This window comes from Mytilus trossulus, chromosome 10 (genome assembly GCF_036588685.1).
Source record: "Mytilus trossulus isolate FHL-02 chromosome 10, PNRI_Mtr1.1.1.hap1, whole genome shotgun sequence".
Taxonomy (NCBI): Eukaryota; Metazoa; Mollusca; class Bivalvia; order Mytilida; family Mytilidae; genus Mytilus; species Mytilus trossulus.
This window is the reverse complement of record NC_086382.1, coordinates 50,721,191-50,793,279: the sequence shown is the minus strand read 5'-3', so window position 1 is coordinate 50,793,279 and position 72,089 is coordinate 50,721,191. Positions and strand designations below refer to the sequence as shown.

Here is a 72,089-nt window from a genome sequence, read left to right as displayed (position 1 = left end):
GTTTAAGCCAAACAAGTAAAATGTCGAAGAGCACGGAGGATCCAAAGTTCCAAAAGGTTGTACCAAATAGGACTATGGTAATCCGTAGTTTTTCGAAAAATTCAAAGTTTTGTTTACAAGAAATTTGTATCAAATGACCACATATTGATATTCATGTCAACATCGAGGTGTTGAATACTGGGCTGATGATACCCTCGGGGACGAAATGTCCACCAGCAATGCCATCGACCCAGTGGTGTAAATATTTATCAAAGGTACTAGGATTATAATTTAGTACGCCAGACGCGCAAATACATAAAAATTATTTGGGCATTTGTGAACATGTTGTTTGTAAAATAATTGGATGATTGCAGGATGAAGTTTTTTATTGTCATGTGAAGTACTCACTAATCATAAATTATAGAATACCCATATTTTGTATATTGGATCCTATACTAAATGTCCGTTAGACAGGATTCACCTGACCCTGAATTTGCCTCGTTTCATTGATGAAGATTCATTTTAGTGGTCAAGTCTGTATCATCGAGGATTCGTTAAGCTTCGGGATAACTGTCTGTTGCTATGATTGTAAGGTGTATATTTTTGGAGTTGTGCAAAGTTTCAACTTACATTGAACTCATTAGCATGCATCATTCGGCAATGTTTGTTTTGTGTTGTTTGGCCTTTCGAATATATACATTTTGTACCTGTATGCTATAGCGACAAGGTGTTTCGTGTATTGTGTACATGTATGTCTGCATGTTTCGTATATGACCATGATGACTTCAATTGTGTTTGATTTATTAAATGATAGTAAGGTGTCTATGTCTGGCTGTCGGTCAGGGTTCATATACTTTTTACCTTATGTTCCGAATTAATTGGCCAAGCATAACTTTTACAATTGTCAGTTTCTGAGGCACTATTAGGATCAGAACACATTTATTTGGTGTATGGTTTTTTTTGTAGAGATCTGTATGGCAGGGCTCATCTGACCATGACCTTTTTTTATGAAACATTGACAATCTTAAGCGCATTTGACCCTTGATATTATAGACGTTCAACAAATATACTATCATAAGTAAAGCAAACACGACATTACATCATTTGCGCTTTGGTCTTCTATAGTATGTCCTATAAAGTTAAATAAATCCTATCTGTGTTTTTTTATAAAGAACTTAAAACGTTCTGTTGCACAAGATGTTGGTTATCGTTCAATTCAAAATTACACATGACATGTGCTTTTTTTGCTATGATTTTTTGTTTGATGTATAACAAACCATTTGGTTTAAACGTTGCATATCCATATTATTGGCTAACAAGTGTCGGTCTGCCTGAAGTGCACTAGACCGATTCACATAGCTGAATCTTTCAAAACTTATTTAGACACGTTATTAGTTTTTTTTAAGCTCACCTGGCCCAAAGGGCCAAGTGAGTTTTCTCATCACTTGGCGTCCGTCGTCGTCGTCGTCCGTCGTCGTTAACTTTTTCAAAAATCTTCTCCTCTGAAACTACTGGGCCAAATTTAACCAAACTCGACCACAATCATCATTGGGGTATCTGTTTAAAAATGTTTAGCGTGACCCGGCCAACCAACCAAGATGGCCGCCATGGCTAAAAATAGAACATAGGGGTAAAATGCAGTTTTTGGCTTATAACTCAAACACCAAAGCATATATAGAGCAACTCTGAAATGGTGTACAATTGTTCATCAGGTGAAGATCTATATGCCTTGCAATTTGCAGATGGATCGGACAACCTGTTGTTGTGTTGCTGCTCCTAAATTGGTTATTTTAAGGACATTTTGCCGTTTTTTGTTATTATCTAAAATACTAAAATTACGAAGTCCAATTTTTCAGCCGTCGTCATGTAAAAACGACGAATTAAAGAATTCAACTTTATATATCACTAATATAGTACAAAGGTGTAGATTGAAAATTACACCACTCCAGGCCCTTTTGTTTTCCACGTAATTATTATTGCCGATAATTAAGAAGTTCCGGGTCGAGTCCGATACCGATACCAATAGTATATTCACCTGTTACCTATTACCTAATCTGTACGTTCCGCGTCTGACAGGCGCACCACCAAAGTATTCAGGGTTAACTTAATATGCTATATACACGGGTCATAATCATAGGGTTGACACTACTAAATTGTCAAATAGCTACCTATTGTAGTATTTTAATCAGTAAGACTTTCTAAGATAACAAGACTAAAAATGAGGAACAGTTTTCAATTTGTTAGTGGGCATACATGACGTAAAACAGCGAATCAAAGAATTTATCTTTATTTATAACTAATATAGGACAATGTTTTTGATTAAAAAATACTCCATTCCGGGACCTTTTGTTTTCCAAATAAATAATATTACCAATAATTGATAAGTTCCAGTTCGACGGGTTCAAACTGAAAGATTTGAAAGCAGAGAAAAACTGTGTATCTTATAATCGGCATGACTTTATCAGATGACAATACTAATATTAAAATAAGGCTTGCGCATAGTTATATACCTTAATTCAGTCAGAGGTGTAGATTAAAAATTACACCACTCCAGGCCCTTTTGTTTTCCACATAATTAATATTGCCAATAATTAAGAAGTTCCGGGTCGAGTCCGATACGATACCATTAGTAATATATTCACCTGTTACCTATTAACTTATCTGTACGTTCCGCATCTAACAGGCGCACCACCAAACGGTGTATTCAGGATTAATATGCTTTATCATATATTTAGTACAAAATACAGCTATTTTGTATATCTAATAAAGGTTCGTTTTTCCAGTCTGTATCACCTACCCTGTATCGCATACCCCGTATCGCATACCTTTTTTTTTTTTTTTTACATAAAGTCAGTTTTTTGGTTTTTTTTGCTTGAGAAAAAATTTCCTCAAAATAGGTCAATTTTTTTAAAGACGTCATTGTTTGGTATGTAACGTCACGAACGTCAAGTTTTTTTTTATATGTGACGGCACGAACATCAAGTTTTCACAACATATTTTTTGGCACACTAAATGCAACTATAAAAAATACAAAACACTCAAATATATACAATAATAAACAAATTATTTTTAAAACAACAGATTGTTAGGTAACCCAGGTGCTTCGTATAAATAATTGAGCAGTTGTTTTAAGGCTTTGAAACAAGACAAAAGCAGAACTGAAGGTAACCCAGTGCTATGGATCAGAAAACAGTTCATATAATATAATACTCTTCTGTTGAAATATATGATAAAGCGTATAATACATGGCAAAATCCGTATCACATGCCGTATCACCCTCGACCAATATCATCCCTCGGGCTGATATTGATGTCTCGGGATGATACGACATATGATACGGATTTTGCCATGTATTATTCTCTATATATACACGGGTCATAAGCACAGGCTTCTAAATTACCAAATTGTTACCTATTGTAGTATTTTAATCAGTATTTGTTTTCTTAGATAACAATACGAAGAAGACTAAAAATCTGGACGTAAATAGTTATCAAAAGTACCAGGATTATAATTTTATACGCCAGACGCGCGTTTCATCTACATAAGACTCATCAGTGACGCTCAGATCAAAATAGTTAAAAAGCCAAACAAATACAAAGTTGAAGAGCATTGAGGACCCAAAATTCCAAAAAGTTGTGCCAAATACGGCTAAGGTAATCTACTCCTTGGGTAAGAAAATCCTTAGTTTTTCGAATAATTCAAAGTTTTGTAAACAGAAAATTTATAAAAATGACCATATAATTGATATTCATGTCAACACCGAAGTGTTGACTACGGGGCTGGTGATACCCTCGGGGACGAAACGTCCACCAGCAGTGGCATTAACCCAGTGGTGTAAATAGTTATCAAAAGTACCAGGATTATAATTTTATACGCCAGACGCGCGTTTCGTCTACATAAGACTCATCAGTGACGCTCAGATCAAAATAGTTAAAAAGCCAAACAAATACAAAGTTGAAGAGCATTGAGGACCCAAAATTCCAAAAAGTTGTGCCAAATACGGCTAAGGTAATCTACTCCTGGGGTAAGAAAATCCTAACAGTGGCATGACGTAAAACAGCGAATCAAATAATTCAACTTTATTTATAACTAATATAGGACAATGCTGTTGATTAAAAAATACAACATTTCATGATCTTTTCTTTCCAAATAAAGGCTTGCGCATAGTTATATATACTTTTATTCAGTGATGGACCCGCGATATCACGGGTGTGTTCTAGTCTTAAATATTATTATAGATAGAGGTAAACTGTAAACAGCAATAATGTACAACAAAGTAAGACCTAAAAATATGTCAACATGACCAAAATCGTCAATTGATCCCCTAAGGAGTTATTGTCCTTTATAGTCAATTTAACAATTTTCATAAAATTTGTTAATTTTTACTAACAATTTCCACTGAAACTACAGGGCCAAGTTCATTTTAGATAGAAAAAATTGTAAGAAGCAAGAATTTCGGTAAAATAAGATGTACAAACACACCATCACCACCAAAACACAATTTTGTCATGAATCCATCTGCGTCCTTTGTTTAATATTCACATAGACCAAGGTGAGCGACACAGGTTCTTTATAGCCTCTAGTTTAACTTAAGAGGTAAAGTGTTGAATAGAAAAAAAGAAAATAGCTTTTTAATGTTCATCCTTATCGAAATAGTTACAGGCTTCAACCACTTGCAGATTTATCAAATGGTAAAAGAAATACTGATTTCTGATAACTAGTATTAAGTCTGGTCACGCATTTTCTTTCACGATCGAAATAATACGTTGCCTGATCTTTCACGATCAAGTTTGATGGAAATTCAACAAATTAAAGGTTTTCATAAACAAATTAACGCTTTTAATGGAAGAACATACTTTAATTTTACTGTACTATCAGATACACTAAAGATTAAATTTCAAATATATCATGATATTTAAAAATATGACCATTATAGGTACAAAAAGCGTGATATTTGTAATTAATTTCATAGACACGAATTGCGCCTTTTGTGTTTTTTCAAAAAGTTCTTCGTATTTTCTTTATCTTCTTTCACAGTGATCTTGAGGAAGTTAAACCATTTTGACAGACATATTTTTTTGTTCGGATTTGTTCCGCGTTTTGTTTGTATTTGTTTGGCTTTTGTTTGGCTTTTTAACTAGTTTGATCTGAGCCTCACTGATGAGTCTTATGTAGACGAAACGCGCGTCTGGCGTATAAAATTAAAATCCTGGTACTTTTGATAACTATTTACACCACTGGGTCGATGCCACTGCTGGTGGACGTTTCGTCCCCGAGGGTATCACCAGCCCAGTAGTCAGCACTTCGGTGTTGACATGAATATCAATTATATGGTCATTTTTATAAATTTTCTGTATACAAAACTTTGAATTTTTAAAAAAACTAAGGATTTTCTTACCCCAGGAGTAGATAACCTTAGCCGTATTTGGCACAACTTTTTGGAATTTTGGGTCCTCAATGCTCTTCAACTTTGTATTTGTTTGGCTTTTTAACTAGTTTGATCTGAGCGTCACTGATGAATCTTATGTGGACGAAACGCGCGTCTGGCGTATAAAATTAAAATCCTGGTACTTTTGATAACTATTTGAAAATTAAACGATTTTTTCAAAGATTTTGAACTAGAATGTACATTAAATGCCTTTCACGATCCGTTACCAGAACTTTCACGATCGTCTCTCAATTCTTGACCGCCGTTGGATATTCTTTCACGATCATTTCTCTCGATAAACCGAATGACACCCGTGTGAATAGAACAAATAAAATTCATTTATTTAAATCAGCTCAAACATGCTGAAAGATTAAAAAAAAATTTTTTTTTACATTTTATTAGATTTTTACTTCAATAAATAGCAAAGACCACCATGAAAATTTCAATTGACCAGTATCTGCTAGTATTGACCACTGGAGGAGTATTGTACAGGTATTAATACCGGTAAATACAAGGGGCGGTAAATACCGTCTAACCTTGTTCAAAGTGTAAAACGATTGCTGAATCCATTTTACTGCAGTCTAAAGTATTGTGTGAGTTTCTTTCATGTTGGAGCTATGCCGATTTGAAAGGGACACTAGCTACGAGATATATAAAGAATCTAAAGTATGATTTTTTTTCCGATCATTAATGAAAGGGAAATAGTGCATTAATAGTTCGCTTTTGCTGGCAGTTTTGGTTCAACTTTGTCAATTAAAGCTAAGAAACATTCATGGTTAATTATTCACATGCAAGTGAATAATTCGACCTCATTGAATCCGTATCCATGTGAACTTCAATTTAACCCCTTACCTAGAGATGGATCACGCATGCAATGTGTGTGATCGGTTATTTACGGGAAAAGAATCTCAACATTGAAAGTGAAACAAAGGTTAATCGTTTGATTGACTGATTTGGTTAAAAAAAATCATTCTTATACAGGTAAAAACGATAATTATCATTTATTTCTAATCGATAATATGAAACTAGACATACCTTAAATAAAATCCAATTACACGTGTTCGCTTTGTTTTTGTATTCATATTTATGTTGAATCGCTTATTTGACCATCGGAGGTATTCGGAGGTCAACTCGATAGTTGATGAGATGGCGTCACGACTAAAATATGCACGAAACGAAGCTACATATTATCGAGCCCATGACATGTAAATTGTTTACTTTAGCCTGTTTATAATTTGGATATATATTTATATGGTTATAAATCAAATATGAGAATAAATATGAATTTGAATACTAGTACCCCTTTAAGAAAACTCCCTTATGAGTTTAAAGGAAATGAAGTTGGTACATCTTGAAAATATTTTTGTTTCTTCAGATTTATCTTTCTATGATGTAATATGAAGATATCTAACAAAACACTTATTTTATCATTATGTTCCCTTTTAAGAAATGCAATGTTTGTTGATTGGAACTTAAATTTGTGATCTAGTATCAAAAGAATTATTCATCTCAAGAGTGCTCAAAATTGGTGAAGTCATTTTAGAGGAAAGCTTTGAAAAGGTTAAAGACAAAGGTTAATTAATGTCACTATTTCACACACAAAAAGATGGATCAAGCAGTACTAAAATATAAATTATTGTAATATTTAAAAATACATATAATAGATAGGTGTACTTTAATGACTAAACTCTCATCTAAAGTTCCTAGCATACTTTACCAAATAATCGGTTTTGCGACGTCAATTTATTGGAGGACCTACATTTGTTATGATAATTTATCGAAATAACTGCATGTCTTAAGAAAAAACAACGGTAACAATAACAAATGTAATGGTATAGGCTGATACTAGAGAACAAAGGTTTACATTACCGGTAGTCATGCCACAAGTGTATGAACTTTCACCTTTCCTTTTCTCTTTTACAGATTATGCTGTTGTCATTAGCGGACATTTTGCTCTACTTATTGACCCTTTTAAAGTAAATAATGAATGCCATAAGACAACTTTAGCAGAATTTGGAGAGAAAGTTGGTATATCTGGAATCCTGAATTCGTTTGGACTAAGTATGGAAATTATTAGGAAGGGTCATTATAATGGAACGATGTTTTGGTTCCCGCTAAGAACAGGCGGTAGTCAATTGTCGTCAAATGAATATAGCAGTTCAAAATTAGAAGGTGCTATTGAAATGTTAAAGACTAGTGCTCATCATGTGCTACTGTTTCTGAAGTATCTAAAAGAAATTGAAATAAGAAGTATTAGTGGACAGCTCTTACATAAAACTACACTGATTTTTGACGATACAAAAAAGTCTGATTTATTGTGTAGTATGTGGGACAAAATTGAAAACGGGACATGCGATTCACAATATATTGCATTCAATTGTACCACACACACAATAAGTAATAAAAAAAGTAGGCAATGCCAAAAGTCTCACATTTGGACTGTTGTACACTTTTATGCAGGACATTCAGAATTGAAAACACCACTGGCTACCCTTGTTGAAGATTCAGAAATAGCGTGCCTTCCGTATGTTGGAATTGCATTTCAGCGGGGAATAACGGACTCTAAAATAGGACGTGTATTTAACTTTTTACCACTGCCAGACACCGTCAAAACAAATCTGCCCGTGCATGTGAATGCTTATTTTGCATTAAGTCAAAATCGACAACATTTGAAATTGTCGACAGGAAAGTCTTCAGATAAATTCGTGCAGTGGAACGTAGCTATAGTGACCAATCTTGTACCAATAGCTTATATGAAACTGGTTGAACACCTTATTGAACAAAGTACAGAAAATAACAATCTGAATTATCGGGTAAAAATGGTATACGATTGTATGCCCCAACATGAACTTTTTTATGATTCTTTCTGGCGGAGTTGTGTAACTGAATTTTATAACCGCGTGGTTCAATTACCAGTATTCTTTACAGAACGCAACAATGGGAAATGGGTTAACAAAAATTCTATAATCTTATGTGACGTTTTTTCTTCTGACATGCCAAAATGTCAACACGTAAGCATAAGGGAAACAATAAAGACGGTTCTTCTTCATCTTGGAAAAAATGTCTTCGACCCTCATGATAATATGAAAATGCTGATAAGATATGGTAAAATTGAATATATCAGTCCTCTTGAAATAGTCGAATATCTGAGCACGCCTAAAAATGTTATTCAGCGACTTAGTCGTGGTCAAAAAATCAACCTCTTGAGTTATATCATGAACGAGTCAGAAGAAAACATGGATGGATTAAAACTACTACCGCTGCAAAGTGGTGGGTTCAACAGTTTTCATCAAAGTTCAATCGCAGAAGAAGTTATATATGTTGATTCTTCATCAATAGATTCTTCGGTTTTCCCTGGCCTTGAACATAGATTTGTGTCCAATGATTTGCCAGTTCCTTTGCAGAAAGCATTAACTTCCATGGCTAAGAAAGGTAATTATTTGAATATATTTGGTTATGAAAAAAGATACATTTTACAATTTAAAAGGTCTTTGAATTAAATGCAAATATATTGATATGACGTGATAGATACACAGATACGATACTACAGATTTTCGTAAATATTTCAGAAATTTATATTCTTGCCCTCTTGGTTCATCAGGCTATCAAAGACCAGGTAAATTAAAGGTTCCCGTAGGTTGTATGCGTCGGTACTGGGTCAATGTTGTCTTATCAATATTTGAGAGTTATTTCGAATTAAGGAATGTGTCTATCTCATAAATAGCTCTGGTTCTTGTCGGGGTATGGCTTTACTGTTGATCATTTAACTCAATTGTTATTTTAACTGTTATTAAGCAGAAAAACTAAGTCCATTTATAGGTAAAATATGAAAAAACAGTCTTTTTTTACAAAATTTGCTTCTGGATACTGTCTTATGATCACAAACAAGCTTGGGTCCAAGTTTGGTTTGAAATCCAGAATATTTAAAGTAAGTTGTTAAAAATTTGAAATCTTAAACCACAGAGTGAATTTAATGTTAACTAGCTGAAAATCTATGTCCATTTATATGTAAATTACAGATAAACAAGATTTTCTTTTACAAACTTTATTTCTGAATAATATCTTATGATCATAAACAAGCGTATCGCCTTTCAACTGATTTTTATAGTTCGTTCTTATGTTGTACTGTTATACCACTGTCCCAGGTTAGGGGAGGGTTGGAATCCCCGCTAACATGTTTAACCCACCACATTATTTATGTATGTGCCTGTCCCAAGTCAGGAGCCTGTAAATTCAGTGGTTGTCGTTTGTTTATGTTTTACATATTTGTTTTTCGTTTATTTTTTACATAAATAAGGCCGTTAGTTTTTTCGTTTGAATTGTTTTACATTGTCTTATCGGGGCCTTTTATAGCTGACTATACGGTATGGGCTTTGCTCATTGTTGAAGGTCGTACGGTGACATATAGTTGTTAATGTCTGTGTCGTTTTGGTCTTTTTTGGATAGTTGTCTCATTGGAAATCATACCACATCTTCTTCTATATATTATCTTCAAGTTAGGTAGAAATCCATGATAGCTTAAGCAAGTTCTTAAAATTTAAAAATAATTTAAACCACAGAGTGAATGTAATGTTAAGTGGCAGACAAACTAAGTCCATTTATAAGTAAAAACGGATAAACAGGATTTTTTTCTACAAAATTACTACTGCATACTATCTTACGGTCATCAACTATATTCTGTCCAAGTTTGGTAGAAATCAAGGATCGTTTAAGAAAGTTATTAAAATTTAACAAAATTAACCACAGATTTAGTATTTGTGAACGACGACGCTGACGACAGAATGAAGAATCGCCTTGTCTTGCTTTTGAAAAAAATGATTTTTCTTATACGTCAAAGCTGTCAGATAACTACTTTTAGAAGTCATTGCCCTTAAATGACTATTGGGTTCATGTTTGCCTATTAACTCGAATACATTTATAGATCCTGGTATCTCTATGTAATAAATGACTCCCTATTGAAGTTATTGCCTTGTAATGACGATTTGTTATTTGTTCCGCGTTTGCCTTATATTATCGAAATTATAATAGATAAATAAACACTTTAAATCACAAAAATAATTAGCAAGGCCACGTGTTCTAACAAGTTACCAATATACCTAGTATGCAGTAACTCTTTATAGGAGTGATTGTCCTTTAGCCATTTTTAGCCATGGCGTTGTCAGTTTGTTTTAGATTTACGAGTTTGACTGTTCCTTTGGTATCTTTGGTCCCTCTTCTTTTATTGAAGATTTTTTTAATTGCCCATAATCTTTTTTTTTTGTTCATGTTCTAATTTTTGTATTAAATGTAAAATGCAATACGAGAAATAAAATATATGTTTCTGATTAACATATATGTCCGCTTAGCATAAACTCTTATTATGAATAAACACAATGAATCTAATATCGCAAAAACCTTTTCAGATTGGTTCCAGCTTAAAATGTTGGAATACAAGAACATTCCACAACTTCTAGGTGAGGTCTTCCAAAATCATGGTGAATATTCAAAAAATTGTCAGTTTATTCTAAAACACAACCCAAGTCCTTTGAGTATCCAGTGGATTGAGAAGATCTGGTCAATTATCAATAGAACTGGTGAGGGAAATGACCTTCAGGATTTTGAAAAATTACCATTAATACCTCAATACAATCCGGAACGATCACAGATTGATTCGTTGTTTGTCCTCAAAGGTAACTATGTGTTGACAGGTTATGGAAGGAAAGATCTCAAGAATTTACCGAAAAAGGTTTTAGACATTTTGTTGTCACATGGAATTACAAATCTTGACTGGAATAAAGTTATTGAATCTTCCAATATAATCGGAAAGTATATCAAATACCCGACTTATGAAAACGTTATTGAGCTTTGTGAAAATGAACCTAATGCTAAACAGCAGATTCAGACACATGCTGGATTCAAACGAGATTTGTGGATGTCACAGAAAACATCAGCCATTTCGTTTGGTCAAAGAGAAGATCTTGTCACAAGACTCAAAGGAATATTAGATTGTTATCCAAGTGACCATTCAATTTTGAAAGAAATGATTCAAAATGCTGATGATGCTGGAGCAAAGGAAATCCATATTGTCTATGATAAGCGTACTCACAGTACCAATGAAGTGTTTGACAATTGGAAACCACTGCAAGGACCGGCTGTGTGTATATTTAACGATGCATGTTTTACAGATGAGAATTTAGAAGGTATAAAGCGACTAGGAGTGGGCAGTAAAGGCGACGACAAAACCAAAACGGGTCAATTTGGAATAGGATTTAACTCTGTATACCATCTAACAGACGCACCATGTATTCTTGCATTAGGCCCAGAAGCAGCAAAGGGTGGGTGCTTTTGCGTATTAGATCCTCACTGTCGGTATGCACCTTTAGCATACGATGGCGATCCTGGAATGTTCATGGAGGCAGCAGAGCTTATGTCCGATTATCCAGATGTATTTAATACATTTTTATCATCGAAAGAGTTGAAAAGGAACAAGGGAACATGGTTACGATTTCCAATTAGGACATGTTATCATGAAGAATCGCAGATATGTAATAGAACATTTTCTTCGAAAGACATTGCACACTTATTGCTGCAAATGGAGAAAGATGTTGAAGAATGTTTACTTTTTCTTCTGAATATCAAACAAATAACTATTTCAAGCATTGGCTTGGAATCAGTCCATACAATTCATTGTAGTGTTCAAGTGACAGGGGTTGGTGACGCAAATCGTACACAAAGTAAATTCAAAGAACAGTTGAATAAGATGAATAAACATATGAAAATATCACCTTCTAGTATTTTTTCGCAAAATATAGTAGAATTCAAGTACGTTATCGATATCAAATTTTATTCCAAAGCTGCATCATCATGGTGGATGATTGTTCAAACACTTGGATTTACAGATCCGCAGGATATTGATCATTCTTTAAAGGATTTAATTGAAAGAAAAGAAATTAAATTCTTACCAAAAGGGGGCGTTGCATTTCGGTTATTTTCATTGTCTAATTCGTCTATGAATTCGAAAGCATTTTGTCTCTTACCGTTGCCAGTAGAAACAGGTTTGTCGTTCCATGTAAACGGACATTTCGCAATAGACATATCCAGAAATAAACTATGGGGTTCTGAAGAAAGCAGTTCGAGTGATGTTCGTAGAATATGGAATTTAGAACTGATCCGCAGATGTATTGCGTACGCTTATGCAGGGGGCATTGGTTTCTTAAACGAAAACATGATGGAAAAGAAATTTGTCATTACAAATTTCTTTGATAGTTTTCCATCATTTACATCGTCGAACAATATTTTTTGGAAGGAACTTGTTTCATATGTCTTTTATTATATAAAAAAGAGGAAACTTTTAGTTTATCCAATTATAAAAGAGAAAAAAGAAAACTATAATGTTGAGAATGATTGGAGCTGGAATATTCAACAGTTTGAGACGAGACAATCTATTAAATGGGTCAGATTTCATAACCATAACGAAATACCAATTTTAGTGGATGACTTGATGTGTCAGAACTTTAGCAGTACAGTAGTAGATCTACTTCGGAAATGTTTTCTGACAGTAGGTATGAAATTAGTAACCCTCCCAATCATCTTACAATCGAGCATGCTAAATGCATGTCAGCACATGAACAAAAACCATGGAAATGACGAAGAATCTTGCATCTGTATTCAAAACATTTCCCCGAAAGCTGCAATTCACTTTTTTAAATCTAGTGGTTTTGATATGAATTGTTTTTCACGGAATGAGATTGAGAAAGTTCACCAAGTAAAGTTGTGCCTAGAATATTGCTTAAGGTATGATGATTTGAATGTAATAAATGGTTTACCTCTTCTTCTCAGAAACGATCTTTCTGTTGGAACTTTTCTTAAACAAAACAAGTTGATTTTGTCAAAGTTTGTTGATCTTTTGCCTGCATCGTCAGGCAAGTTTGTTCATAAATCTCTTGTTGGGATTGCTAGACTACGTGAACTTTCGTTTGAGAAATTAACATTGACTGAGTTTGCTCGTTTATTACCAAAGTCACTAGATTCAAAATTCAAGACAGACATCGTAACAGATAGCTTGCTGTCAAAAGAATGGCTTGAACGCTTTTGGGAATTCGTAGATACAAGAGGAGAATCTATTGATGTATTAGAAGACTGGGCGCTATTGCCGGTATCAATGCTGCAAAAAGAAAACTTGTTAGCTTTGAAATTCTGTGAATTTGTTGTAGATTATGATAGTTTCGAAAGATGTCAACAACCGGAATTATATCCTATCTTACGAAAACTTCCCTTACCAACTGCAATTTTGAAATCAACTTTCATTGACCATCTTTCAATCAAATATGAATGTTCAAGCAATATTTTACACTGTGTGTATTACTATAGTAACTCCCAGGCGGAAAAAAATCTTACAGAAACGGACAGAATCAATTTAGTGTCATATCTCGTTATTGGTTTGCATCCAAATGAACAAAGGAAAATAGATAAGTTGAAAGAACTATCTCTTTTTACATCAATGGAAGACAAAGTTATATATCTTCAAACGAAACGTTTCCTAAGTATACAAGAAAATATTTATTTGCCTGGCTTAGAAATTTTGTGCAAAGAAAAAGACTTGACCATACTTCGTTATTACCCTGAATGGTGGAAATTGTACTCGATAATCGATTGTAACATTATAAACATAAGTGACTGGTATTCTAGATATGTCTTACCATATTTTGAAACCGTTTATGAAGACTTTCACATTTTCCATTTGACCTTTATCAATGACAACCTTCTTGAAAATGTCAACGTATTATCTGCCCTCAGAGAAGTGCGTTTTATTCGGGACGGACAATTTATCAACAGAGCTGATGAATATTTTAATCCCGATCATCCCTTATTCCAGAAATTGTGTAATAACAAGGATTTTCCTCCACCACCGTTTGATGATGTAAGGTGGAGAAAACTTTTAGTTAACGCAGGGTTGGTAAATGAGATATCAGAAAGAGCATTATTCCACTTCGCAAGGACGCTCGAAGCTTCATTGCCAACGAAAGAATTTTTATTTAAACTTCAACATCTTTTACCGGAGCTGTATTATTTCATAGAAAGAGAAAAAAGGGTATCTCCGAATTTTATCAAACAATTATCAAAATTGCGTTTTTTGGTGATAGATAGAAATGAATGCAAGTATGAAGATATACATAGGTCTTTACACACAAATTTGAGAATAACATCATTCCAGGAAACAATATCAAATGACCAAATAGAGTTAGTCTGGACAACTGCCGATGTTTTACCAAGATATGCAATGCCTTCTGATAAAAATCTATTGAAAAAATTAAAAATTATCGAAGAACCAAATTTCGAAGCTGTCAGGCAACATGCTAAAAATATTTGTTCAGCATTATTTCTCTCCACTGAAGATCATGATGAAACACTTTTGACGACCATCATGGAACGAATTTATCGTTATTTGTCAAGAAAGGACATGAACGTTTCTGAATTTAATACCATTCCTCTTATCCATATAATCAAACATAAGAAATTTGCATACCCCAGCGAAGTTGTCAAAAATATAGATGAGTGTCACGAAATACCGCCTTATCTACTGCAAGCCCCAATAGAGTATGGCAAATTCTTCAAATTTTTCAACTGTTTAGGTATGAAAGATGAACCTACAGTAGCTACATACAGCAAGGTTTTGTGGAAGATTCATAAAAAATATGATCATTCGTCTCTTGGTCCTAATGAAATCATAATGGTAAAGAAAGCACTTCACTCTTTTATGAGAGCAATGCAACAGCTTGAAGAACCGGTGGATGAGTTAGAAGTGGATGAATTATATTTAATGTCAGAAAATAACGAACTTTTGCCTGCAAATGAATTGTATTATGAAAGCCTTGAAATTCGAAGGGAACGGTTAGAAACAGAAGAAACCCTTCGTTTTCTTGCAGATTTCGGATGTTTAGGCATTAATGTTGTTGAACTCCCTAGACTGTTTGATTTGATTCCAGAAAGATATCGACCATTGTCAATTCATTCTATTGTAACGGAAAAATTAGCATTTCACGAATTAAACGAGAATGAAACCGCATCAAAACTTTTGGAGATATTAACAAGTGACACATTTATCAACGCAGTCCTTCGGATTTGCAAACATGATACTAAAATGATGTCAAACGAGTTAACTATTCAGGATATGCAACGAATTTCAGCAGGACTAAGAACATTGCGCGTATTGGGTGTTTCCGAACTTAAGACTAAACTAAAGAGTGGACAAATAGATATAGAAGGTACAACATCTGAAAAATCCTGTTTCTATTGTCATGAAAATGAAATAATATATATTCATGATCAACGTCTTGAAGTCGATACATGGCTGTGTAGATACGGCATTGAACTTGAGAGAATACTTCGGGTTGTGTGTTTTGGCAAATTTCAGTCCCGTAGTTTATTAAGTATATTTAATATCATTTCTTCCGATTTTGATAGATTGTGTGAGCGACTAACTGATTTTGGTATAGCACCTTTAGAAAAAGATTTAACAAATCTTATTTGGCATCCGCTTCCGGGATCGCCAGTACCAAAAGAAGTACATTCAAGACTCAGAAAACCACTGAAACCAGTAGCAGTTAATCAGTATGTTGTGGTGCCCTGTGAAATAGACCAATCTAATAATGAGGAACCTCGACATTTTGAAGACACTTTTATTTATGTCATTGTAACCAATGCAGTTTTCAATTCGGGTCAAACATTACTATATTACTGGGTAAATGTTGGAAAGCAACAAGATATTAAAATAGACAAAGATCTTATTCTCGAAATTGGACCTTTAGACACTCATACTGAAACAAATGTTGAATCTGAATTATATTCAGACGAAACAGGAATAGATGAAATTGACTCAAGAACTTTAAATAGTGCTAGGGAATTGCATGTGTTAAAATTGCCAAATCCTCAAAAACAAATGGGATGGAAATGGTTCACTCAGGCAAAGTATGATCTCGATGCAGGATATGCCACCCTGGATGGAATAGATCGCCGGCCTTTTAAAGGTTATAACTGGATATGCTTACAGTGTCAGCAGGTAAAGATATTTTAACCACTTATTGTAAAATACTGAAAAAAGGAAAACAATTTTATTACCTGAATTGTTCTATGAATAACTTCTTCACTTAACATCGATTCCTTATGTCATATAAAAAAAATAAGGAGATGTGTTAATTTGACAGCTATCCGCCAGAGACCAAATGACGAGGATGTAAGACACTATAGATTACCATATGGCCTTCAACATTGAGCAAAACATATACCGTATATTAGGAAATAGAAAACATCTTCTATCTTCATAGTAAAACAATAATAAAAAACGTTTTGATAGACAGTTACCAACGACAACGACTTGATAACATGCTCTTGGCTTTTGACAGGCACATAAAAATTGTCGCTAAGAACTAGATGCACATCGTAAATGACTTAGTTGAATACTTTTGAAACATTATTTTGTTATTGCTTTAAAGCTTTTCGAAGTTTTCTGTATTTTTCTGGTTCAAAGTATTTTGGCCTGAAGCATGACTGAGGAAACATGCTTTTTTGTTATCTCAAATGCGCTCCTGGTGCGTCAAATTTTAAAAAAAAAACCACCAAAAAACATGTTATTGTCGTTATTTTATTGAAGCATTTCCGTTCAATCAATGTGTTCGCTTATCCACCATTTATCCACCACAAATAAAATTACAAAGAGTATAAAAACACTTGACTGTCTTAATGAACAATATTGAATGTTCAAATATTTTTTTCTTTACGACAGTTTATGTAGACTAAGACTTCAACATGTTTAACACACTATTTTTTACCTTTATAATTTACCTTTCTATTTGTATTCAATATAGTTTATATTACTTTTTCTTTATTTTTTTTCAGGCTACTGAAAAAGCTGTCAAAGCGGCACAGTATGCCACCGATGCCAATGAAGTGCAGCGTTCACATTTCTTTACAGATAATATTCCGAACGGAGATCAAAGTCTTTCAAGGTTTTGCCGAGAACTTAGTCCTTTGGTCGGCCACATAAACTCTTTGCGCTATCCAGATAACTACTCTCCCATACCAGCAGAACGATATAACAGAGATGGTGCAACTGAGGCTTTGTGTCTAACAAATAAAATACTGACATATGTTTCAGAGAAATATTTTATGTAGATTTTGAACTTGAAGTGTAGCGATTTCTTGTGTTAAGAGCGAATATAATGAATCGGGACAATAATCATGCAGCTTTTTACTTGAATGTCGGTCTTGGATTAGAAACTGTCTCCTTTTCTAATTACTACTCTCCTATAAGAGCTGAATGGTATAACATATAGGATTTGTTTAAAGCATCGCTTCTAACATATATAATACTAACATGTCCTTCCGAAGAATATTTTGTGTAAATTATGATCTGCAAGAACAGCGTTTTCATGTTGTATACGAGAATATTCTGAATGGGAACAATAGTCATTCAGTTTTATGCTTTGAACTGAGCTCTTTAATTTAAAACTTAAAGTTTTTTCATATATTTCTACTCTCCTGTACCAACTGAAGGATATAGATGTAATGTTTCATCAATATCGTTTCATCAGTATGATTGATTAGTTCGTGCGTTGTTTTGGTAAACTTAAAATACATTGACTCGGGATTCATTTAGAGGAAATTTTATTAAGTAAAATAAGAGAGGCCCATCAAGAGATGTAATATAGTTTGGATTGTGAAAGCAAGAAAGCGGGGGATTTACATTTGCACATACTAGTATTGGACAATGCAGGTTAAATCCACCATTTTCTACACAAGGAAATGTGTATACCAAGTCAGGATTTTGACAGTTAGTTTCCATTCGATTAATGTGTTTGAGTTTTTGATATGACATTTTATAAGGGACTTTCCGATTTTAATTTTCCTCATAATTTGGTATTTTTAATATTTGAATTTTTACTTCTTCTAACACATTGGTTTGTTTTTTTCAAATAATTATTTTTTTTCAATTCCATTGATACATGTTATGTATGGGGTGTTTTTTATCGACTTCTAATCAAAGAATTGTATTTCTACCATAACTGTTCATTGTGTATGTTTAGTTTGAATATATATATTGTTACATCACAATGGAAATTGTAATAGTTTGTTATGTTGTTGCGGCAAAATTGACAATGACTTTGCATGGTCTATTTATCTTTATATGAATGTATTTCCTTGGTTTTTTTAATGTGATTAATCTTATAGAAAGTCAATTGTATATATCCATATAAATATATTTTTCGCATTCAATATTCTTTTGCCATAAAAAAAAAAAAAAACATATAATTTGACGATTCTGAATGTAAAGTGTTTGGAGCGATTTTAAAGACTGCGCAACAGAAACCCCACAAAAACTGGTGGTTCTCAGATGCCCCGGAAGGGTTAGCAGATCATGATCCACATGTGACACCCGTCGTGTTGCTCATGTTATTTATTACAAACACGATATGGTATAATTTGGTAGGTCACATTCATGAAAAGAGAAGGGGTTGTAGTTACGACGAAAGAAACATATTATCTGATATCATCTGTGAAACGGTTATTCAATAACGGTCAACCAACTCGTGATGGCGTCCGTAAAATTTACGAAGGGATGATTTCAACTTCACCATTTGGAACTCTTGGTTTAATAACTTCTTTGTGAACAGCAACCCTCTATCAAGGAAATCATGATAGGAAATACAAGCCCGGGAATATCGTATCAATTGGGATTTATATGCACCGTATGCAGGCACTGCTGGAATGTTACTTCATAGAAATACAGTTGGGAAGCTAAAATCATCTCGATTATCGTAAAGTTTTGTTTTCAACCGACCCTCATTGTCAATTTCTGAATGTAGGTCAAGATATGAGGCAGACTTATTTGTATCTGTTGTAGCCTTTATCTCTAGTTCGATGGGATTGATGCTTGCAACATAGTCACACAATTTTGAATTATTTAGTGAGGGAACATCATCTATATAGCGGAAAGTAAAGTTAACGGATATTCATTACTAGTACTTCTTATTTTTCATCATTAGACATTTCTGTATAAAGTCAGTCTTATAATAATAAAGAAACACGTCGACAGGAAGAGGGGCACAATTGTTTCCTATTAGAATGCCTACAGTCTGTTGAAAAAAAAGTCCTCCAAACGTAACAAATATGTGGCCAATCAAGAATCGAGCGTATTGATAATGTCAGTTTCAGAGAATTGTTTGTTTGAATCAGTGTGATCCTTTAAAATAGGATTTATCCCTCAATACGACAAAATAGTTGTATCTACGTTGATCTTTTTTTTTATGAAACAAAGCAATACCAACTCTGTCTTTTAGTTTGAAATGGGAATGCTTGTGTAAAGTGTAGAAAAGTCAAATGTTTTATACTTTTGCAAGATGAAAGAGTATTATATTGTATGTACTCTAAAAGATCTTTGGAATTTTTAGTATCCACATATCCATAGTATTCAAGCCACTTCTAGAATAGGCAGTTTCACAATAACTTTAAAGCTCGGCATTGATTGCTGATAAAATAGATGTTAATAATTAGAAAGAGGTTTCGTGGAGGACTTGGAAGTACCAGCAATATACCGTTGTTTGTGAGAACACTTATATAGTTTAGGTATCTAATACAGTGATGGAAGATCCAGTTTTTCATCTTTGTTTGAAATTCCAAAAGAAGATAGAACAGACATATGATTATCCAGGATTTCCTCTTTGGTAAGTGTCGTGGGGGTATATGTTAAGTTTCCTATTTTCAACACCTAATTCATTTATCAAGCAGTTTATGTTATGCGTTTTACACACAAAGACGATGTTGTTTTTGGCTTTTATCTGCTTTATTATTTATAACATATTTGACATGGAGGTAGGACAAGTGTTTTGCAACGTTTGGGTCTTTAAAGATTGACGTGGCATGGGTATTGATAGACCCATTCAGTTTCTTAATTTTGATTTGTATCAACGACCTCACTGCCTTAATCCATTCGGAAAGAGTATCAACGTTTTCCTTCCCATAATTTGCCCAAACATCATATTTGCGGTAGTTCATCAAAATGTGTGAATGAATTTTAAAAACTTGAACACATGGTATCATATTTATTCAGATTGATATTTTTGCGTCACTTTTAGAGAATAAATGTCAAATATGGAGTTGCTCACGGGTGTCATTCGGTTTATCGAGAGAAATGAGCGTGAAAGAATATCTAACGGCGGTCAAGTATTGAGCGACGATCGTGAAAGTTCTGGTAACGGATCGTGGGAGACATTTAATCGAGAAGACATATGAAAGGTCAATACATATTCTAATTAAATTAATTACACAGACAAATTTACGACAAAATAAAACTGTCTGTCAAAATGGTTCAACATTTTGATCAGTATGTCAGAATATCCAGTTTTAAAAGTACATAGTTATTACAAAACAACAAAAGGCAGATTGCTTCTCGACATTTCAATGACATAAAAAATGTAAACAAACATGATTTTTTCACAAATTCGACTAGAAAACCTACTTTAATACGAATAAGGGCATTCTATTTGAATTATTCAAATGGTTCTTATAGTTATTTTGTATAAACATAATATGAAACTTGGTAAATAAAGAACTATTTACACAAAAATTGACTTTTTGGATCGTGAAAGATCATGTACCGTATTTTTGAAGATCGTGAAAAGGATCGTGAAAGATCTGATGCTACGAAGACTTTCAAATTTTTCTTCAATTATATCATAGTTAATATTTGTTATTGGTATTGAGAAAAGCTATATAGGTCAACATCCTCAATAGGTTTAAGCTTTTCAAAGTATAAATAGAAATGTAAAATAGTTGGATGATTGTAGGATGAAGATTTTTATTGTCATGTGAAGTACTCACTTATCACGAGTTATAGGATATCCACATTTGGTATATTGGATCCTATAAACTACATGTCCGTCAGACAGGATTCACCTGACCCCGAATTTGCCTTATTTCATGGATGAAGATTTATTTTTGTGGTCAAGTCCGTATCGCGGATTCGTTAAGCTTTAGGATAAGTGTCTGTTGTGATGATTCTGAGGTGTACATTTTCGACTTCTGGAAATGACCATAATGACGTCAATTGTATTTGATATATTGAATGGTAGAAAGATGTCTATGTCTGGCTGGCGGTCAGGGTTCATATACTTTTGACCTTATGTTTCGAATTAATTGGCCAGCATAACTTTTATATTTGTCAGTTTCTAAGGCACTGTAAGGATCGGAACACATTTATTTGATCTACGGGATATTTGTAGAGATCTGTATGTCATGGTTCATCTGACCTTGCACTCTATTTATTAACCATTGACAATCAAAATTAAAAAAAAAAGTGGTATGATTGCCAAAGAGACAATTATCCACAAGAGACCAAAGTGACACAGACATTTACAACTATAGGTCACCGTACGGCCTTCAACAATGAGCAAAGCCCATACCGCATAGTCAGCTATAACAGGCTCCATAGTGACAATGTAAAACAATTAAAACGAGAAAACTAACGGCCTTATTTGTATAAAAAAATGAACGAATACCAAATATGTAACACATAAACAAACAACAACCACTGAATTACAGGCTCCTGACTTTGGACAGACAAATACACTAATTATGTGGCGGGGTTACACACGTTATTGGGATCCCAACCCTCCCCCGAATCTGGGACAGTGGTATAACTGTACAATATAAGAACGAACTATAAAAATCAATTGAAAAGGCTTAATTCATCAGATGGACAAAAAATACATTAAACGCATTAAGCGCATTTGACACTTCTAGTAAAACCCTTGATATTATAGACGTTCCATAAAATTAACTATCATAAGTAAAGCAGACGAGACATTACAGCATTTGCGATTTGATATTCTATAGTCTGTAGTATATAATTAAATCAATCCACATCTGCGTTGTATTAACATAACTTAAGAAAGTACTGTTGCACAAAATGTTGGTTATCGTTCAATCTCAAATTACTCATGAAAGATGCTGTTTTGCTGTAATTTTTTGTTTGATGGATAACATTTTGGTTTAAACGTTGCATATCCGTATTATTGGCTATTAGTAAATTGTGTCAGTCTGCATGAATTGCGCTTAACCGATTCCCAGAGCTGAATCTTTCAACCTTATCTAGAGATGTTTTAGTTGTTGTTTTTTAACTTTCGAGGTAAAGCGTTGAATAAAAAAAAAGCTTTAATGTTCATCCTTATCAAAATAGTTGCAGGCTTCAACCAGTTTCAGGTTTATCAAATGGTAAAAGAAATACTGATTTCTGATTACTAGTAATAAGTCTGGTCACGCATTATCTTTCACGATCAAAATAATGCGTTGCCTGATCTTTCACGATCAAGTTTGATGGATATTCAACAAATTCAAGATTTTCATATACAAATTAATGCTTTTAAGAGGAGAACGTAACTTAATTTTACTGTACTATCAGATACACCAAAGATTACATTTCAAATATATCACAATGAACTGAAACATGACCATTAAAGTAACAAAAAGCGTGTTATTTGTAATTAATTGCATATACATGCATTGCGCCTTTTGTGTTTTTTCATAAAGTACTGCATATTTTCTCTTTCTTATTTCACAGTTATGTTGGGGAAGTTAAACCATTTTGACAGACATATTTTTTTATTCGGATTTGTTCCGCGTTTTGAAAATTTAGCAATAATTTTAAAGATTCTGACCTAGAACTCCCATTAAATGTCTTTCACGATCCGTTACCAGATATTTCACGATCGTCGCTCAATACTTGGCCGCCGTTAGATATTCTTTCACGCTCATTTCTCTCGATAAACCGAATGACACCCGTGTTGCTCGTCTACTCAAAAACTCTACTTATGATATCAGCTCGCCTGGACATTACAGTAAATGCTTGCACGATTTACATTTCTGGATTGATTAATTGATTGATTAATTGCTGGTTGCTTACCATGCAGTATAAACAATTTCATGCATGTTCGGGATGATAAAATATTAACAATAAATACAATAATAAGGTCCTGTTATAGATGCCGTAAAAATTGAAGGTCAAAGAAATTTAGATGTTTAAGATAATATCACAATCTTGACGCTATATCCCTATTTTTGACATGTTAACGTATTGTGTCTGTTTGTTTGTTTCACGCAACGTTGTCAATATAATTGAATTTGATGCGACTGTCACACAAGTGAACGGTTTATCTAGCTATGAAACCAGGTTCAATCCCCATTTTCTACGTAAGAAAATGTCTGTACCAAGTCAGGAATATGACAGTTGTTATCCATTCGTTTGATTTGTTTGAGATTTGATTTTGTCATTTGATTATAAACTTTCCATTTTGATTTTTTCCTCGGAGTTCAGTTTTTTTGTGATTTTACTTTTCAGATTGGAACGTCACTGGAAAATGACGGTATCTTCGTTAAAGACAAAAATTGAGCCTTGCAACAGTCCCCCTACGAACTCCTAAAAGAGTTGTTCCAAGGGGTTTTAACGTGCAACGAATGTGGTACTCTCTATACACGAGGCATGGGATTAAAGATCCCCATTTTGACCCATTGTGGCTGATTACATGTACATCCGGACCAATGGTGACTATTTATCTATTCCCCAGTCACCTTTAGGGGTGCATCGCCATCTAAATTGTTATGGTCAATTTCCTATGGTAATAGGAGGGACAAAAAAAGCACAGAAAAAGATTGTGATATTTTTTACCCCTCACATCAAATATAATCAGGGTGTTATAACTAGATTTGATGCTATGATGATTGGATTAATGTGAGTCTTTCAAGAAGCCTGATAATAAAGACCTGCTTGTAGCACCCAGTCAAAATTTTCGTTTTTAAATCAATCTTTACAGAAGAAGGAACATTCCGACAAATATTATTCAAGATAAAACATTTTTAATCTGAAACGCAAAGAACCAATAATTCAGCTATGATCATCTTTGTCATAGATAATCGGTAAGGTATGTGTCGTCCACTTGTTTTCCATTCGTTTGATATGTTTGAACTTTTGATTTTGCCATTTGATTACGGACTTTTCGTTTTGATTTTTACTCAGATTCGGTATTTTTTTTGAAATCTTTTTTTTTTTGCATTGTTGTAATCAGAGGACTGTTTTGAAATGCTTTATAAAATTTAGTTTTGGAGTTTAGTCTTTGCAACAAGTATTACGTCCTCTGAAATAAAGAAAACATAATCATTTACAGAAAGTGTTAGTTAGTTCGTTTCTGTTTGTGTTACATTTTAATGTTGTGTCGTCATTTTCTTGTATTTAAGGTCAAGTTACAGTAAATGGGCTATGTAACAGATTTCTTTAAAATTTGGCATGCAACTCTGGCTCGATGAACTTCAACTGAAAATCGAAAAAATAATGAATTTATCTCAATTATCATTTGAAATATTACTGATTGAATTCTTACAAAATAAGTTAACATTTGTATAGAAAGCACATAAAATCGGCGAAAACCCTTCTTAAATTTGTCTTAAAATCGCGAAATCTCTTATTCTACACCATAGATTTTTCTGAAAAAACTATATGTTGTTGGTACATAAATTTCCGTTATAATGATGCAAAATAAAGATAGGGTCACCGACTTCGTTTTTACGGTAAACATCATTCAAAGTTGCGTTCTTTGTGAAAACATCCAACAAAACGTCAAAATAATCGTAACGTTATCGCGTTGCAGGCCGTATTTACGTTGATTTTTGACGTTTTTCACTACCAACAAGGTAATAAATTGATTATTAGACAAAAAACGAAGTCAGTGACCCTATGATTATTTTATATCATTAGAACAGAAATGTATGTGTCAACAATATATATATATTTTTTTTAAATCTATGGAGTAGAATTAGAGATTTGGTGATTTTAAGACAAATTTTAGAAGGTTTTTCGCCGATTTTATGTGCTTTCTATACAAATATTCACCCATATTAAAAGAAATCAATCTGCAATTTTTCAGATAATAAAAGAGATAAATGTATTATTTTTTCGGTTTTCAGTTGTAGTTCAACGAGCCAAGTTTGTATGCAAATTTTTAGCAAAATCTGCGACATAGCCCATTTACTGTTCCTTGACCTTAATGCGTTTACCTCGATTTTGGTTTATGACCCGGATTTGTTTTTGTCTATCGATTTATAAGTTTTTTTACTATACTACTATTGCCTTTATTTACAATTTCAAAAACATAAGCATATCAAATATGGGTTACTAGTATATCTTGAAGATTCACTACCTCATTTAAAAGTCTTCACTCTTGATACATATATTTATAATGGGTTGAATCATCTATCACAAGTTAATCTTATAGTATGATATTTTTCTGTTATTGGTGTAACAGTGTAACAATTTTGATTAAAATATTGTCTATAATCATATCTTATCTATAAAATTAAAGAAGTTAAACTCGCTGTGTTGAAGAGGGTCCATTGGTGGCCTTCTGTTGTTTTTTACTCTTTGGTGAGTTTTTTGTCTCTTTGACACACTCCCTATTTCCATTCTCAATTTTATTGTATTTGGTGTTTTTTTTAGAAATTCTATATAATGTTGATAGTTAAGATCACCTTCCACTGGCATACGAGATTTTGTATAACTTACTTATAGGATGATGAATTTTACAGAAATTTTAATTAAATATAAAAATATATAAAAATAAAAGTGGACGATGTAGCTCAACTTGAGATTACCTTCAAACGAAGTATACGGAATTCCTACACCCTCCGCCACACATTTTTTTCCTTTCTCCACTACTTGACATGTTACATTCATTGTTAGATACTTGATGAAAGTTAACTGTGTCGATTTTGTTTCCGCACCAACACTCTACACTGTACTATACCAGTAGAAAAAAGAGCAAAATCGACACAGTTAACTTTCATCAAGTATCTAACAATGAATGTAACATGTTTTTAATCGATAAATTAAATGCTAGTGCAGATCAGATGCTTGCTTTAACTGCAAATAATATATACGTGTACATTATTTTGATTACCATTGGTGAAGTTGGAAATTCTTATAACTGTTACGTTTTGTAATAATTAAAAAGTGGACAACCCTATAAGATAAGATAAGAAAACTTTATTTTGATTCGGCATAAGTCAAAATATACAAGACAAGCTCTAAGGAGCTTTTGACCAAAGATAAAAACATATACATAACATAAAAACAGTCTAATTTGACATATAAAACAATATATAATACAAAGTTGAATCTCAGATACATAGCTTGCAATAAATATAAGCAAAAAATTTGGAATGAAGTAAAACATGTTCAAAACTGAACAAACAATTATAGCAGACATAAATGATAAACAGTTCAAGAAATTATTTGCAAGCAGAACAGCGACTGCTAGCCTCCGTATTTAACATGAAGTTCGTACAATTATATATACTGACCTGTAGACCTAGATTTTTATATTCTGTGCATATTCATTTGCATTTTGCCAAAGAAAGATCTCTTATATTCTTTATATTCTTTGCATTCAGCATTCGACTTCCGCAGTCAATATAGCATCCAATGTATCCTAAATTAAACTCAAGCATTTAAAGCCGTATCCTTATTTGAACATCCACCTTATAAGGGACTTTCTCTTGGAGTTCGGTAAAAAAAAATCATTTTATTCAGTTTTATATCGGAGATACTGATGCGTTTTAAAAAATATGTTTCAGATTCAAATTGTTATATTTTTTATAAACATTTTACAGATTATATACCGCCTTAATTATGAAGTTGAATATGCGTTTCCGTAGAGTTTGATTTGTCACGCCAAAAAAAACCAATACAGATTCGCGGAATTTTTAGTTCGCTGACCCGCTTCAAATTCAAAAATTATACTTTTAACCAAAATGATTCGTTTAGAACTGTTGCGAGAATTGTGGCATAAAGAGAATTTTGATACAAATTAAGTCTCTAAATAATAATTGTATTTGTAATCGGATTGAAGCAACATGATATAAAGCTCAGTTACATGGACCCAGTGACATAGCCTCCAATTCTACCTGTCTAAGCCTTGTACAAATATCATTTTTGATTTTGAAACTTTACAGTGTTATCCACGGGGCTTATTGTACCGAGATGCTGTCTGATAAGTTTGTAAAAGGAATACATTATGTATAAAGACATACTGGGCAGTGCATTGACTTTGGTCACATTAATGAGAAAGCAATATACATTGTAAATGCATAGCACATACACCAGTAGATTGAATGCAATGAGTGATTCTTTGACCTTGAAATGTTGCAAAAGGAATTTATTTATTGCTCAACTGGACTGCTGGTATATAGATTAAGAAAACTCTCAACATACATTGTACAAACATACTGATGATACAGAGTCAGGTGAGGAGTCCGAGATGGAAAAGTGTCTGAGATGACTCAACAGGGTAACAGTTATAATGGTGCTCCAATCAAATGTCGAAAAGAACCAAGCAACTGATGCTCTCAGCTTTGCTGTTGACTGTCGTGCTATCGTTGTAGGAAGACAGGACTCTGGTTTTGGAAAGGACACTCCACCTGCGGTTAAGATAAATGCTAGAGAATCCATTCCAGTACAATAGTTGTGGTGTAGCGACGGGCCATGAGAGATGATAAAACACGTTAGCTACGGCGGAGGGCAGTGACCAGAAAAAGGAGTAGCAAGATTTCTGAAATTGTTTTGAATATTAGAAAGAAGGGGTAAGGGAAAAAATTTCACAAATTTTGAACTGTGTAGTTATATGATAGAGAATAGAAACGGGGAATCTGTCAAAGAAACCATTTTACAACCCGACCGTGAAAGAGCAGAATACGTCTATATTTGTCGATGGTGGGGGAGTGGAATCCACGACAGAAAACAGTTGTGGAAACATTTACAATAAAGAATTTCATATTACTTAAAGTTATATTTAATTTTGATTAAATAATGTAATAGCAATGAGTTGTCCTTTATATATGGCCGTTCAGCCGTCATACTCATGTTTAATTATTGGCAACAGTAGTGTACCAGTGTTCAATTTTCAATCAATTCCAAGATGGTACATCAGGGTAACAAAATAAGTGAGGATATCTCATGAACCCCAAAAGGAGCGAGACTATAGGCATGTGTCTACATGGTACATGAGTTTCTATATACCTATCCCGTCATGATCATTGAATGCAATCGTAAATGAAAATAGGCAAAAAAAAACATATCCTTCAAAAAAGGAATAAAAGGGTTGTTTACTCACATTTTAGAAAGAATAAAATTTAAAATTATATATATATGGCCTATACAGTGATACCATAAAATCATCTAATAGGGCTTGAAGAACTCGTCAATAATATTAGAAATATGAGAAAACGTTCCTGAAGTTCTAATGCACTGGGGGGAAAAACTTGATAAGTTAAACATATTGAAAGTATCAATAAAAGGAAATAAACAACACCGAAAGACTTGTAAATCCTGTAGAAGCCTCATATATTTTTGCGGGAAACTCAATTTCAGCGTTATGAAAAAAATGTAACTCTTTTATTATTTTACTTCTCTTCAGGATCGATTGAACAAACTTACCCAGAACAGGTACACACATCTGGTTTGTACTACTAGATACGATTGTTATGTCAGCAATAGTTTATTTGAAAAATAAGTTTATTGACTGGGTATTAATTACATGTATTTAATTCCACAAATAAAAAGACCTATCCGCACTATTAGATTTCTTTTGAGTTACTAGGAAGTGAAACTTATAAAAAAATCAATTGGTAAACAGTAGCTATATTTTTACTTAAAACAAAACAATTTGATATTAAAACATGTAAAACAAAATTCTGATACAGTAACTCGTCAACAGAAATTCACCAATATCAGCTAAGAGATAACTGTTTTGTATTTTACGTTTGTCCTACGTTAAACTTCTTGAATATTTTGAAATTCACATTCATACCTTTTCTGTACACTGTCTATTCACCGTGGTCTTTTCTATGTGTCTGTTAAAAGTTCTCGTTTCGTAATCAAAACCATTCGGTGTCTCTCCCCGTTTTCGACGTTGTACTCCCAAGCTGCTTGTCGGCAGTCTGTGTCTGGTTGAAATTTTGGTTAGATATTGTTAACCATGAAGATAATTCAATACAATTTGAAACTTTGTTAATCTAATTACATCAGAATCAAAGGGTTCTTCGGGTCAATTATAAAATATTAAAAAAAAACACATGTTGATGTCAATAGATAATAGTCAAGGCACATAAAAACAGTCTTTATAACAAAAAGAACCAAAACATTTTGACTAGCAAAGGCAGAAATTTCAAAATCGGCCTTTAATAATAAAAAAATTAGATGTTTCTATTGATTACAGTCGTTTTCATTGAGTGTGTTGCTAAATGTTGATATCTTTGGTAAGCTTGCTTGTTAGTTGAACCATGAAGTTACCAATAGGTAAGGTATACTACCCTCCTTTCGAAGTATCCTAGTCCAACAGCCAGATATATTGATTATTTGATTATCTGTCGGAATGGTCTACTCTTAAAGTACGATAGTTTACCTACCATAACAATGACTTCACGGTTCAGCTAACAAGCTAGCTAACCAAAGATATTAACATTTAGCTACACACTCAATAAAAACGACTGTAATAATATATAGAAACATCTCACATTTGATTAAAGGCCGATTTTGAAATTTGATTTTCTGCCTTTGTTAGTCAAAATGGGTTTTTTTGTGGTTTTTTTTTTATTATAAAGACTGTTTGTATGTGCCTTGACACTCAATGAAATCGACTGTAATATGGCGTGGACAATCAAATTGCGATCAAAAGACATCAGTGTTCTATATAGATGGACAGTGTTCCAGTCATAGAATGAATGTGCATGTGGTGACCTGCACAACCCAATGATGTCAAGGCAAAGCACAGCTTTATATTTTTATTGTACAGATTACCAATTTAAACAATTTAAACAAAATATGCATACTTGTCACTACTTTGTTTCCTGTTCCTGTTCTTTCTTGTCGGTTTTTAGTGATACTTGGTTTAATCAAAGCGTTTTATGAGATGGGACGAGATTGTAGGTACGAAAATAAACGATTCCATCAATCTTGAAATCAGTAACGCGTTTTCATAAACTTGTATTCTATAGGAAAGGTAAAGCTATATTTTGATGCAGATGAACTATTTTCGTTTCAGCATCGACAATAAATAATTTCATTTTAACGTTATGGAAACACTTCTTGAGCAACAACGACGATACCATGAAGAGAGAGAACGGCTTCAAGATGCAATGACCAAGGAAATGCTTCAACCTAGCAAAAATGTATGTTGGAATTATTACGTAAATTGTAATCATTTCATGTCAATGTTCAATGATGTTCCAACTTTTAGCAGGTCAGGAATAACCACCAATTAATTTTAGAAGAATATTAATTGAGTTTTCTTTTATTATTTTTATTTCTGATTTTTTAGTAACTTAAATTTAATACATTTTAAATTAAATAAGAAATAAATGAAATATAATAAATCCTTTCTGAAAAACAATTATTAGACAATTATCTGTATATATGTAGTAGGTGGTTTTCTATGTGTTAACGATAACACCAACAAGAGCTAAGGTTCTGATGCTTTATTGTACCAGTATATTAAACAAGTCTGAAATAGCAATACAACATATGTAAATAACAAGCTATTTCTTATAAGTTATAACATAATATATATATCCTACCGTAGTCTAAGATCGTTCATCTTGTCAGTTCGTTAGGTATTTGTGTTTGAACTTAACACACGGGGAAACTCCGCATTGATGTCACTACGGTACTTCTGGCGTAGAAAAACAGTGCAAAATACGTTTTTTCTGCACTTTTGAATAAAAAAACATTTCTAAAGGTAAGTTTTCATTGTTGTTCTCAATTATTGCCAAAAAATGCCAATTTTCTAATGCCCGATTCAATCCCAACTTCCGAATATTTAAAAACATGCTAGAACTATAAAAAATCCCATTTCCGGCCTCCATTGCTTTGAGTACATTCCATTCAGCGTCATCAATCTTGTGGCAGGCAATATAGGTCAAGCAAAACGTATTTTTAGGAATTTAGAAATGACATGCTCCTTACCTCTTTCTCGATTTTCCCGCGAATAAAGCTCAACCAAAATGAAAGGAAAACTATATGAAAAAACGATGCCCATGCCATAATTTTGAACAGGCATATAGAGTTGGTTAATAAGAAACCATTAATTTACATTTATTTTTCATAGAATTTTCTTTTTATTCATTATAAAAAGATCGATATTCTGACCATCATGACTGTATGTAAATATTCATACAAAATTCCCTTGATGTCAAAAGGAATGGCAAAAAAAGAGTTTTCCTGTTGAATAAAACCCAGAACTATTGCAAACTATTTTGAAGCAATATCCCAGAAAGACAAATGAAAGAAATAACGTAATTGCTGTAGACTGAAAAATCCCCTAATTGGCAGTAGAGCAATTTGATTGGATATAACGAACTGACATCACGTGATTTTGACGCCATTGAAATTTTAATGTAAACAAACAAGGTCAGAAGGTTCCGTATGGGACATCATTGTACATTTAGTTACTGACAAACAATTACGAGTTATCAAGCTTGCCAATGCATGGTTATAAAAAATTAAAGCTAAGTCTACAGAAAAAAAAAGAAAAAAATAGCCTTAGTATAACGACTTATCATTACACCTGGATACTTTTACGAATATCACAGGTTATATAGTACAGGAATATAATTAATAATACATTTAACTGTTATTAACTAAGTAGCAAGTAAAATGTATTGCAAGTAGAAAATGTTCATTGTTTACTTTTGATGAAATTGACATCGGGTGTCACGTGTGCTTTTACAAATGCTTGACCTTTGACTATACACTAAATCGGAATGTCATGGCTATCGTTCGTGGAAATGTACAGGTACAAAACAAAGGAAATTAAACTTGACCGCGAAATATAAACAACCAATCAGATACAATGATTCAAGTAAATCCCTAATGAATATTCATAAAATAACATGAATATTACTATACATAAAAGTAACGTTTGCAAGTAACAATTTAAACTGAATATACAATATTCAAAATATGTAATTAAGCTTTATAATAAATACAGTAATTAAATAGATGATTTTTACAATATATATAAAATTATCATAAAAATCACTCTGCTACATATACAGTAAATTATGTAATACTATATTTTCATAGTGTTTTCCTTTGAAGGCATATGCAATCTTTCTTTTATTCATTCAATACGATTTCCTTGGTCGCCATCTTGGAAGTACACACCGATATAATCCATAATTTTATAATGATCAATATGAACTTACCTGCAACTTGTAAATTATTTTTAGGTTATAAAATACACTTCTATTATAATTTTATTCAATAATATATGTTTAAAAGTCACTCAAATGTGTTAATATTGATATTTGAAGAGTTATTCGGTCATTACATGTGTTATTCGGATAATAACACTGTTATTTGGTAATTCGTGTTACCCCTCAATTGACGTATAATCCACCAATTAAGGTATATTGGTGTAGACCAATTGATGTATAATGCAAGTTTTTTGTAATTAAATGCTAGTTTGAGATAGGAGCATGATTTTGCAACCTATGTCTAGACCCTAATTGAGTCCTCCCAAAGTTTCAGTTTTGTGAAAGCCTGCTGCATCTCTTGAGAATGCATGTGTACAACAATTCTTTTGTTGAAACCTTTTTGCTATTGACCATGATTGACTTTTGATAATGAAAGTTAAGTATTAACAAAGAGCTCCATTCACCTGTGGAGTTGTACTCATGATCACATGACTGCAGACAGTAATGATGTCCATTGACAGGTGATTACAGGTAAATTTGCCAATCAAGAATTGACAAGATACATGTAACAATAGAAGAAACTTCAAATACAATTATTGATTAAATGCAATATGTTATTTTACAATACTAAACTAGGAATATTTGACAAGTTTTCATACCATAATATGGTTTTAAAAAAACAATGCTCCATTTTGGTGGAATAATTTTAAAAAACAAGAAATTATACACCAATTGGTCTATACCATTATATGTCAATTGGTGGATTATACGTCAATTGAGGTATAATCCACCAATTGGTGGTTATTCCTGACCTGTTTAGTCACTCAAGTTCAATTTGCCCTAAGAAATACAATGTATTATTTTCAGGGAACACGAATCAGAAGTATGCCATAAGTTGAATCAAATGTATTATCAAAAGTTAATGTTATTTTGGATGATGAATTCTTTTTAGCCATCTTGCTGCTGGACTTGAGGTACACATGTGTCCACACCAAATGTGCAGTGCCGAACACATATGTCCATGTTTACATTTATGTGCAATCTTCTCCTCGTTGGTGTGTCTTTTTTAAATAAAAAGCCAAAGATTAAACAGTGTTATATTTTCTTCAATGGTATCTGTGGAGGTTAAAAGTAGGATATTTTCGCTAATATAAACAAATACGTCTGTTCAGCCATAACTTTTAATAACAACTCAAAGAGCCCACGGCGACGTCACTGAAGTCGCCAACGTGGCCAATGGTAATGTACAAAAGATCTACAAACTTAGGAACGTCGTAATCCCGCGGTAATCTCGACATACTGGGGGCCGCAAAAAGTGCAAATTATCTTAAATTTCACATTAACTGTCCATATTTGTAAATAAATCAAATTAAAAAGTCTCTATCTCCATGAATGAACTAAATTGAATTAACTGAGTTCTTGTTCACATAAATGAAAAATTTGAATTAACTTTGAAAGTCCTTTTGAAAATTGTTAATCTTCTTCATCATTTTCGTCTACATTGGTTGTCCACTTTCGTATCTCTCCCAGGCCTTGATGCTCGCATTTCGTTCGGTCTTGTACTTCTTTGCGTTGTGTCTTTATGTTGCTCGTCAGTGTGATCGCTTGTAGCATCCGAATGTGTCCCCGATACCTCCAACGGAAATAGTTTAACGATTGGTCGGGATGTCTCACCATTGCTTGTCTGTATTCGTGCTGCCCGTACATGTCCATCATTGCCTCTGATAAGTTCATTAACTATACCTAGTTTCCAATTGACTCTAGGCGATTCATTATGTATTTGAACTATGTCTCCAATTTGAATAGATTGTTCGTTTTTTCCTAAAGTTTTGTGAAATTCACGCAATGAAGTTAAGTATTCGGACTTCCATCTGGTCCAGAAGTGTTGTATTAATAAAGTTTGTCTTTGTGCACATTTGTTGAGTTCTTTGTGGTTCATATAGGTTGGATCGTTGAATTCCTCTATGTCTATTTGCGGATATGGCAGTGTTGATATTCTTCTACCATACAAAAGATGAGCTGGGGTTAACGTCTCGCAATCTCTGATATCTGATGAAAAATATGTAAGTGGCCTGTCATTTAAAATTCTTTCTATTTCTGTCACGACAGTCTGTAGAGTTTCCATACTAACTTGAGTTCGTCCAAGTGTCTTTTTCAAGCTTGTCTTTGTTAGCGCAATAAGTCTCTCCCAGAATCCACCATACCACGGTGCGCGTTTTGGTATGAATTTCCATTCTATTCCTCATGTAAACAACGTTTCTTTTAGTGTTGCCGATTCACATAATCTTTTTAGTTCCTCTGCTCCTGCGATGAAAGTAGTTGCATTATCTGATATAAGTGTCTTAGGTATTGATTTGCGGCTTACGAAACGCCTAAAAGCTTGAACAAATGAATGTTTGGTTAGGTTCGGTACCACCTCTAGATGAACGGCTCTGGTAGAAGCGCAGGTAAACAGGCATATATATGCTTTTGTTAAAATTCTATTTTCGTCTCTTACATGTAATGCTCCTGTAAAGTCCACTCCTGTGACTGTAAAGGGGGGTGCTTCCTGTAATCTGATTTTCGGTAAAGGTGGTGGGTCTGGTGCAACGTACAATTTTCCATTCACTTTGCGGCAAATAACGCATTTGCGGAGTAATTTCTTTGCATACTGTCGAATAGTTGGTATCCAAAACGTTTGTCTAATATAGGTGACTGTAGCATTCATTCCACTATGAAGTAATTTTTCGTGTGCATCCAATACAATTAGTCTAGTTAACGGATGATTTGCCGGTATAAGGTACGGAAATTTCGCTGATTCTGGTATTGGTGCGTTGTGTATTCTCCCTTTACATCTAATAAGACCGGTTTCGTCTAAGAAAAGTCCCAATTGTCGGACTCTGGGTACTTTATTTGTGTTTCTGTGTTGTGCTCCTCTCAGATATGACATTTCATCTGTATACGTAGACTCTTGACAATCTAGAATCCAAGTATTTACTGCTGTTTGAATTTCATTTACCTCCAGTGGTCCGCTTTTTCTGGAAATCCTATCTCGTCTACAGTTGCGTATAAAACGGATGACATACGCGGTAATACGTAATAACTTCATGTAAGATCCATAGTTCGAAATATCCAATATGTTTTTTATACTCGTTAGACTATTTTGGTGCGTCATATTCAAGTTGTCCAATTCCTCTTCATTTTCTCTGTCATCTACCAGTGACGTCAAAACGGTGTTTGTTGCGCTGTTTAATTAGTTCTGGCCATTTTGTACTATCTGTTAACCAATGTGGTCCCTTCCGCCAAAGTATACTCTGGTCAAATTGTTCAATTGTAAGTCCTCTTGTTAGAAGATCTGCTGGGTTGTTATCAGTAGGACAATACCGCCATTTGTATGGATGCGTCAATTCTGTTATTTCCTTCACTCGATTAGCTATAAAACGTTTCAAAGTCTTCGTAGATGTTAGCCAATGAAGAACGATGCTGCTATCTGACCAAAATACAATTTTTGGATAATTAAGTGTTGAATGAAGATGTGCAGCTAGTCGTGCGCCGATGATTGCTGCCATAAGTTCAAGTTGTGGGAGGGTTAAGCATTTGACTGGTGCTACTCTGGTTTTCGCCATTACTAAAGTTGTTTCGTTTTCGTTACTCAAATAAGCTGCTGCGCCGTACGCCTTTGGACTTGCGTCTGTAAATACATGAAGTACTTATTCTGTTGATGTTGATGGCTTGCTAAAATAATATCGAGGAATAGTGAATTGTATTGCCTTTTCCAAATCTTTGGTCAAATCTATCCACGTAGTCTTTAAATTATCTGGTATTAGTTCGTCCCAATCTAATCCACATTTCCATAACTCTTGTATCAGGATTTTCGCTCTAATTGTAACCGGACTAAGTAAGCCGAGTGGATCATAAATCTTTGAAGAATATTTCAAAACTTCTCGTTTAGTAACATGCTGAAGTAGTTCCGGTGTAGGAATATCACGCTTAGGGTAAAATATCTCGTCGCTACGACTGTTCCACAACATTCCAAGTATTTTGGTATACTTATCCGTATCTAGGACGTTTTCTTCTTTAGCTAATTCTAGTAATTTAGCACTGTTTGAACTCCATGATCTCAAGTTGAATCCAGCTCCAGCCATCAAGCTTCTTGCTTCTTTGAAATACGTAAGTAAATCTTCCTCTTTGTTCATACTAGACAATATGTTATCAACGTAAATATCTCTTTCTAGAATTTTAGCTGTTTCAATGTTTCCGAATTGTTTCAAATGTTTCTGTATTGTGGCGTTGAGTATAAAGGGCGAAGACGTCGCTCCAAATAACACTGCTTTGAACCTATAAGTTTTCAGCTGACTTCCTGGATTTGTAGGGTCACTAAGCCATAAAAATCGGGTAACATCTCTATCTTCTTCGCTCAATCCAACATGTAAGAAAGCTTTCTCAATATCAGTACATGTAGCAAACTGGTTGGCTCTAAACTGTACTAGGAGTTTTGTCAAATCATTTAATTTTGGTGGTGTGTCCATAAGACAATCATTTAGACTTGGATGACTTGGTGATTGACGACAACTGCAGTCGTATACTATTCGTATAGGAGTTGTGCTAGATTCCTTGTGTATAGGGTGGTGTGGAATGTAATGAATTTTCCCGCCTTTTTGTTCATTTTCATCTACTGTCTCAACAAATCCTCTGCGTTCCTGTTCGGCGATTATATCTCCATACTTCTTTAGTAGTTTAGGATCTTGACTAAGTTTCTTAATAACGTTCTCTGTTCTTCTTCTTGTGACTGTATAGTTTGATGGTAGTTCGTCATGTTCCTGTTTCCATGGCAACTTTGCAAAGTATTTATTACCTCTGAGTTCAATCGAAGTGTCTTGATATGTTTCCAAAAAATCTGTATCGTCTTCGTCTGTTTCCTTTGAGTTAATACCAATCGATTCCAATCTCCAAAATGTTTCTATATCATGCTCTTCCGTTTTATGAGAAATAAGAATATTAAAAATGCTAGTACCCATCAATGAGTTATCCCTCTTGTCGCTTACTGGACCAGAAAGTAAAAAACCTAACTTTGACCTCACGGCGGTTGGACCATTTCCCCGTATGACTTCATCCTCTACTAAGTCCCAGTAGTAGTCAGCTCCGATCAATAACGATATTTCGAAAGACTCTTCCTGTGTTACCGGATGTGCTAACTTAAGTCCCCGTAAATAATTCAGTCCTCTGTTGATGTGGCGAATATTGTTCTGCAAAGGTACGGCAATCATTGATACAATTAGAACGTTTATCGGTATTTTCTGTCCTGCATCTGTTTCTACGAACACTGTCGATTTATCTAATTGTCTTACGTTTTTCTTTCTATCTCCAAATGATGATAACTGTAGAATTTCAGTTCCCTCTGACTGTAAATTAAGTTTTCTTGCTAAATCTTCGGTCACAAATGATCTCTGTGCTCCCTCGTCAAAAAGTATATGGGTGTCTCTACATGAGTGGTTTGACCATACGGGTGCTACTGCAGTTTTTAAAAGAACATTTGTACGTACCTCGACTGACGATGAGTATAAAATTGACGTGTCATCTTCCTTCTGATTCGTGTCATTTACCAAATGTACAGATGTCTGATTAGCCTGTCCATTGTTTCCATGAAAATTCATATGCTGTTGGCTGTAATTTGTATTTTGCACGCTTTGTCTACTTCTGTCATTATCGTAGTTCTTTTTGTTAAATTGGTGTACAGTACACAGACTTGTGTGATGTCTTTTGTTGCAATTTCGGCATAAGTGTTTTGACTTACATTCATGTATACGATGTGTTCCAAGGCAGTTGAAACACAATTTCTCCCGTTTTACAATGTCCATGCGTGCTGCTGGATCCGTTATGTTCGCGCAATGCGCTGGTGCGTGTACATCGTGGCAGAATACACAAGGTTTAGTGTCTAAATTCTGGCGTATATTTCTTGTATTTGGAGCTTGATTTTGACGGGGTTTTGTTGATTTAGTTCCGGTAAAGAAAGATGATGTACTTGGTAAATTGTCAGAAGTTTCAGTGTCTTGTCCCGCATCAATTATGTTAATTTCATTGCAAATACTTTTCCGGAGGTCTCGTAATGACCAGTTTTCTGTTCCATGTTCACGGGCAAGGTTTTTTTTTATTTCTCCTGGTAATTTTTTCAAAATAATTGGTACAAGTAATGTTCCATACGAGTCTTGTGACTGGCCCAACGATTCTAGCCCTCTGACGTAAGTTTCCATTTGATCATAGAATTGTCTCAAACTGACAAGATGGTTTCGTGGTGATGGAATTTCTAATAATGCTTGAATGTATGCTTGCGTGATTTTGTGTGTTTGTCCGAATCTCTCTTTCAATAAAATAATGGCGTCCGCATAGTTTGCATTGGTGAGCGCAAAACCAGCTATGGTGCGTAAAGCTTCATTTTGTAACTGCGCTTTGAGGTAATTAAATTTCTGGACATCGGTCAATGAAGGTTTTAAATGTATGGCCCATTCATACGAATCCCAGAAAGTTTGCCACTCTAATATATTCCCTGTGAATATTGGAAGTGAGAGTTTGAGTAAGTAGTGATTCTGACTGCTTGCGGATGTATACGGATTTAAATTAGTACTCACTGTGTTGCTAGCTTGAGAGAACGGATTTTGTGACGACTGCGTGCATGAGTTTTCTGTGAGGTTTGCTGAGACAAACGGTTGAGAGTCAACATTTAATATCTGGGATGAAGTTTCACTCTGACGTGTCTTTGGTGTGGTATGAGTATCTCTAACAAAATTTCTTATGTGTCTGATTTTGGTTTTTAACGTAATACAATACTCATCTGAATCTAGAATTTCACTTTCAATATCTTCTGCTTCCGCTAGCTGGAGTATCTGCTCGTTCAAATTGTTCAATATCTTTTGCTTCTGAAGAAGGTTTTCAAATGTTGCGGTCAACTCTTCTGGATCAAAATCTGTTTCTTGCTTCGCTGCATCTATTTTCCGAAAAAGTTTTGTAACAGCACTTCTGTTCCCGGATCTTATCGCTTTGAGCTTGCTTAAATCCATTGGTCACGGTACCATAAATGTGGAGGTTAAAAGTAGGATATTTTCGCTAATATAAACAAATACGTCTGTTCAGCCATAACTTTTAATAACAACTCAAAGAGCCCACGGCGACGTCACTGAAGTCGCCAACGTCGCCAATGGTAATGTACGAAAGATCTACAAACTTAGGAACGTCGTAATCCCGCGGTAATCTCGAACACATATGTCCATGTTTACATTTATGTGCAATCTTCTCCTCGTTGGTGTGTCTTTTTTAAATAAAAAGCCAAAGATTAAACAGTGTTATATTTTCTTCAATGGTATCAAATTAAATAAAACAGTCATGTTGGTGGTACGTCATATATCGATTGACGTCTTTACTGGACATCTCACGTCACAGATGTCGAGCTGTCATATTCTGGCACTCAAAATGCAACCTTGAAAACCAACTGGCAGCAAGAGGGTTGAGTTTGCCAATATTTGTCAATAAGTTAATTGTTAAACAATAGCTTCCAGTCAATTTTTTTTAATTTAAAATAATGTTGTTTCAGGGTAGAGAACAGATCAATTCAGACCAGCGACTTCGGCATCTACTAGATGTAAGTAATTGTGTAATAAATGATACTGAATGTTAAAAAAAATGCATATACAGAAATTTTACAAGAAGACAAAGTTTTTATTCTGTAAAAATGATAATTAAGACATTTATTGAAACTTTTGATATAGTGGAAGCTTATGTGCTTCTCTGCATAAGTTATCATTTGTAGTGAGAATTTGTATGATATTCACATGTATATTAGACACATGTCTAGAAAATAGTAGGCAAAATGGGCTTGTGTGGCAATAGTTTTACAGCTAATACATTAATGCTAGCAAGACAAATCTTTGTTTGGCTTGCTTGCTTTGCTTGAATCAATGTTTGCTCAAGCATGGCAATTAAGATAGGCGGGGCTTCAGCTTGTATACGTCATACTTAAATTTTATTGGACAGTTATTGAAGTTAAGGACACTAAATTTTAAACATCACAGGATGACAAATATAAAGCGCAATCGTAGAAATGGAAGCCAAAAAAATGTATTTGTTTTTTCTCGAAGATATGCATTTTCATCATCAAACTGAAAAGACTGTCGTCAAGTACTTTTAGAAAAGCAAAATAACTATTCGAACACACCTACTCTGATTTAGTGATTCATTACATAGGTATTTCATTTGACCCATATATTTCATCTTTTAGTACTGTGATTTTTTTATGTTATAAAGTCAACCTGTAGCTTTGTTATATAAAAATGATAGAATCTGAAGCGAGATGATGTATCAAATGTTCTTCCTTTGTGCGATTTTTAGACAAATTATTCATCTCAAACACACCCTTACATAAGAAGGTTCGCTCGATTTTCTCTTTTTGATACAATTGTTTTCAATTTTTCAATTTTTTTTCTTGAGTCACGTAATTGAAGGACAGACACGGAAATAAGTAAACTTATAGATTGATATGTTCTCCGTCTGTATTAATTAAAAAAAGGGAAGAATTTTGTTCACCCAACTTGATAGATAACCATGTCGTCGACATGATATCTAACTGTTCTACTTAACTTTGTAATAGATAAATTAAAAACTTATGCAAATGGTTGTTTTTTACAATAAAACACTCGTATTTGAGAAGAAAATTGTTATTTTATTTGTTTCTATTCACTTTTGAAAAAATTCTTATTAAAGTAGACATAACAGAAAGTACTTATCGCCTTCTCTATAAACAAAGAATGATCAGTTTGAAGGTTTACAAACAAAAATTAATCCAAAGTGCGCAATATTTAATAACAATAGACATAAAAAATAAAATAATTAAGTCATCCCCCCCTAATTAATTTATCCCTTTTATTAGAAAATCAAGTGCACCTTCTTTATTAGGGTGTGTTTGAGATGAATATTTTGTGTTGAAAACGTACAAAGAAAGAATATTTGATACATCATCTCGCTTCAAATTCTATCATTTTTATATAGCAAAGCTACAGGTTGACGTTATAAGATAAAAAAATCACAGTACTAAAAGATGAAATATATGGGTCAAATGAAATACTTATGTAATGAATTACTCGAAATCAGAGTAGGTGTGTTGGAATAGCTTTTTTTTTGTTATACTAAAAGTACTTGACGACAGTCTTTTCAGTTGGATGATAAAAAAATGCATATCTTCGAGAAAAAAACAAATACAATTTTTTGGCTTCCATTTCTACGATTGCGCTTTATATTTGTCATCTTGTGATGTTTTAAAATTTAGTGTGACTGTCCTTAACTTCAAACATAACTTCCAATAAAATTTAAGTATGATGTAGGGTGGAATCAGAAAAAATGAAGATTTTAACATATTGGGGCATATTGTTTGCCCCATTATATTTAGGAAAGTAAATTAAATGTCAAACCAACAAGTTCAATACCAGCTAACTTGCAGCCAAATTTCATTTAGATATCTTGTACCAGCCAAAAGTTTTATTAAAAAAACATGTCAAATTTGTCAGGAGTGTGACGCTTTTTGTGTGACAGGATTTTTTTAAAATAATTTACATGTTGAGTAAAAATTATTATGATGAATGCATGTATATGAAGATGGTTTATAATCATTCTTCAATACTAGGTTTTGTAGATTATAGATTGGTGTTATCATTGCACAAATATTATGTAAATAAATATACATTATAAAAAGGTATGTACCAAAAATTAATATTGGCAAAATTTGATAATTTCTAAATAAAAGTGTTATGGTTGTATTTTAAAGGAGTATTTGTGTGTAAAACTGGTAAGTATTTATTGTATACATGTATAAGCTATCCATAAAAGGCTATACAGACATCCTGAGGTGCATAATTCACATATTGGATTAACTTCTATACAAGCACCCAAAAATGTCAGGAGTGTGACAACTGTCTTTAAACATGTACCAAATTTATATAATGCTTTTCATCTTACATTGTTATTTATTTTTCAGAAGCACCTGTTTCATAGAGAAGAAAAACATGTATTGCAGCTGTGATAATCTATATGTTGAATCTACACACTTGATTTTTAGATGTCAGGAGTGTGACACCTTTTTTATACATTCAATGACATTGTTTAAATTTTAATTACATATTAAAAAAAATGATCCATTGTTACTTGGTGTCAAAATTTTGATAGAAGAAGGTTAGTAAATACAAAATTTAAACAATATATGTCATTGAATGTATAAAAAAAGTGTCACACTCCTGACATCTAAAAATCAAGTGTGTAGATTCAACATATAGATTATCACAGCTGCACTAAATGTTTTTCTTCTCTATGGAACAGGTGCTTCTGAAAAATAAATAACAATGTAAGATGAAAAGCATTATATAAATTTGACGGTTGTCACACTCCTGACATTTTTGGGTGCTTGTATAGAAGTTAATCCAATATGTGAATTATGCACCTCAGGATGTCTGTATAGCCTTTTATGGATAGCTTATACATGTATACAATAAATACTTACCAGTTTTACACACAAATACTCCTTTAAAATACAACCATAACACTTTAATTTAGAAATTATCAAATTTTGCCAATATTAATTTTTGGTACATACCTTTTTATAATGTATATTTATTTACATAATATTTGTGCAATGATAACACCAATCTATAATCTACAAAACCTAGTATTGAAGAATGATTATAAACCATCTTCATATACATGCATTCATCATAATAATTTTTACTCAACATGTAAATTATTTTAAAAAAATCCTGTCACACAAAAAGCGTCACACTCCTGACAAATTTGACATGTTTTTTTAATAAAACTTTTGGCTGGTACAAGATATCTAAATGAAATTTGGCTGCAAGTTAGCTGGTATTGAACTTGTTGGTTTGACATTTAATTTACTTTCCTAAATATAATGGGGCAAACAATATGCCCCAATATGTTAAAATCTTCATTTTTTCTGATTCCACCCTTATGTTGATTAAAAAAAAAAGAGAACATATTCTATGTATTCAATAATTTCATGAAATTTCGATAGAATTGCCTTCTGGTTTTTGATACTTTTCTTCCAACATGTGATAAATGCATTCATATTATATATTTTTTGATATAGATGATATGTGTCAAATATGTCAGGAGTGTGACAAAATCCCAGAAATGGATGCTTTTCTAAAAAGATGATTACTTTAAAAGTGTAGCCTATATTGGTATATTTTTTTTTGCTGATTGTTACCAAAAGTTTTGTCTTTAAAGGAAAGGTGTTTTTGTTAATATTCTTAAGTAATTTTTTTCTGTATTTAAACTTTTATAACCAGGTCATTCATAATCTGCCATACATAAAGTGCTAAAACAGGATTTTTTTCAAATTGATGGCGATAATGTATAGAGAATTTGGTATCCAAATGTTCCTTAATCAACCTGGCATTAATAGGAAATATGTTTATGCTTTTAATGTATTCTTAATTGATGTAAATCATGTGTATATGTTTAGTTGTATTTGTTCAAATTACTGATTTTGTTAGTTATTAAAAGTTAAAATTATTCTTAATGTCTTAATGCTTTGTCTGGACACTTAAGTTTCATAAAATAAATGATATGGTGAAGGTGGTGAGACAAATCCTGAACCCCAAAAAATATGTTTATTTTTGACCATGCTCGTCACACTTTTGCCTCATTTTTTCTGATTCCATTTATACAAGCTGAAGCCCCGCCTTTCTTAATTGCCATGCTTGAGCAAACATTGATACAAGCAAAGCAAGCAAGCCAAACAAAGATTTGTCTTGCTAGCATTAATGTATTAGCTGTAAATGGTTATCCCTGTGTTATGGTTAAAAAAAAATGAAGAATTTGGGATTATATGGAGTCATAACTACAACAAACTTACAATACTAGTCATGTTTCTCTTTTGGTGGTAAATTTAAGAAAATAGTATATAAGAAGATATATATATTGCAGCTACTTTCATGACTTTTATTTGATGAATATCTTTGCATTACAGAGATATGTAGAATGTACAACAGAATTAGGGGATTTGTATGAAGATAAAGATGGGTAAATATTCATAATTATAATATACATGGAGAGAGAGAGAGAGATGGATTTCTCTCATAATAAGATACATGGAGTACACTGTTTTAAGTTTAATTTGAGACTTGCTAGTCATGTTAACTGCTGATAACGAAAGATGATTATTTAGTAGATTCTAATTTATATTCAGCTGTTATGTTTAGTGTCCTTCAAAAATTTTGCATGTTAGGTAAACAGACTGTGACATTGCATTTTTTTTTTACAATTTGAAGAAAAAAAAACAATATCCTGATTGAATTAAAATAAAACCAACTTTTCTTCTTCTAAAAGTATAGGAAATGTAATGTGGTATGATTGCCAATGAGATAGCTATCCACCATAGTTAAAACAATAAAAGTGCTTTTAAACAGTCTTGTTTCATTATTTTGAGATAATAATTACATTAGATGTATGTTTCATTACAATACGTTATTCTGATTGGCTAACTGCGCATCACATGTTATTTCGTAAGCAATTGCATTAGACAATAACATTTTTTGTTCATGATGACACGAGGTCCCACAAAAAAGTGCACAGGTGAATTAATAAAACTTGATAAAAATCGTTTTTTCATGATCCTAGCTAAAAAAAATGTAATTATAAGTATTGAATGCTTCTTTTTGTAATTTTATAGAGTTGTAAAGGCGTTGACCATGCGTTCATTTTTAGTATGAAGCGCTTCCCCGCTTCATACAAAATGTACTTCAGTCAACGCTTTCACATCCCAATAAATTTACAAAAAGAAGCATTCAATTCTTAAAAAATAAAAAAAACTTTGCCTAATAGTGATTCTTCACATAAACAAAATTTGGTCACATCAAAAAAGTTTGCCTCAGTTTTGGAATGAGTTGGTTGAGTTGTAGACCAAGATAGTGTTGTTGTTGTTAACATAGCTTCCTAAGGTACAGTAAATTGTTTATTTGTTCTCTTTTTAGAATGAGAAAAGAAGAAGTACAGTCTTTATCAGGACCAAATGAGTTTTCTGAATTCTACACTAGACTTAAGCAGTTAAGAGAATTCCATAAAAGACATCCAAATGAAGTATGAAAATGCTACATACATGTATATGTGTTAACAAAAAAATATCTGCTATACTTGTGAATTCTATCTCATTTAGACACACTCAATTAATCCTAAAACCAAGGAATTCATATAAATACTGTTGATTGATACCATTTCTTTGGGTTGAGGAAATGATTTTATTTTTGGTGGATAATGTAAATTCAAAAATTATTTTGTGCATTTATTATTGTGATTTTGTCATTTTTAAAGGCAGTGCTTTAAGGCCTGACTTTTAAGTCATGAGGTTCATCTTTTCATACGCAATCTATGCTGGGGGTCTTTTGGCCAGAAATAGATCCGGAAATGTTCGAATTTCTCCTCTTCTTTTTATGGTATGATATGGTTTTTGTTTCTTTCATTTACATTGGGGACTAAAGAAACAATCAGTGTGTATTGTTCGTTTTATAGAACTTGTAATTAGTGTGTAGTTTGCATTATAAGCAGTCAACCTGACTACAAACTATCATTATTTGTATATTCCGTGTGGAAAGAGGTCGGGTCAATTTCAAGTGTTATCTGACATCTAAAGATTCTTTAATTAGTTCAGACGTTGATATAACAATGAAAAGTCGACTGAACATGATTAATATTGCATCTTCTATAATTCAAAGCGGAATTCGGTTATGAACGAGAAACCGTAAAGCGTTTTCAATTTCGGGATTAGTTATGTATGTTGTCTACGTATTATCCTGGTTCCCGGTACTACGTTCTGGTTATTAGCTATTTGATATTTTTGATGTGTAACATTACAATCGGGTACCAGCCAATCTACGTGTGTATGTGTACATGATTTCCCGCCAAAATGACCGACTTAAAAAATAGTCCATAAACGTTTCGTATAATGATATGCAAATTCATAATTAATTGTAACTTTTTTTTATCTTTGTATAATTAATATAACAAAATGGATTCCACAAAATTGAAAATAGCATTATTTTACGAGGATTTCTCATATTTTTTTCACTTCCGGGCGCTGTAATACGTATGTTTTGAAGAAGCTCGAAGAATTTGACAAAGTGAATTGAGAAGGAAACGGATAGATATACATCCTTGCTATCAGGTAAAACAATTTTAATGTTCAGAACAAACACATTTACTTCACACAAATAGTACAGGCTTAAGCTTTTTATTGTCTAGCTTATACACGACTGTAGTCAAGTGTTTAAACGACAGCGGTGACCTACAAGGTACGGGTCATACTAGGTCAAGTCTAAATATGTAAACATATCCACGTGCTACTAGGTAGAACGCATCGTAATGCAATATCTACATTTTTTTCCTCCTTTATACATCGTTTAACCAGATATATTTCTCCTTTTTACATCGTTTAACCAGATTTATTTCTCTTTCAAATACACTTAAACACGGCTTGTGTGTACGTATCTTTTCTAGAGTTTTCTTGTCCTTATTAAAGATCATTTGTTGATGTTTAAATATTTTTGAACGACTGAACACAGGAGTGAATGAATGCAACAATTACATATACTGAAGACTTGGGCTGTACAATGCCGGATAGTGTACGTATATCATACTGATAATTATTCTAACAGTAATTATGTTAATTTAGGATGTAATGTCTAATGATAGGAATTCATGAGCTATGCCTCAGGCTTTCTGAAAAAATATCAATGACAATGTAAACAGGAACAAAACATTGACACGAATGATGCTCTCTTCTATGTTATATAGTTATTTAGGTATATGTGTTGCACAAGTTTCAATTAAACTTAAGTTATAAAACTTTTTTTCAGGGCACAAACCCACTTTAAAGAGACTTTTCTACTGCCACACCCATCCTATTTTCATGCACCATTTGCAAGCAAGAGACTAAATGGTTTGCAAAATTAAAAATCAGGACGGTTTCCAATTAAAACAAAAGAACTAAACTGAATATTGTAGGAGAAATCTAGAGGAAAGTTTTGATTTGTGAAATTGGTTTTCCTGAAAAGTCATTCATCCTAGCCTGCAGAAAGGAACTATAACTGTCCACCACCAACTGACGAGCTAATGTTGAGCTTTACATATGGAATTACTCAAATACCATCAATGTCTATGTTTTCAGCACAGATTTCACAATTTATGACACAGCTGTGCTTTTTTTAAAGAGTTGTATACTAAATTTTATTTTTTTATCAATAAATATATATTATATTAATTGTGTCATCTAAGAACTTATATTTTGCCAAAAGATGCATACTAGTGAATGAAAGTGGTGCAGTTCATTTTGCTTTGGTATATAGAATTGAATTACAATTGTTCATGTTATTGGAATGCATATAAAAATAAGGAGATGTGGTACAATGTATATGATATTTAGTGAGTTTATCAAGCAAAAGTGAATAAGAAATAGGTATAAGCAGTTACAGGTACTACTGTACAATCTCAAACAATGAGAAAAACTCATACCGTAAAGAGAATTTCATATTTACAAGTAAGTTTTGTTTTTGCGTTGAATAATTTTCTTCTATTGTTTTAATTGCAAATATGGAAAGTGGTTAAAATGCTAATGAGACAGCTGTTATGGCCACAGAGCCTTTATTGAAAACTTCTTTTTCATTCATACCGGTAGATTTTGCCTGGAGTTAGAAAAATATCTGCCAACTTTTAAAAATGCACATGGGGGTTTTACGTGAAAGATGGTTCATATAGTCATACAAAACCTTCAAGGGGGCCTTCAAATGGAAGCAGGACAAGTCGCCCCACTGGCTAATTGCCCCACTTTTTAAAAAAACACCTCAAACTGATTTATCAAATCGCCCCACATGTGAAATTGGTTAAATCATGTTTAATATTACTCCTGCCAACTCGCCCCACATGTGAAATTGGTTAAATCATGTTAAATCAGGGTTCTCGCTAAGGATTTTTGAAGGCGAGTCCAGGGACTCGTCATTTTTGGCCACGGTGAGTCATGGTAACTGTGTTCAGTTTATACAAAATATTTCAATATTGATGTATTTGTGGACTCGTCATTTTTGAAAATGGTGAGTCCAGACTGATTTTGATGAGTCCAGGACTCATGGACTCGCCTTAGCGAGAACCCTGTTTAATATTACTCCTGCCAACTCGCCCTACTTATAAAAAAACACAGTTCACAAGTGGGGCGATTTGGTAATCCAGGTTGGGGCAGGTTTTTTTAAAGTGGGGCGAGTTAGTGAAAAAGTGGGTCTATTTGCTAATGGGGCGATTGTCATGGATTCCCTTCAAATATATTCTAATGTGGTTTTTGGCTTCTTCTTGCATTAACAAGCTTATAGCCATTGTTGAATTAATTGTTTTCTTTAAATAGTCGACAAAATTGCTCTTACAAAATTTCCATTTGGGAGCCTCGAGCTCGATGGGGGAAATACTCTGCAAATACTAACAGTTGGCAGGTATGGTCATCAAAAAAGTTGACATGTTACTATGTACATTTACCATTTTGTTACTTGATGTTCTTGCTATACACACAGTACAGAGACTAGTCAATCTTTGTGAACTATTTTTTATGGGAGTCATAGAATATGCGTATACAATCAATAATTAAAAATAGTCTATTTATATTGAAAAGGAAAAGTTCTTATATGTCTAAAGAAGAGGGACGAAAGACACCAAAGGGACAGTCAAACTCATAAATTTAAAGCAAACTGACAAGGCCATGGCTAAAAATGCATTTCATGGCGAGGCACAGAAAATATACTGTAAACAGTAGACTATAGATATAGGTGAACTAGGTACAAAAGAACTCTAAATCTTAAATTCTACAAACCACCTCTGTTCTATGGAAGATAATGATATAAATGGACTAGAAATACACACAACCTGTAATTAACTGCCTTTACAGCGCTTTCGCGCTTTGATTTATAAAATGCGATTTGAATTTTTACGATTTTGAGAAAAATCCTGTTGAATTCATATAAAATATTTCAAATTGTAAGTTTAAATTATTGCGGTCACAACTCTGTCACATTTATCGCAATAATAAAACGCAATAATAAACATGATAAACGCCTATAAAAATTATGAACTTTATTAAACATTTACATTAGTTGTTCATCTATACCCTTAAAATCAACAAAAAAACCGTATCTAATGAATAATGAACTCACAGTAGTATGAAATTAACGCATTTGAGTGAACCTTAAAAAACAACTATGTAGGGATTGACATTAGTTTAATCAATTTTTTCCCAATCCCTTAAGTGATTTTAGAGTGTGTTATTTGTAAATGGTAGAATGTCATTTAATGATCATGTAAAATATTTCCTTTGTAAGCTTTTTTCCTTAGTTTATTTATCTTAGAAATAGTGATAAATACCCCAGAAAGAAAACATAGAGTAGCTATTCATCCTGCTTATAAATTCCTATTTTCGTTAAATAAAAATAACAACCACAGAATCTATCGGTGTTCTTTCCATTCAGAAGTACATAATGTTATTACTCTTTACATGAAATTACAAAATGAATTACATCGTGTATTTTTTAGATAACTGTTCCAATGTCAGTTGAATTTGATGAAATATCAAAACAGAGAGAGAATCCATCAGAGGAAGCACAGAGTAAGTATACGTACATACTGAACTAATCATTACCCCTCTCCCACATGGGACAGAGTATATATTTTTACATCTTATTATTCTTACCATTATCCTACCATGAGTTCATAGTATGAATATTTGTCATGTTTGTAAAGAAGAAAGTTAACATCAGTACATGTACTGAAAATTCTTATGTATCCAATTTTGTTAACACTAAGAAGATAACTGTATTGTATTTTAAGCTCCAACGGCATCAATTAGTGATTTAATAGTCACAAATTAAGTTTACTGGCGATGTGTAAGTGGAGCCAGTAAATAGATATTTGCTATTCAATCACCAACTCATGCGGTCGGAGCTTAAAATACAGTATCCTTATCTCCATTCTAATGAAACTAACAGAAAACTACGTCAAATCATACATTTAAAATCCGTCATATATTGTTTGCGCTTGTACATACTTTTCATGAGATTAGGTGACGTTATCCAATCAAAATGAATGTACCAAACAATGTTACATAGAATCACTGGTTGAGAAATGGTGAGATGTTAACTTTATTAGACAAGAACTCATTGAGAAAAGCAAATGAAGCATTGGTGAATGATGTTTTTTTTTAAATTCATGAATAAATAAAAAAAAGTTCACAAAATTTTTATAAAGAAACATGAAAACATACAACTAAACAACAGAACCTATTCACAGCACATAGCGTTACAATTTACAGCAGTTGAGAGTTAAATATATTTATTTCATATCTAAATCATATTTGTTGTTTTAACAGATATTGTAGAATTCACAGATGAAGAAGGCTATGGAAAATACCTAGATCTACATGAATGTTATGAAAAGTTCATCAATCTGAAGGGAATAGAGGTAAAACTTATGATGGAATATACAACTGTGAAACTCATTTCATCTCACGGATTCATGGATAGACAATTATTAACTTTGCCATACCAATACAGTTTATAGATCTTTTAGGCCACACTAGCATATTGTACAACCAGATAATCATAAGTTCATTCTATAGTTTAAGATGGTTTCTATATATATTATAGGGTATTTTTCTTCTTTTTTCTATGACTCAGATTTATTTTACTGCAATGAAATGTAGGATTCATATCATACAACTGTCAAATTCAAAGGAATACTTTTTTTACCCTTTTTCGTATGCAACAAGTTATTCTTTGTTATAAAAGAAATAAATGCCTTGTTCATTTTTATGGAAGCATGTTCATATTGACTTCAAAAGTGGTGTTTGTTTTTTCTCAACATATCACACAGCAGATAGGAGTTTTAAGAGTAGAGACTGATAGGGTCTGTGTCAAAATAAAGTGTCTGGTAAAGGTATCAAGTCATCCTGCTGACTATAGCTTAGGAATAAGCATGTTAAAAATCTGACTCTGCTTGTCAGTTTAGTACAAAGCTAGGTTCATACTCATAAAACATTAACATATTCCTGTCCTGATATGGGTGTAATATTTGCCACTGGACTTTAAACACCAATCCACAGTCATCATCTTCTGGTCAAAGTTGTTTGAAAAAAATATTTTATAGTTAAATGTTTTTTTCTTTTTTTCATCAGAAAATGGATTACTTGACATTCTTGTCAACTTTTGATCAGCTGTTTGATGTACCTAAAGACAGAAAGAATGCTGCATATAAAGAGTAAGAAACAGATGATAAGTTGCATTTGAAACTGCATTTGAAACATTTGTTGTGATATTACTATACAAATTATATAGCTATAACTACCTTTTGTATGACACCATTTAGCTTCTACAGTTGGAGTTGTTTAATATTTTAAAACAAATACTGAGAATTTTATGGCTACAAAATCATATATCCTCAAAGACAAAATTTTGCCTTAATCCACGAAATATTGGTAGCCATGAAAATAAATGTATACTGTAATTTTTTCATAAGAACTTGTTGATATATATTTCCTGCTATTTTTATCTAAAAATGAATGATAATAATGATTAGAAAACAAGGTTTATTAGCATATTGGTTCATGGAAATGGATAGAATATATACAAGCTGAAAAATAATTCATATGTATTTGTATAAATATTTTATTTATAGGTACTTGTTGAGTTTATTGGAATACTTAGAAGATTACACACACAGAGTTAAACCTTTACTGGATTTGAATGATGTATGTATAGCAAAATAATCTACAAAAGTTTCAACTGGTGTCATACTAAATTGTTTTTGATATTTTATATGCAGAGTTTGTTATTTTTGTTAAAACTCATTCATTGGAACTTAACAAGGTTTATAAATGTAATCTTTACCAAGGATTTTTAAGAAATTACTATTAAAAGGAATAAAACTTGTTAAATGTACAATATTTGATTTAAATTGTCTGAAGTTTTTTGTTGAACAACAAAAATTGTTTGAAGTTATTTGTTAAACAAAATATCCTTTTTAAAAAGTGTTGGAATTGATGAAAATGATTTTTTATCTAAATAAAATATGTGTACTTTTTTGTGCAAAAAAAGTGGTTGAATAAAACTGTTATGTAAACCTGAAGTTTTATACCATTATTTTGTAGGAAATGGAAACTGTAAAACAAGATTTTGACTTGCAATGGATTGAAGGTTCTTTCCTGGGATGGCCAGTGAGTACAGTTTGACAATACTAGTGAAGTGAAAATCTCATTTTTTCAATTAGATATTAGATAAATTCCTCTTAAGCTTTTTTTTATAATATAACTAGTCTATAGATCTTTGCTTAGAAGTCAGTTTGTGTTGTCTTGAAAATTATTCCACAGGTTATAGATAAATGATAATTAGATTCTTCTCAACAATATACTTATTTAGTAGATTGTCATACTACAGTCAAATATAGAAATGTAAAAATGAAGAAAAACTGAAATATAAATAAGACAAAGGTTAATCGAACACAAAGAAGATCTTCATTCAGAAATATTTAGTTTCAGATAAAACTTGTACATCCTTGTTTCATTTCTTAGTTTATTTCAAGTGCATGTCATTTGTTTAATTCCAGAAAGAGGCTACAGGTGCATTGGCACATACAGGAGCTCATCTTGATTTATCTGCTTTCTCCTCATGGGAGGTATGTAACAATATATTGAAAATTTAAATCAAGGGGGAACTTTTGTTCTAGATCTCTTTAATGTAGTTGAATGTCAAGGTAAAAATGGTAGAAAAACACCATCTAAAAAAAGAAAAGGCTGTTCTCTATCCCCTGAAAGTTGCGTTTCAACATAACTGATTAAGTGCTATAATAGAAAGACTATTAACATGACTATTTTATGTAAGAAAAACGATCAAGCAAAATAGTTAACTCCAAGGAAAATTCAAAAAGGTTAAAGTCTATAAAATCGGACAAAACCAAATGCTGGAATAAAAATGATATCAATAGGCTATTTGCCAATTCCCGTAATTGACCCTGTAATTAGAGATGTCTAAAAAAAGTTGTCTCCCTTATGAGGGACATTGTAATTTTTATTAACAATGGAGAGCAAGAAGAAAGAGCAGATCTATCTGAGCGTAATGTGAGTAATTTATAAGGTTTTCAAGTTACACATGCCTGATAAACCTGTCCCCTTGTCTGGGAAACAGCTCACTGGGCCACAAAGACTTTACTCTGATATCATTGATTGGGCCTCAAACATTGACTCCATGATGCATCTGGTTGAAATCTTAGTTATAACATAGGCTTATAAATGTAGGTTATGTAGGTATTTCCATGTTGGTATGTTTTGGTGTGATTTATTTTCTGATATTTAATTGTAAAGTAGCACTAGCTAGAACCCCCAGTTTCAACTGTGCTTGGATTGACTGGTTAGTGATCCATATGCATAAACACAAAACACACACCATGCAGTTATGTTACAAGAAGCTAGCTAGCATACTACAGAGGGTGTCTAAGGACCAGAAGGTGCATATACTACAGATGAAAGCAGTGCATATTAAAGGCAGATAGCCATATAAAGTTCATGCATAAAAAAATATGTTCAAAAGTGTATATTTGTGCAGTGTTAATTATACAAACAACAAAACAAAATGAAAAAGAATGCAGAAAGTGATCTTTTAATAACACTAGTTTGTTGTTTAAACTTAATACTATTGACTTCAAAAATTATTTTTCGTGAAAAATTAGTTAAACCACCGAAACATCACTTTCAATTCATCATGCTTTGCATTGGCTAAAGTCAATTTTGTCCAGTATGGAACCAGTCTACGATTGACAAAGGAAAGTAGTTTGCTTGAAAAGTGTGTGATAAGTTAAGAAGCAAAATGGTTTAGGTTTTGTAAATGTCCATTACAAAAGAGGGACGAAAGATACCAAAGGGACAGTCAAACTCATAAATCTAAAACAAACTGACAACGTCATGGCTCAAAATGAAAAAGACAAACAGACAAACAATAGTACACTTGACACAACATAGAAAACCAAAGAATAAACAAAAACACGAACCCCACAATTCTACAAATTAGTGGAAGAGATTATTTCATCAGCTGAGGATTTCTGGATATAATACTTTATTTAGAGCTTGGGTGGGAAGCACTTCTATTAGAATTAGATGGATGATTTATATCTGAAACAGGCGATAGTTATTCAGATTATTGGAATTTGGTTTTAAAAGATGGTCAAAATAGTAGCTTCAATTATTGCGGAGAAATAAATGCAAAATTTTAGAACATTAGAAAAAGTTAAAATTGCTAGTTAATTTTCAATATTTTTACAAAATCAAGTTGCTTTATTTTTCACATCTATAAATAAGTAAATAAGTTTCCTCAGTGTGGTAAATCCTGTTAATTTGTTTTTGTGTATCTGTATTTTCTTTTAGGAATTGGCATCACTTGGTTTGGACAGATTGAAGAGTGCTTTAATGGCTCTGGGACTGAAATGTGGAGGGTAGGTTTATATTATATAGTGCTATCATATTTTATATTGTATTAATATACAGTGAAAATAAAGATATCTATTACAGTAGTCTTTTAACTTGAAAATGGTTTCTGGCAGAGATTTTTATGAAGCAACTCTCTTTCAAGTTGTTATTTAGAATTGATAGTAAAATGATAAGATGTTCAAGTAAACAATTCAGAGATGTTACTTGATGCAATGTGTTTTGACAGAGCAATATTTATTCCAGTAACATCAGATAATATGCTCAAATGTGGATGGTTCTGGTTGTGATATTAACCTGTTAAATATAGTAAATCTCTTATTTTAACCATCTACATATTTTGCTTGGCATGAAGGTTTAATCTGAATTTTAAAACTCATTGACAGAAAAAAAGCACAACATATTGTCTATCTTATTTGTGTGCAAATCAATCATACAGTTTTACAAGACACTACTACATCATACCCGTAGCCAGGGGGATTTGGACGAACACCCCCCCCCCCCCCCCCCCCTTGAAAACAAATAAGCACTGTTAAAGTCAATGTTCTGTTCGAATTGTGACTGTTAAAGTCAAGTCTGTGAGTCCAAAAAAAAACCTTTGGAAATTCCTGGCTACCGGCCTATACATATATCTACTCTTATTACATAATTTCATTTATATGTTTCATCATTTATTTACTTCAATAATTTTTCTCTTAAATTCAAGAAAATCAAATTATTTCATATGTCTTTCTTTCCGTCAAAAGTCCAGTTTTGAAAATTTCCCTGAGGTATATGTATATAAAAATTAACTTAAACTGATGTCACAGTTCAAGTACATGTATACTCTATAGATTAAAAATATGTTATAGTATTTCCTGGAGCAATCAAAGTTGTAGAAAATTATAATCCTTGAATAAAATGTTGAAACCTACAAACTATTTTATTGAATATCAGAACTTTAGAAGAAAGAGCTATGAGATTGTTCAGTACCAAAGGAAAGAAACTAGAAGATTTAGATCCAGCCATGTTTACAAAATCAAAGCCTGGCAGAGCTGGAAAGAGCAAGTTAGTCCTTTCACAATTAACATTAAGTTAATTGATTATTTCTCAGTTGTAAAAAGGCTCTATCAGATTGAATTGCAAGTCCTGTTTGACATTTGTTATTTTTTTACCAGTGATATGGTCTCCAAATTAGCTTACAGTTTTGAAAGGACTTTTTTGTGTTTTGAGTAGCAATGTTCTATAATCTTTGATAGGTCCCTTGATAGCATGAAAAATTCATCCTAATAGTCTATCTAACTAGTAATATATTTATTGAAAACAAATATGTTTCATGTATTAAGAAGTCTTCCTTTTAAATGTTAATTTTCAGTCAATTGTTTTAAGCTGTTTATAAATTTGAAAACAAAAATTGTTTTTGAAATAGCAGATATGTCCTCTATTTTAAGATAATTCTAATTATACAATCATATTATAAGTGTGATTAAAAAAATTGACCATGTTATGCATTTGTTTACTGTTTTTATAATGGTCAGTTGTGCTACATTGTAATGGACAAAAGTAGTAGTCATTAATCAAATTATTGATAATGTATTTCTGCAGAGATACTGAAAGACAGAAAGAAATTGCCAATTTAGAGGCTCAGGTGTATAGATTTGCTGAAGTCTTGTCAGAACAGAGAGCATCAACCCGAGACAATGTCCAACGTAAACAGGCCAGGACAGGCGAGGAAAGAGAGGATTCTGATGACGAACATTTTGAAGGAGATGATGATGATGACGATGATGATGATATCCCATACAATCCTAAAAATCTCCCTCTTGGCTGGGATGGAAAGGTAAGATAGAATTTAATGTTTGTTTATTACATTTGATAGAGATTTTACACATTTGCAAAGGTCAATGACATGTCACCTATTTTAAAGATTTATGAAACTGTATGGGTATATAAGAATTCAACAATCCTATGCCATTTATTGACATTATGGTAAAGTATAACACACTCTTTTTATGTCCCATTAATGGGCATTATGTTTTCTGGTCTATCCCTCTCTAGTCTGTCCGTTCGTTCTTTTGTTTGTCTGTGCCTCCGTTCATTTGTCTGTTTTTTCCCGCTTCAGGTAAAAGTTTTTGGTCAAGGTCGCTTTTGATGAAGTTGAAATCCAGTGAACTAGAAACTTAGTTCTATGAACACATTCTTGTTTCCTTTTAAACACCCTTCATTAATCCATAAAAGGATTTTTAAAAATGAGGTTACTTTTCCCATTTCAGTTCTATCCTTTATACATAGGTTAAAGTATATAAAAAACATGTGTATTTTATTTCGTTTGAAATAGGGTTTTTCCCGTTTGCTATTTGTAGTTAATATTTACAGTTGGGAACTAGTATAACTAGTTCGGATACTGGTTTTGTAACAGTATGTACTATTTATAAGTTTGATGTTAGGTGCAGGAGGCACAAGAAAAGTTTTGGCGGTTTTTATGGGTGGAGTTTAAAGGTACTATATAAAGTTTGGGATTTAAATGTATAAGTATCGAAGGTGCTCACAGTTACGTCGGATTGAAGTTGGTCACATAGGTATATGTGCAGTTGCTGCTATGTTTATTGTACGTACAGGCGTTGGAGGCATTAGCCAGGGGAAAAGAAACGATGGGAAAGAGGAACAATGTTATATGTCATGTGTTTATATAATGTTTCGATTGAAGAAATATGTACAATTAAGTAAAATAAAATATTGTATCACAAGAGAAAATAAGATGTTACTGTGAGCAACTAATCCTATATCTGTGTTTGTCTTGTTTATAACCTATTGAATTAGATATTAAATGCTTTAAATTCAGACGAGCAGGGCGAGGGAGAATTTAATGGTGGTGAATATTGCATATAATATGTTATGTATTTTTCAGCCTATACCTTACTGGTTGTATAAGTTACATGGTCTGAATATCAGTTATACATGCGAGATCTGTGGAAACTTTACATACAAAGGACCAAAAGCATTCCAGAGACATTTTGCAGTAAGTTGATATCCCTCTAGTTTTTGTCTTACATTTTTTTTTTATCTAAGATCAAGTAAGCTTATACAGCAAAATTCATAAAAAAAAGAAAAAGTTTAGTAAAAAATATTTTTTTCACCGACTGCACTTTGATATTTATTTTACACTATAGAAGCATTTATAAAAGGTACACAACATATTCAAATAACCATGATAACTGGTATGGTTTTCTTAAAGTTGCATGGTTTGCTTCAACATCTTAGCTTTGTCTACAATTTTTCAATGAAATTACACACAATTACTAACATTGTTTTAATAGGCAATATCATGTTATTAGTTTTGATACCTTCCTTGTTTAAGGTATAATGTATTCTTCCTATTTTACAGGAATGGAGACATGCCCATGGAATGAGATGTCTACAGATACCTAACACAGCACATTTTGCTAATGTAACATTGATAGAAGATGCACTTGCTTGTAAGGATTTATTTCTTCATTTAATTATGATTGAGTTTTGGTTTTTCTATGCCTCATTTATAGGATGTAAAGACAACATTTTGTATACCCATTTTTATGCCCCATTTCTGGGCTTTATGTTTTCTGGTCTGTGCATCCGTTCATATGTTCATCCGTCTGTTTGTACCGCTTCAGGTTAAAGTTTTTGATTGAGGTAACTTTTAATGAAATTGAAATCCAATCAACTTGAAACTTAGTGCACATGTTCCCTATGATATGGTCTTTCTAATTTTAATACCAAATTTGAGTTTTTACTCAATTTTTACGGTCCACTGAACATAGAAAATGATAGTGTGGATGGGACATCTGTGTACTTGGGACTCCGTTGTATTCATACTGAATGCAAATTACACCACAAATATCAATCATTTGATAAAGTCATTAAATTGTAATTTGAGTATTATTTTAGGTGGTATTTTGGTGAATTGCATTTCTTTTGCTTTTGTATTAACACTTCCTTGACCTTTCATTTTTTTGCCTTTGAGCTTTCCTGATGAAGGTTAATCCAGAAATGTGCGTTGGAAGCATTAAATTTATATTGTCATTTTTATTGATTAACTATTGATATAAATTTAAGAAGATATTGGGGTATTAGTATTTGTACAATAAGACAGCCACCCAACAACACAAAAGACATTTAGAGGATGACCTGTGGTTTATTATAATTAAACCATCCACTGTGTAAAGTAGTAGTCAATAAATTTAACATAAATTGGCAAAGTTCAGTTTTAAAATCCAATTCTTGTGTATGTTTTAGTATGGTCAAAGATAAAGTCAACAAAAGAGTCAGACAGATGGAGACCAGAAACAGAGGTACTGTATTATGTACAAATAATTTAATTTTGGATGTAAGGCGTCTTCTGATTGGCTGACGTTATTTTGTTATGCGCCCATAGACATAATTTAGTCATGTGACTGTGACGCATCAACGTTTTTTCAAGGTTTTCTACGGTTTAAAAGGGAATTTAGAATTAAATTATAAGAAATGACTGTAATATTTTTTAAGTTATTTCTTCATAGACAGAAAAAATATTACAGTCATTCCTTAAATATAATGTAGATTTATTACTATTTGTACAGGTGAAGGAAGAATTCAAATGTTCAACAAATAACTATTTTTTTATAAGGTTGTATGCAGACTTGGCAACAACACAAATCAAATATCCAAGAATAAAATATGATATCCTCAATTAATTAAAATTGATACCAACGAAATTAGATGAATTCATTTATAGCAGCATAAATTAAACATGACAGTGGTTCAACAGTTTTGTGGGTAATTTATCTCCCCCTTCTGTTTCAATCAGTGTACTAACTAAGGGTAATTAGAAAAATGTATGTAGATAAATTTTATGCTGTGTATTTAAAGCAGACAATGTGGAAATGAAATGACAACTACCTTCTGTTTTAACATAAAAGTTTGATTATATTTTTACAGGAAGAATATGAAGACAGTTCTGGTAATGTGTTTAACAAGAAGACTTACGAGTTGTTGAAGAGGCAGGGAGTGTTATAACTGACTTGTGTTTTTATCAGATCATATTCACTGTAAAGTAACTGTATCAAAACACATTATTGTATCATGTCATCTGAATTTCATCAATAAAATTGGAGATCATATATAGTGAGAATAATTTAGAATGGAAATGGAAAGAGACAACAACCTGACCATAAAACAGACAACAGCAGAAGGTCACCAAGATGTTCTTATGCAAAATGCTGATTGTTTGTTGGTGTTTTAATGCTTTTTAAAGCACTACTTGCTATATTGTGAAGGTCAATTTTGATTGTTGATTGTAAGAGGAAGCAGGGGTGTTGGGAGATGAACTTTTTAGACCAATCTGTTACTAAGGCCCCTAACATTTCCATCTCTATAAAGAAAGTGTATTAGATCATAACCTTACACATTTGTTTGTCGGTCTTTTTCATTTTAACAGATATTCCTTGGTAATATTTACAGTGATTATACTAAATTGGTTTTGGAGAATATTGGTATGAAAAGGTGTTGTTTTTCTGTTGTAAAATGGAATGGAGGTTAGAATAAGATTAATGGCCAATATGTCTCTTCAGATTTGTTAACTTTATACTCATTTGTTTGTTAGATGGTAATTGTCAGACAGACATGTACACCTCACAATCATTCTAAATAGTTGACCTATTGCTATTAGTAATTTATTATTAGAAAAAGACCAAAAAACAAAAATGTAACAATCAATAAACCCTAAAAATGAGGTCAAGGTCAAATAAAACATGCTAGGCAGACTTTACATCTTTTAATATTTTCAAACACCAAATATTGTATACCTGTTGCATACAGTATTAGAACAACAGACCAAAACACAAAAACTTAACTTTAACCACTGAACCATGAAAATGATGTCAAGTTCAGATGACTACTGCTAGGTGGTCATGTACACCTTACAGTCCTTCCATACACCAAATATAGAAGACCTACTGCATACAGTATTACAACAACACATCAAAAACACAAAAACATATTTATAAACTCTCAACTACGAAAACTAGGTCAAGGTCAGATGTCACCTGTCAGTTGGACATGTACACCTTACAATCATTCCATACACCAAATATAGTAGACCTTTTACTTATAGTATCTGAGATATGGACTTAACCTTGTTCACTGATCCATAAAATAAGGTGGAGGTCAAGTGCAAGGTACACACATACCAAATATTGTTACCCTGTTACTCTAAATAAGAGAGAAATTTTAATGAATACTAAAATCTTAACTTTTTTTCAAATAGTCACTGTACCATAAAAATGAGATCAAGGACAATAGACGAAAACTTCAAAACATGAGGCATCTATATGGAAAGAATGAAGGACTCTGGTCTTCTACCCTCTGAAATATTAATTATTAAGAGGTTAGCTTATCACCATCTCTGTGTCAAGCTTTCTGTGACATAAGTTGCAGGCTCGACAAAAAAGTCTTAACAATAATAATGATGATACAAAATGAGTTGGGATAATGACCCACCAATGCAGTTTACCCTAGTTTTTGGTGGGGTTCGTTTTGTTTTTTCTTTAGTTTTCTATGTTGTGTCATGTGTACTATTTTTTGTCTGTTTGTTTTTTTCATTTTTAGCCATGGCGTTGTCAGTTTATTTTAGATTTATGAGTTTGACTGTCCCTTTGGTATCTTTCGTCCCTCTTTTACATGATTTATGTGTCAGGTGTCACCAGTAGAACAGGCAAAGATGATCTTTCTGGAGCACACAAATTTGAACCTGGTTTTGGTTGAGTGTGTGGTGCTACATCATGGGATTTCTTAGTTGTGATATTTGGACTGTTCTTTATTTATGCAGATCACTTCTATTGGCTCTGGTGTTCACTGGTGTCAACTTGATAATCGTAACTGCAATTACGATCATCCCAATATGGGGGACACAAAAATAGGGATATTTCAGAAGGCTGATTTCTCCACTTTAACAGCTTATTTTTAGATATGTTTTATAACAAGAAAAATCTATATAAGCATTGCCATTGAATGTGTTCTTCATAAATTATAGAAAAACAACCAGAAGAATGAAAATCGAGATTAAAAAAATCGCGATGATGATCGTTACTTCGTCTATAGATAATCGTAACTTGGACTTGATTTTATAAAAAAGATGATCGTAACTCAAAATTTATGAATGCTTTTTTCACTAAATGAACACCCTATTCAGTAGTCACGTTAAAAAAAATTATTATGATTTTAAAATTAAACAGAATAAATGAAAACCGCTATTCTAAAAAGAAATGACATGAGGGGATTGGCAGACTTATATGCAAATTCCACAATATCATTTTCTTATGTGTAATTTAGTAAACATTCAAAATGAATTTACATTGGTATGAAGATGATATAAATGTCATTCTCATGATACAGTTTAGTAATACAGGCCAAAACTTTCACTGAATAAAGTAAAGGAAGGCATGAAGTTACATTATTTTGATTACTATTTATCGGTTTTAAATTGTTCCCTGGTCTTGTTTTTTCTTAATCAAACTATGAATATTAAACATTGGCAGACTACAGAGGCGGACTGAGAAGGAGGGTCAAGGTGCTCGCATCACCTTTTTGTGGAGGAAGTTTGGTTGATTGTATATGGAATCAATGAAGCATGACTGTAGCGACTAGCGGACCTACTTTTAGGCAGCCAGTACCCCATCCCTTTATGAAAATCTCTGGATACGCCACTGGACCACTATTGCCTATATTTTCCATGGGTTGGCTATTGATGTAAAGTAGGACAAGTTGAAATAGATGGCCATGTATACACGTTCAAATTAGATTTTTCTAGCTACAAGTCCTTACATTTCTACGGTATATGAAATGTATTATTGAAGTTAGTCGAAGAAGTTGTGTTAAGCCTAACATATCAATAAGGGATCTACCATTTGATTTTTATAAGGGGGGGGGGGGGAAATTTGGCCGAAAAGGCAGGACAGTAAAAAGAGACTGGATGAACATCTTGGCCAAACAAAAAGGCAGGATGACAATTTATGTAAAAAAAATAAGATGAAATTAAACAAAGCAGAATCGAATAGAGTAAAAGTAAAAACACAGGATAGAGATTTTAACATAAACCAGTTGCTTCGCAGGGGCGCAGCATTATACGACCGCAGATGTAGAACCCTGAACAGATGGGACAAGTATGGACACAACTTTTAAGTTTGATACAGCTTTAAATGTGGATTGTGATTAAATAGTTGACACAACATAGGTTTATGTCACATTATGATTTGGACCCTTTGGACCTTAATGTAAACCAATTTGAAAACTGGACCAAAAATTAAGAATCTACATACACAGTTAGATTTGGAATATCAAAGAACCTCATTTATTAAATTTTTGATGAAATCAAACAAAGTTTAATTTTGGACCCCGATTTGGACCAACTTGAAAACTGGGCCAATAATTAAAAATCTAAGTACATTTTTACATTCATCATATCAAAGAACCCCAAGGATTCAATTTTTGTCAATATCAAACAAAGTTTAAGTTTGGACCCTTTGGACCTTAATGTAAACCAATTTAAAAAAACAGGACCAAAAATTAAGAATCTACATACACAGTTAGATTTGGCAGATCAAAGAACCCCAATTATTCATTTTTTTATGAAATCAAACAAAGTTTAATTTTGGACCCTTTGGGCCCCAAATTCCTAAACTGTTTGGACCAAAACTCCCAAAATCAATAACAACCTTCCTTTTATGGTCATAAACCTTGTGTTTAAATTTCATTGATTTCTATTCACTTATACTAAAGTTATAATGTACTGATTTCAATTCAAATTTCTAATGAAGTTTGCAACAATAACTGCTCATTTAAATACATCATCCAATATTAAAATGTAATAAAAAGTGCTTGTTATCATTGAATGGTAAAGATTGTTTTAATTTATCAGTTGGTAGTAAAAATGAAAATACATTGTATATTGTATAAAACTATGATTAAAGTTGATTCAACTACTATTCTATACAAAGAAAGATAACTCCAATTGAAACAAATAATTGCTATTGCACAATATTGTGCAATTAGATATTTCTTGCTATTGTGCAATACTGTGCAATTGAAAATTTCTTGCTATTGCACAATACTTAATATGATAATTTTGAATCCTGATTTGAACCAACTTGAAAACTGGGCCCATAATTAAAAATCAAAGTACATGTTTAGATAAAGCATATCAAAGAAGCCCAAGAATTTTTTTTAAAATCAAACTTAGTTTAATTTTGGACCCTTTGGACCTTAATGTAGACCAATTTGAAAACTGGATCAAAAATTAAGAATCTACATGAACAGTTATAGATTTGGAATGTCAAAGAACCCCATTTATTCAATTTTTGATGAAATCAAACAAAGTTTAATTTTGGACCCTAATTTGGACCAACATGAAAACTGGGCCAATAATTAAAAATCTAAGTACATTTTTAGATTCAGCATATCAACGAACCCCAAGGATTCAATTTTTGTCAAAATCAAATAAAGTTTTAGTTTGGACTCTTTGGACCTTCATGTAAACCAATTTGAAAACGGGATCAAAAATTAAGAATCTACATACACAGTTAGATTCGGCATATCAAAGAACCCCAATTATTCAATTTTTGATGAAATCAAACAAAGTTTAATTTTGGACCCTTTGGGCACCAAATTCCTAAACTGTTGGGACCAAAACTCCCAAAATCAATACCAACCTTCTTTTTGTGGTCATAAACCTTGTGTTAAAATTTCATAGATTTCTATTTACTTAAACTAAAGTTATTGAGCAATAACCAAGAATAATGCTTATTTTGGCCCTTTTTTGGCCCCTAATTCCTAAACTGTTAGAACCAAAACTCCCAAAATCAATCCCAACCTTCCTTTTGTGGTCATAAACCTTGTGTCAAAATTTCATAGATTTCTATATACTTAAACTAAAGTTACTGTGTGAAAACCAAGAAAATGCTAATTTGGGCCCTTTTTGGCCCCTTATTCCTAAAATGTTGGGATCAAAACTCCCAAAATCAATCCCAACCTTCCTTTTGTGGTTATAAACCTTGTGTTAAAATTTCATGGATTTCTATTCACTTTTACTAAAGTTTTAGAGTGCGAAAACTAAAAGTATTCGGACGACGACGAGGACGCAGACGACGAAGACGCCAACGTGATAGCAATATACGACGAAAAAATTTTCAAATTTGGCGGTCGTATAAAAATGCAGGACAAAAGTGTTCATCCTAGCCCCTCCCCAATAATACCAGATCCTTGAAAGGTTCTATTGTCCCTACAAAGTGTAGGGGGAAAATGATAAAAATCTCCAATTTTAACAAACTGGTCATTAATATGAACTGTCCAATACCTTATTTATATAAAACATATGAAATCAAAATAAAGTTGTTAACCCCATTGCATTTTGATATTGAACTAAATAAAAAATAAATATGAAATATTGCAATTCATAACCATTTGTGCACTTACCAATAGGACATTACCCTCCCCTCAGTGATTGTTCCTCATTATTATCACAATCTCAGCTGATAACATACCTTTTTTCGCATACTAAAAAGCTTTATTTGTCCTTATTTATCAGAAAATGCTTCGTGGTAGTAGACAGTTACGATCATTTTAAGTACAAGTTACAATCATCAGTGTTAAAATAAATACAAGTTACGATCATCATCGTGATTTTTTGTATCTCGATTTTCATTCTTGTTATTGCTTTTCCATTCGATCCAAAAAAATATTTCAATGGCAATGCTTATAAATATGTTTCTTGACATAATACAAATCTGAACATAAGCTGTTAAAGTGGAGAAATCAGCCTTATAAAATTTCCCTATATTTGTGTCATCTATCTGTCGGTCCCCTTTCAGTAGCAATGATTAAGCACTGCATTTGTGTCCTTAACATATTTTTAAGTTTTATTTTATGCTCCATCTAGTTGCATTCAATTTTATTGACTGCGCATCTGTTTGTCTGTCCCCCTTTAAGGTTAAAGTCTTTGGTCAAGGTAGTTTTTGGTGAATTTGAAGTCCAATCAACTTGAAACTTAGTACACATGTTATAGTTTACAGATTTGTTTCAATTTTTATGTAAAGACAAGTATGCAAATAATATCTATTCTAGATGGAGAAAATCCTAATATACTTTGGCAATAGTGCTTGTAATGTCTATTTAGATTGATCAAACCCCACATTTGCAAAGAAAAAATGTAATGCCAACTCAGATAGAACCAAATTCACAACCAATGATCTGATAAAGAATTGATTTGTGTTTGTTATCTCCATGAAACATTTGAGTAAGAATAACTGGCTTCTAGAACTTCTATAGATATAATTTGTAACAATCAAATCTAGATTAACATAATTTATGTTCAGTACTTATTGGTTTTTTTTTATATTTATTTTATTTTATCAAAACACAATACATGATCATGATAATATACAAAAGTATATAAATTATTCTTTACAATGCAGGTAATACAATTACAGATAATTATAATTAAGTTAATTTTAATAATTCTTACAATTACTAATTCTAAAGAACAGTTTGAGTTTTCTGCTGCAAACTTATTTGTCTATGTTTTGTTTTATTTTCTATAGTAAAATTTTGAAGAAGAAAAAAAATGGATAGAGAAAAATAAAAGAAGAAAAAAATCAAAAGTTTGTCAAAAAAGTAACAAAAAAATATCTAACAAAAGAACAAATACAAGTTTGAAATTTTTAGAAAAAAAAAAAAGAAACAAAAAAAAGAAGAATTGGTCATCTGTGGTTTGCTCTATATATTACTGCCCTTATATGGTTTCTGATTCAAGAAAGGTGGAAAGTAAAGAGCCAGATTTATAGGTTTTCATTAGCAAATTTAAAAAAAAAAAAAAGTCTCATGTATTTGTGTGATTGTTCTCAGTATAAACACAGAAAGTGCCAGCTATTCCATTCTTTCTCAAACTGTTCTTGGTTTTGTTTGTAAATAGCTACATTTTTTTCAGTACAATACAGATCATTTAACTTATGCTTGAGTGCCTGAAGTGATAGAACTTTTTTCAAACATCGACTTGAATAAATATAATACTTAATACAGAGCAATATCTTATTTTGTACAATACAGTTTCTAACATCAAAAATACCAAATACAAAAGTCTTACAATTATAGTTAAGTGTTACGTGTGCTGTAGATGAAGTCCATGTATCAAAATTTTCTAACAAAATTTGTACTTCTTCACATTCCCACAATAAGTGTATAATGGTTTCTGGTTGTATATTACAAAAAGTACAAAGAGGGCTTTGTACAAGTTTTATTTTTTCCAGAAAATAATTAGTAGTCAAAACTAAGTGGTTTATCCTGTATTGAAACCACTGTGCTCTACTATTTGTAGTAGTTTTAAATGGAAGTGTATAAATGAGTTTCATTTCATCATTAGTGACACCAAACTTTTCCATAATTTTCATTTTATTTGTTGGTTCCGTAAGATTTTTTCTCAATATGAGGTACATATCTTTGGAACCTTTTTTATGTTTAAAAAAAATCTTGATATTATTAGGAATGCTTGGGTAACAATTCTTAATTGGCGATGTAGCATTTTTAACAAACTGTTGTGAATACTGTTTAACACATTTTATTAAGCCATAATATTTCAGAAAATCTGTACGTATTTGATACACCTTCTGGAATTCAGTCAGAGAAAAAAATTCTCCGGCTTCATCTAATAAATCATTTACAATGTGTACACCTTTGTCATACCAGTCTTTGTAGAAAACAACATCATTTTCTATTTCAATTTTCTCATTAAACCATAAAGGCATATTCAAAAAATATTCCCATGTATATTCAATATTTAATGAAACAATTTCTTTCCAGGCACTCAAAACATCTTTCCAAAATGGATTTGTGCATACATTCATACTTTTTTCTATGTTTTTGACACCTGTATTTTCTAATAAGTCAGAATCAATCCCATAGAAAGCAAGAGTGTCCTGTAATTTTTTATTATTGATCAATCTTCTAACCCATGTACATTTTTGTGATTTTATGAAAGGTTTCAAACAAATCATTTTTAGACCCCCTTCAAAATAATCTTTAACTAATGTTTCTCTCTTAACTTTACCAACTGGTTTTTGCCAAACAAAACTATAAAACAAGTTATCAAGTTTTTTAATAAATCTAGAGTCTGGATTTGGCAATGATGAAAACAGATGGATTAGCTTTGGTAATGCCAATGTTTTAACCACTGTAATACGCCCAATTGGAGTTAAGTTTCTCTTGCTCCATTGCTTTAAAAGAGATTCAATCTCCAATATTTTTTTATCATAATTTAATCGTATCATCTTTGATAAATCTACATCAAAGTCTATTCCAAGGTACGAAAAATTATGTTTACCCCATGATAAGTTTAAGCTAGTACAAAGTTCATTCTGACTGTATTTCATACTGCCAATCCATACAACCTGGGTTTTACTGTAGTTAATTTTTAAACCTGAGATTTCCCAAAAATAATTAAGGTCTTTCATGCTTTCCATTAGAGATTCTTCAGATCCATCCAAAATAATAGCAGTATCATCAGCAAATTGAGACAATTTATTTTCAATACTAACAGATTTTAACCCTTTTATTTTCTTATTATTGCGAAGCTTAATAGCTAGTATTTCAGCACACAATATAAACAAATAAGGAGAAAGCGGATCGCCTTGTCTACAACCCCGTTCAATGTTAAAAAAATCTGATAAATTACCCCCTTGGTTTACAGCTGAATTAATATTAGAGTAGAAAATTCTCACCCAATTACAAATAGATTGTCCAAAATTGAAAATTTTTAATACTTCTTGTAGAAAATCCCATGATAATGAGTCGAACGCTTTTTCGAAGTCGACAAATAGGAGAAGTCCTGGTAGGTTTTTTTCTTCTGCAATTTGCATCAAGTCATATAACAATCTTGTGTTTTCTCCTATAAATCGACCTAGTACAAAGCCAGTTTGATCAGGATCAATCAAACTTCCCAATACTTTTTTAAATCTATTAGCAATAACCCCTGATGCAATTTTGTAAGAAGTATTTAGGAGCGTAATTGGTCTCCAGTTTTTAAGAAACTGTCGTGGTTTGTCTCCTTTAGGTATACATGTAATTATACCTTGTCTCTGTGTAACAGAGAGTTGACCTTTTTCAAAACCATAATTTATGGATCTTACTACAAATGGACCAATTTTTCCCCAAAAAACTTTGAAAAATTCAGCTGTAAAACCGGATGATCCTGGACTTTTATCATTTTTCATTGCTTTTAAAACATTTGATGCCTCATGTAGACAGATTGGACCCTCTAGATCATCTGACTCCTCATTTGTTAATTTGTTAACATTGTATTTATCAAAAACAGTATCAAAATTCTTAATCTTATCTGTAACAATATTTTTTTTTGAGTACAACTCTTGATAAAAAAATTTAACCTCTTTGAGAATATTTTTTTGATTATTAATCATTTCTCCATTATCTTTTTGCACTTTAGGGATAATTTTATTCGTAAAATTTCTAGATTCCAAATTACAAAAATATTTACTAGGTTTTTCACCTTCTGAGATCCATATTGCCTTGGATCTTAGTACACTCCCTCTTAATTTTTTCCCTCTAATGTCTTTAAGCTCTTGTTTTTTTTCCTCAAGACTCTGAAAGTCAGTATTGCTGTTAATATTTTCTTCTGCCCTTTGAATCTCTTTTGTAAGGTTTTCTTCTTTGTCCCTCTCTTTTCTTTTCTTGTAGCTACTAAATGCTATAGTTTTACCTCTTATTTCCATTAATAAGGTTTCCAAAAATAATTGATCATCAATATTTAATAAAAAATCTGAATTCATAATGTTCTGCTTTTCTGAAAGTGGTATTGCAGAATACTGATTTTTTATATCTTCAATTTTTACATTTATTGTGTCTAAATATTCTTGGTCAGATAGCAATGAGTTATTAAACTTCCAGAGTCCTTTTCCCCTTTTGAAATCATTAAATACTAAATGCAAAACTATGATGGAGTGATCTGATCGATAGCTTGATTCTATATATGAATCTTTTAAAGAAGGTAATAACACATCAGATATGAGAAAAAAGTCTAGCCTTGACTGTTTCAGTGGTGACTTTTTTCTCCAAGTATAACGTCTTTTATCTGGATATAGTTCTCTGTATGGGTCAACCATACTTTGATTATCTATAATTTCCAATAATTTTAACCTGGCTTTTGGATTGTTTACATGTAAGTAATTGTAATAATCTATTTCAGGATTAAGCACAAGATTAAAATCACCACAGATTACAAAATACTGATTCTCAAAATCTTCAATGATATCTGATATTTTTTCATAAAAACCTGGATCGTCCATATTTGGACCATAAATAGCAATTAAGGTTATCTTATGATTTTCAATTGTTACGTCTAATGCAAGATAATTTCCATATAAATCTCTTCTTTCTCTATGAACTTGAAACTCAAAATTATTTTGAAAATCATCTGGAGTTTGATGAAAATGAGCTAAAATAGCATTTGTACCCCCATAGGTTTTCAATATCATTTTCTTGTGATGGAGTAAAATGAGTATCTTCTAAACAATATATATTACAATTTTTATCTCGCAAGTAATCAAAAATATCTCTTCTTTTACCAATATCGCCTAAACCCTGGCAATTTACTGACAAAATTTTAATACCTTCCATAATTCTTATACATTGTCAAATATATAATATAGAGCAAACATAGAGACCAAATATATATTAATATAAAAATTAAGACTAAAGGCTGAAAAGTAAGACAAGATACACAGTATCTTGTATAACCAGAATTAAAATCAAAAAAATTGTCTGACATGGTCACCACTGTATTGTTATACATTTGGTGTTTTGAACCTTTTTCACTAATTATATACAAAGATTTTAAGGCTGTGTAACAAGCCTTTGTTTTAAATTGTGTAGTACACAGTTTTGTTATAAAATAATTGGCATGATTTTTTTTAACCATATCTTAAACAGTCTTTCCCTTTGGTTACCTAAGGGAGATAACCACAATATTGTTATATACACATATTGCATATTTTATAGTCTATTTTAAATCAATCTAGCGTTTTAGATAAAATATTGGTTTCAAATTAAACACAAAATATCTTTGTAAGTATATAGACATGATGTAATAGAGAAAAAAAAAAAAAAAAAGACCCATATGATAATGATATGACATATTTAAGACAAAAGTGTAATATTGAAATGTTTATATCAATAGTTTCACGGTTAAAGTTGAAGATATCTAACTTTCACCATTTGCATTGTTCACATCTTTGGTTCTTTCATATTCAATTCTGTAGCTTATATCATCAAAAATGTCAAAAATAATTTGGAGACCATCTTTTGTCTTCCCAAATACAGATCCATTGTAATAGTATGCTACATCAATGTCTTTATGGTGTCGTAGTCCCTTCAGTAGATCTCTATTTTTTATGGTAATGTCATCATACAATTTCACATGGTTCTTCATTTGTTTCTTTTTTCTCATAATTGCTGTTTTCACCTCACTATTCACCACTTTAACAATCACTGGTGGTACTCCAGATTTGTAAGACCTCAGCCTGTGTATTGCCACTATATCTCTCTTTTCCAGCTTTAAATCTAGGTCATCTTTCACTGTTTTTAAAAAAGACTCTCTAAGATTTTCATCATTTTCTGTCTGGAAGTTTACCATCTTGATGTTAAATTTTCGAGAATATTGCTCATTGTAATTAGCCATTGACAATGCTGAATATGATTTGTTCATAGTATCCTCCATTTCAATTGTTAAACTATTTAATCTAGTATTTTGTTCCTCTAACTGATTACTTAAAGTACTATTTTGGGATTTCAATAGCTGAATTTCTGTGTTTTGTTTATTAGTTATTTCTGTTA

The 72,089-nt window shown here is 32.4% G+C and overlaps 1 protein-coding gene across 1 annotated transcript; it reads left to right on the top strand.

The window, feature by feature from the left end:
* The first annotated feature begins 30,465 nt into the window (after window positions 1-30,465).
* Window positions 30,466-60,314, top strand: LOC134687569 (splicing factor 3A subunit 3-like). The gene is made up of 17 exons (XM_063547967.1): window positions 30,466-30,652; window positions 40,242-40,289; window positions 44,682-44,734; window positions 45,685-45,790; window positions 50,273-50,345; window positions 51,105-51,196; window positions 51,909-51,991; window positions 52,409-52,481; window positions 52,881-52,946; window positions 53,336-53,404; window positions 55,146-55,213; window positions 56,142-56,252; window positions 56,790-57,024; window positions 58,093-58,203; window positions 58,570-58,660; window positions 59,457-59,512; window positions 60,138-60,314. The coding sequence occupies exons 1-17, from the start codon at window positions 30,557-30,559 to the stop codon at window positions 60,213-60,215; spliced, it is 1,509 nt and encodes a 502-aa protein (XP_063404037.1). The 5' UTR covers window positions 30,466-30,556; the 3' UTR covers window positions 60,216-60,314.
* Window positions 60,315-72,089: the final 11,775 nt, after the last annotated feature.

Coding starts and splice junctions, on each gene's coding strand:
- LOC134687569 (XM_063547967.1), top strand. CDS start 30,557: ATGGAAACACTTCTTGAGCAACAACGACGATACCATGAAGAGAGAGAA. Junction 55,214..56,141: donor CTGGGACTGAAATGTGGAGG/GTAGGTTTATAT, acceptor ATTGAATATCAG/AACTTTAGAAGAAAGAGCTA. Junction 59,513..60,137: donor GATGGAGACCAGAAACAGAG/GTACTGTATTAT, acceptor ATATTTTTACAG/GAAGAATATGAAGACAGTTC.